General features: G+C 36.5%; 4 protein-coding genes across 5 annotated transcripts; 2 read left to right on the top strand and 2 right to left on the bottom strand.

Moving 5' to 3' along the window:
• Nucleotides 1-21,301: 21,301 nt before the first annotated feature.
• Nucleotides 21,302-24,394, bottom strand: LOC122305694 (basic leucine zipper 61-like). Of its 2 annotated transcripts, XM_043118259.1 has the most exons (5): nucleotides 24,142-24,394; nucleotides 23,315-24,064; nucleotides 22,969-23,059; nucleotides 22,722-22,848; nucleotides 21,302-21,879 (listed from the first exon to the last, which is right to left on the bottom strand). In XM_043118259.1, exons 2-5 carry the CDS (start codon nucleotides 23,902-23,904, stop codon nucleotides 21,725-21,727), a joined length of 963 nt encoding a protein of 320 aa, XP_042974193.1. In that variant the 5' UTR covers nucleotides 23,905-24,064; nucleotides 24,142-24,394; the 3' UTR covers nucleotides 21,302-21,724. The 2 variants fall into 2 exon arrangements, with proteins under 2 accessions (XP_042974193.1, XP_042974192.1); XM_043118258.1 differs by having other exon boundaries at nucleotides 23,315-24,394.
• Nucleotides 24,395-33,332: 8,938 nt separating this feature from the next.
• LOC122304068 (ervatamin-B-like) lies at nucleotides 33,333-35,106 on the top strand. Its single transcript, XM_043116107.1, has 2 exons — nucleotides 33,333-33,836; nucleotides 34,345-35,106. Exons 1-2 carry the CDS (start codon nucleotides 33,392-33,394, stop codon nucleotides 34,929-34,931), a joined length of 1,032 nt encoding a protein of 343 aa, XP_042972041.1. The 5' UTR covers nucleotides 33,333-33,391; the 3' UTR covers nucleotides 34,932-35,106.
• Nucleotides 35,107-52,186: 17,080 nt separating this feature from the next.
• On the bottom strand, nucleotides 52,187-53,178 carry LOC122305586 (germin-like protein subfamily 1 member 17). The gene is made up of 2 exons (XM_043118181.1): nucleotides 52,976-53,178; nucleotides 52,187-52,877 (listed from the first exon to the last, which is right to left on the bottom strand). Exons 1-2 carry the CDS (start codon nucleotides 53,115-53,117, stop codon nucleotides 52,342-52,344), a joined length of 678 nt encoding a protein of 225 aa, XP_042974115.1. The 5' UTR covers nucleotides 53,118-53,178; the 3' UTR covers nucleotides 52,187-52,341.
• A 15,879-nt stretch (nucleotides 53,179-69,057) lies between these two features.
• LOC122305592 (germin-like protein subfamily 1 member 16) lies at nucleotides 69,058-70,058 on the top strand. The gene is made up of 2 exons (XM_043118184.1): nucleotides 69,058-69,259; nucleotides 69,361-70,058. Exons 1-2 carry the CDS (start codon nucleotides 69,118-69,120, stop codon nucleotides 69,894-69,896), a joined length of 678 nt encoding a protein of 225 aa, XP_042974118.1. The 5' UTR covers nucleotides 69,058-69,117; the 3' UTR covers nucleotides 69,897-70,058.
• Nucleotides 70,059-72,089: the final 2,031 nt, after the last annotated feature.

Raw genomic sequence — 72,089 nt, 5'->3', positions numbered from 1 at the left:
ATAGTATTTAATAAATATAATAACTATTTTATAATATATTTTTTAATTATTAGATAGCTATTGTAAGCCATCGTCAAGATTGAGATGTTAATAGAGGTGTCTGTCTGCATAGAGAAAATGTGGACAACGGGCTAAATTAAAGTTAATATTTTTGATGATCACACCGGTGGCTCTGGGAACCTTGTAACTTGGCTTACTTCCTTTGTTGGCACCCTTACCTGAACATATGCTCCCATGCTACATCCTCCTAGGCCAAGGTTCACCAAGATGTGAACGACCACATCAAAACTTTTTGCATGGTAATAGTAACTTAAAAAACAATTTTATTCAATTATTACTTAATTTATAAGTAATTTATTTTTATTCTTATCGTTCCTAATTCTTTCAATTAATTTTGGCCAATGAGAGGATTGTGTAACAGTTCATGAGCTAATGAAAATACATTCTAAATGGTACAAAGACATATTTCATGCACACTATCAAAAATTTAAACGTCAGAATCCATTCCAAAACATGCGCCCTAATGAATGGGAGAAGTTTTGTGATATATTTGAAAATCCAGCATATCAAGTAATTTCGCTGCTATCTTTTGTTATGCAATATGTTAGTTTAAACAAATATAGTAATCATGTTTCTTTTCTTGCAGCAACAGAGCATTGTCAACAAAGAAAATAATGCAAATTTAACGATATACCATCATGCAGATTCTAGATCTTTTCATGACCTATCAAAGAAATTGATAACGTTATATTAGTCCTCGTTAAATATTAACATATCAACATTTGTGATTAAAGTTGTAACATATATTTTCCTTTTGCAGGAACAAGATAATCCTACAGACTATAACATGACCCAATTATATGCTAAATTGCATACAAATCGTGATGAAGTTTGGACCAGTCTCAAAGCTTAAGCAAATTATGTAAATTTAATTTTTGTCGTATTAACTAATAATATTTATGTTATTTATACTATCTGTAATCATATTTCCTTTATGCTTTCCTTTTTGTAGGAGAAGATGGTTTCAGTTTGGAAAAATGTTAGTGCATCTAATGAATTCTCCGTTAATAATGTTGAGATCTTTTATCATGTTCTTGTACCCCATTATGGATAATTGAGGGGTTTAGGAAGTTGCGTGAAGCCTTCCTCCTCAACCTCATTTTCTTCTCAAAGCAGATCGAGTAACAACTCTTTGGACTTAAAAGAAGCAAGGCTTGAGATCGAATAATTGAGGTCCAAGCAACGAGAATTAAAGTTTCAATTATATCAGGTAGCGAATATAGTGGCGATGTGGGACTATTCTGGCATGTCAGCGATAGTGTCAAGGGGTTTTCTTGGCATGTCAGGGTCAAGGGGCTGTCATGGTATGTCAGTAACAGTGTCAAGGGGCTATCTTGACATGTCAACGACAATGTCGAGGTATGGCCCATGGCTACTTTCCTTAGGGTTCTGACACATACACTCTTAGCACATTGTGATATTAATTTTGTGTAGACATGGAATACAATAGTCTAAAGTAAATTCATAGTGGAAATATAAAAAGGGCATTCATTAATTCTAAAAAGGGCATCACTAAGAAAATATCTATAAGCCATAGGTCTTCCAAACTCCAACATAAAAATATTACAATCATTCAAATAAAATTAAGCCAAATAATAATACTTAAAGAAAAGGGGGCAAAAGGCTCCACATCTTCACTCCTTAAGCGGAGCTAGACCTCCATACTCATACTCATCATCTGCATCAAAGTCTATGGTTCCGTAGAGTGGAACTGCAAGTGGGGATGCCACATTGGGATTTTGTAGAATCTCAATAATGAAACCAAAACAACACTCAAAATACAAGCATATGGAAAAATATGAAATTATGCAAGAATAAGACATCTTAGAGAATTATAACATTTGCAATATTCCAAACACAAGTATATGCCCAATTCTCACACAAGACAATACACACTCAAAAATCACATTTTTATTTTGAAAGCATACAATTGATAAAGATATACACCATCGTCTCCCCTAGGTGCCATATGCACACTTTGGCTCATTTCTTCACACCACAGGTAACTATTGCGCATGTGACTTTATAACAAGTGATACTTAGCTCTACGCCTGGAATGTATGTGACTAAGCATCTCTTAGCCTCCTCTAGCAGAGAGGCAACATAGTCGATCTGGGAGTGTTATCGTCTCACTCGAGCCCATTGTTGCTTGGCAACAATCTAGGAGATGTTACTAGTTTTACACATTCTAGAGTAACTAGAGGAGCTCCATCAAGATAACGCCCCCATCTTGACTTGGAGTCATGATTGACATAAAATCTATACTGGGTAACGATTGTATGTATGACTTCCTAATGAGAGATATCCAGCTCCACACTTAGCGAATAAGTGATCATGCATCCTTTAGCCTCTACTATCAAAGAGGCAACAAAGTCGATCTAAGTGTGTTACCATCTCGCTCAAGCCCTTTATTGCCGGGCGACAATCCAAAGGACGTCATTCAATTTTATTTGCTCCTGAGTGACCAGATGAGTTCAATCTAGATGTTGAACCCAAGATTTCAAATTTTGTGTAATTATATATTTACACATGGATTTTGATGATAACAAATGAATTCAAAGAATAAAGAAGTCTCAAGCTCAAGTTGTCTACACAATGGAGTCAAGCACATCAAGGAAACAAGCATGAGCAAGAAGGGAACAAGTTCACATTAAAATTATAGAGTAATGTTGTAAATCTCTTCAAAATTCGAAATTAGGATTAATGCTCAAAATTAATATTTTACCATAAAGTATTAAAATACATTTTCCACATGTGGATGAATATTTTTGAAAATTAAATTTGAAAATTTTGAAAGATGATTGATTGTCATCTTTTGCATGTGCATGCCTTGATTAAAGGGTTGAATTTTGAAAATATTAAAGATGATTGATTGTCATCTTTCACATGTACATGTTTTATTTGAATATTTTCAAAAGTGATTGATACTTTTTTAGACTTATACAAAAGGTAGATGATTTTGTTTGAAAAATTTGAAAAGTAAAGTGTGCTCATTTTGTCATATACAAAAAGTAAAAGATTAGGTTTGAATTTTTTGAAAAGGAAAGTGTGCTCATTTTGTCATATGCCAAAAGTAAAAGATTAGGTTTGATTTTTTTGAAAAAATGAATGATGTTGTCTTTGACAATTGAAAAAGAAGAACCTTTTATTTGAATTTTTTGAAAAAGTGAATGATGTTGTCTTTGACATGTGAATCTTTTTACATTTGAATATGAAGTCTCATATGCCTATAAATAGATCATTTGAGAGCTTCACATTTACAACACCAAGAGCATACAACATTCATTTAAAGCTTTCATTCTCTCTTCTCTAAGCATTGAGCCTTAATCCTTGTTCATTTTGAGAGATATAGTTTGCGCTGTATTGTTCTTATTTCACTCATTGAGGAGTGTTTTCTGATAATCTACCCACTATCAGCTCTTGTATCAGAAAAAGAGTGTGTATAACCCTTGTGTGTGTAAAAAGTATTGTACACGGGGAATAGTTGAATCACCACGTGTAAGGTGATTGCAAGTGTAAAGGGTGTTCTACACGAATCCTTTGTAGCGGTGTTGTTCAAAGGTGTAATAGGTTTCTATCTCCACCTGAAGGAGGTTGAATAGTGAATTTAGGAATCCTCAAGGGGTAGCTTGAGGCGAGGACGTAGGCAGTGGGGCCGAACCTCGTTAACATACTGAGTTTGCTTCTCTCTTACCCATACTCTTTATATTTATTGTTATTTCATATTTTGTTTATATTTTATATTATATATTTGATTTATAATTGTTATTTTTTTAATACAACTCAATTCACCCCCCCTCTTGTGTTAGTCATCTGGGCAACAATTGGTATCAGAGCTAGTTGACTTGTACTGTTCATATAGGCAGATCACTCATGGGAACTCTCGCTTGTGACTGTGTCACCGAAGTAAGACTCTCCGACCATGGGTGACGGTGCACCGGTAGAGACGGTGGCCAGCTAGTCTGATAGGTACAATTGTTAGGTGAGATAGGTGCGACCTATGATCAGTAACAATTGGTATCAGAGCTAAGAGCTCTATTATAAGACTAACTATCTTTTGAGTTAAGATCTTATAGCTAACATTTCAGCTTCGTTTGGTGAAGGTCAATCTAGCAGTCGGCCTCCACTCTTTTGTGGAGATAATTACTCATTCTGGAAAATTAGAATGAGAATATTCCTTCAGGCTCAAGGTCGAGAAATCTGAAAATGTATTGTAAATGGATCTTATATTCCAACAAAAGTGATTGATGGAGTAAAGGTCAAAAAGGAAGAAGAAGAGTTTGATCGTGAAGACGATAAACTTTATACTTTGAATTTAACTGCTATGAATTTATTATTTAATGCTCTCAATGGAAATGAGTTTAATAGAATAATGACTTGTGCTACGGCAAAAGAAATTTGGGATAACTTGGAAGTTACTTATTAAGGAACTTCGCAAGTCAAGGAATCAAAAATTTATATTCTTACTCATGAATATGAAATGTTTAAGATGAATGATGATGAATCTATTTCTAATATGCACACTCGTTTTACTAACATCATAAACAGCTTGACAGCTCTTGGTAAAGTTTATTCCAAGGTGGAGATAGTAAGAAAAATTCTCAACTCTCTACCAAAATGCTGAGAATCAAAAGTGACAATGATTCTTGAAGCTAGAGACCTCAAGAAGCTCGAAGTCAATGAACTCATCGGGTCACTTATCACCCATGAGTACACATTGAAAAGAGGAGAAGAAGAAGGAAAGCCAAAGAAGAGTTTAGCACTTAAAGTTGTTCCTCGTGAAAGTGAAAGTGATGAAGATGAGGAAAATGAAGATAAAGATAAAGAAGTTGCGATGATAACAAGAAGAATTCAGAGGTTCTTGAAGAAAAATAGAACTCCTCTAAGGAAATCTTTCAAAAAGTTTTCCAAGAAAGATTCAGGTAAAAATGATACTTTAATTTGTTATAAATGCAATAAACCTGATCATATCAAACCAGATTGTCCTCTGCTAAAGAAAGATCGAAACAAGGGCAAGAAAGCAATGAAAGCTACATGAGATGATGATTCAAGTAGTTCAGATAGTGAAGCAAGCAATGGAGAATCAGCAAATCTTTGTCTTATGGCTAAAGATGACATTGAGGTAACAAATCTTGATAATATTGAAGATCCTTCATATGAAGAATTGCAAAATGTTTTAGAAGAGGTATATGAGGAATTTGAAAAATTGGGTATCAAGTATACTGCTTTGAAAAAGAAAAATTCTTCTTTAACAAACGAAATTGAAATTTTAAGAAAAGAAAGTATCATTTTGAAAAATGAAAATCTTGAATTAAATAAGAAGAAAACCGATTTAGAAAATATTGTTGAAAACTTTACGAATGGAAAAAGAAATTTTGAAAAACTTCTTGGTAGTCAAAGATGTGTTTTTGACAAGGCAGGTTTGGGATATATGCCAAAACAAAAATACAAACCTTATAAAAAAAATTTTGATAATCATTCTACATCAAAGACTAATATTCAAAATTCTTTTCATAAAAATAATTTTGTCAAAAAATGATATTATTATAATCATTCAAGTTTTTCATATATGTCACATGCTATTTGCAATTTTTGTAATAGAAATGATCATAATTATCATACTTGTCCTATTAGAAGAAATCATACAATGACTATTAGGGTCATATGGATACCTAAAAATCTTGTTTCTTCTAATACTAATAAATAAAGGATCCAAAGAACTTGGGTACCAAGAAAAATCATTTTAATTGTTTTTATAGGTATGCATGAAGTCTTCCATAAGCAAAAATAAATGGTTTTTAGATGGTGGATGTTCAAGACACATGACGGGAGACAAGACTAAGTTCTTTGATCTTAGATCTAAAGAAGAAGGACACGTGACATTTGGAGACAACTCGAAAGGGAAGATCGTGGGAATAGGTAAAATTGGTAATGAATCTTCTCTCATAATTGAAGATGTTCTACTTGTTGAAGGTCTAAAACATAATCTTTTGAGCATAAGTCAATTATGTAATAAAGGATTTACAGTTACTTTCAAAATAGATAAGTGCATTATTTTGAATGATCATGATTGTAATATTTGTTTTATTACTTTTAGAAACAATAATGTTTATACAATTGATTTTGAAGAAATTACCTCACAAGATGCTATTTGCTTTTCAGTTCAAAATGAAACTAGTTGGTTATGGTATAGAAGATTAGGTCATGCCAACATGAAACTTATTTCCAAACTTTCAAAAAATGATCTTGTGAGAGGTTTACCAAAAACATATTTTCTTAAAGACAAAATTTGTGATGCATGTCAATTTGGTAAACAAACAAAAACTTCTTTTAAAACTAAGAAACATATTCCACTATTAGACCATTGCAATTGATACACATGGATATTTTTGGACCAAATAGAGTTGCAAGTCTAGGAGGAAAATATTATGCATTTGTTATTGTTGATGATTTCTCTAGATATACTTGAGTCATCTTTCTTGCTCATAAAGATGACGCACATAATGCTTTTACCAAGTTATGCAAGAGAATTCAAAATGAAAAGGGCTATACTATTTCAAGTATCCGAAGTGATAGGGGAAAAGAGTTTGTTAATAAAAGTATTGAAACATTTTGTGATGAAAACGGTTTTGTGCATAATTTTTCTGCTCCTCAAACTCCTCAACAAAATGGGGTAGTAGAGAGGAAAAATAGATCTCTTCAAGAGATGGCAAGAACAATGCTCAATGAGAACAACTTGCCTAGTTATTTTTGGGCCGAAGCGGTAAGTACTATATGTTATGTTATAAATAGAGTTATGCTAAGGTCTAAGTTAGATAAAACCCCCTATGAGCTTTGGAATGAGAAAAAGCCCAACATTAGTTACTTTCATGTATTTGGATGCAAATGTTTTATTTTGAATGACAGGGATAATTTAGGCAAATTTGATGCAAAATCTGATGAAGGTATCTTTCTCGGGTATTCTACTAATAGTAAAGCTTATAGAGTATTCAATAAAAAGATTTTGACTGTATAAGAATCTATGCATGTAGTATTTGATGAATCTAATTCTTCACTCTCCAAGAAATCTATTGATGAAGAAATAGGAGGTATAAATAATACAGAAAGTCTCAATCTCAACAAAGAGAAAACAATAGAGGAAGTTCAACATGAAGCCATCAGGAAAGATCATCAAAATTTAATACAAGATGCAACCAAATAGTGGAAATTTGTGAAAGATCATCCAGTGGAACAAATTTTGGGAGAACCTTCACAAGGTGTAAGTACTCGATCATCTCTTAGAAATATTTGCAATCATACTGCTTTTCTATCTCAAATTGAACCCAAAAATATTGATGACACACTTCTTGATGAATCTTGGATTCTAGCTATGCAAGAAGAGTTAAATCAATTTGAAAGAAATGATGTTTGGACACTTGTTCCTAGACCCAAAAATCATACTATTATTAGAGCAAAATGGGTTTTTAGAAACAAGAAAGATGAGTCCGGAGTCATTACTAGAAATAAGGCTCGACTTGTAGCCCAATATTTTAATCAAGAAGAAGGAATCGATTATGATGAGACATATGCACCTGTCGCAAGATTAGAAGCTATTCGAATGCTACTTGCATATGCTTGTTATAAAGATTTCAAACTTTTTCAAATGGATGTTAAAAGTGCTTCCTTAAATGGTTTTATAAATGAAGATGTATATGTTGAGCAACCTCCAGGTTTTGAAAATCATATTTCCCCAAATCATGTTTTCAAACTCACAAAAGCACTATATGGACTTAAACAAGCTCCTAGAGCTTGGTACGAAAGACTTAGTGGTTTCTTGATTGAAAAAGGTTTTTCAAGAGGAAAAATCGACACAACTCTTTTCATTAAATATGAAAATGATGATATTCTTTTGATTCAGATTTATGTTGATGATATAATATTCGGTGCTACTAATGAAAATATGTGTCAAGTTTTTGTTAAGACTATGCAGGAAGAATTTGAGATGAGTATGATGCGAGAACTTACATTCTTTCTCGGATTGCAAATTAAGCAAGCAAAAAGTGGGACATTCATCAATCAATCAAAATATATTAAGGAATTACTGAAAAAGTTTGGGATGGAAAATGCTAAGGAAATTGGAACACCAATGAGCCCATCAACTAAACTTGATAAAGATGAATCCGGTAAGCTAGTTGACTCGAAGATGTATCGAGGTATGATTGGTAGCTTATTATATTTAACAGCCAGTAGACTAGATATTATGTTTAGTGTGTGCTTATGTGCACGCTTTCAATCATCTCCAAAAGAATCACATTTAATTGCAGTTAAGCGCATTCTTAGATATCTTAGTGGTACAATTAACCTAGGGTTATGGTACCCTAAGCACACATCTTTCGATCTAATCAGCTACACAGATGCAGATTATGCTGGCTGTAAAATAGATCGAAAAAGCACTAGTGGAGCATGCCATTTTTTAGGTCATGCATTAGTTTCCTAGTTTAGTAAAAAACAAAATTCTGTTGCACTATCTACTGCTGAGGCAGAATATGTTGCTGCGGGTAGTTGTTGTGCTCAAGTTCTCTACATGAAGCAACAACTTGAAGATTTTAAATTCAAGTATAATCACATTCCAATCAAATGTGATAATACAAGTGCTATAAATCTTTCAAAGAACCCAATACAACATTCTAGAACTAAGCATATTGAAATAAGGTATCATTTTCTTCGAGATCATGTGCAGAAAGGCGATATAATATTAGAGTTCATAAACACACACGATCAGTTAGCAGATATTTTCACAAAACCTTTACCAGAAGATAGATTATGTATGATCAGAAGAGAAATAGATATGATGCATGCTATGAATATCTCTTAAAAGATAGACCAAAGTCAATAAAAATAGAGATAGATTTTTTAAATACTTTTACATAAACTTAAGATTCTTAGGCTCATGTTTGAGACGCTCATTCTCTTCATACAATATCATGTCATTCTTATCCATGGGAACCGGCAAACGGAATGAAGAATCTAATAAAGATTTCAACTGTTTATTCTTCTGCCGAATGATTCCTTCCCTTGTATGAGACTCTTGAACAATTCGTTGAAGCACAATAATTTGTTCTTTGAGCTTTTCAACTTCATGATTTTTGGCTTGTAGCCGCTGAGAAAAAGTAACAATAGAGGAAAAGTAGCGAGTCCCAAGACTCATCAAGTCATAAATAGCATCAGAATCTGACTTATTAGTCAGATTATTATTTTCCTGCTGCAACATGGCACCAATGGCAACTGCAGAAAGGACAGGAGGTTGAGATGCAGAATGCCTCATGGATGAATCTAGAGAAATGTTAGAAGAATGAGCCATTGAGAAAAGAATAGAAGGCTTAAAACGAGAATGTTGAAGGAATGCAGATGAGTTATAGAGATGAGATGAAAACTTGATGCGGATTGGATGAACTTCAGGATTGATTTTATAGAGATAGCATAAAGAATAAGACAAGCTATCATCCAAGTCAAAGAGCAATGTATTTTTTTCCCGATTGGTGAAAATGACATTTTTTAGAAATTCGGAGCTTTCAATCTCGTTTGTCAACAACATCAGACGATTTTTTCAAATCTCTAGCCGCACTTGTCGGGTCACGGACGGATGAAATTTATTTATTTATCTACAGTGTCTACTAACGCATCGTTTTCTTCAGGTCCATTTACTTGTTGCGGATCCTTTTTAATGATGCCAAAAGGGGGATAAGTGTTAGACTAGAACATTAACATTGTTTAAATTGCTAAACTTATTATATATACTTGGAATTATATTTATACTTTTGCTTGAAAAACTAACGCACATTCTCAGGGGGAGCTTAAGTATTAATACAGGTTTCAGGTTCTATCAAGTATTTGTCATAATCAAAAAGGGGGAGATTGTTGAACCCAAGATTTCAAGTTTTGTGTAATTATATATTTACACATGGATTTTGATGATAACAAATGAATTCAAAGAATAAAGAAGTCTCAAGCTCAAGTTGTCTACACAATGGAGTCAAGCACATCAAGGAAACAAGCATGAGCAAGAAGGGAATAAGTTCACATTAAAATTATAGAGTAATGTTGTAAATCTCTTCAAAATTCGAAATTAGGATTAATGCTCAAAATTAATATTTTACCATAAAGTATTAAAATACATTTTCCACATGTGCATGAATATTTTTGAAAATTAAATTTGAAAATTTTGAAAGATGATTGATTGTCATCTTTTGCATGTGCATGCCTTGATTAAAGGGTTGAATTTTGAAAATATTAAAGATGATTGATTGTCATCTTTCACATGTACATGTTTTATTTGAATATTTTCAAAAGTGATTGATACTTTTTTAGACTTATACAAAAGGTAGATGATTTTGTTTGAAAAATTTGAAAAGTAAAGTGTGCTCATTTTGTCATATACAAAAAGTAAAAGATTAGGTTTGAATTTTTTGAAAAGGAAAGTGTGCTCATTTTGTCATATGCTAAAAGTAAAAGATTAGGTTTGATTTTTTTGAAAAAATGAATGATGTTGTCTTTGACAATTGAAAAAGAAGAACCTTTTATTTGAATTTTTTGAAAAAGTGAATGATGTTGTCTTTGACATGTGAATCTTTTTACATTTGAATATGAAGTCTCATATGCCTATAAATAGATCATTTGAGAGCTTCACATTTACAACACCAAGAGCATACAACATTCATTTAAAGCTTTCATTCTCTCTTCTCTAAGCATTGAGCCTTAATCCTTGTTCATTTTGAGAGATATAGTTTGCGCTGTATTGTTCTTATTTCACTCATTGAGGAGTGTTTTCTGATAACCTACCCACTATCAGCTCTTGTATCAGAAAAAGAGTGTGTATAACCCTTGTGTGTGTAAAAAGTATTGTACACGGGGAATAGTTGAATCACCACGTGTAAGGTGATTGCAAGTGTAGAGGGTGTTCTACACGAATCCTTTGTAGCGGTGTTGTTCAAAGGTGTAATAGGTTTCTATCTCCACCTGAAGGAGGTTGAATAGTGAATTTGGGAATCCTCAAGGGGTAGCTTGAGGCGAGGACGTAGGCAGTGGGGCCGAACCTCGTTAACATACTGAGTTTGCTTCTCTCTTACCCTTACTCTTTATATTTATTGTTATTTCATATTTTGTTTATATTTTATATTATATATTTGATTTATAATTGTTATTTTTTTAATACAACTCAATTCACCCCCCCTCTTGTGTTAGTCATCTGGGCAACACTAGATAATGCCCCATATTGGCTTGCTAGTCCGAGAACCACTTACAACTCGGATAGGAAATTCTGGATGATCAAGGTGAACTAACCGCAGTTGTTCCTCTCAGATTGAGACTTGGCTACGATGGTGACTTAGAGGAGAGGGAAATGGGGTGGGGTGTGGGGTGTTCAAGATAGGGTTAAAATGAGAGAAAGGTGGAAAAGCTTGTCAACAACGTGGGTGCCAAGCGAGGAGCGGTAGTGGCATGGGTTACATTCGACATAAATATGAATTGCAAAAGTGTTAAGAGGCTCCTGGGTTATTGAATTAAATGTGCTAGATGGAATGAAATAAATGAGAAAAATATAATATCATAGATTGAAATCAATGCTGGGTTACAATGGGTATTCAAGGTACCCCTCCACCTAAGAATTTCTCACTATAATACAAGATCCCAAATGTGCTCTCAATTTTCTCTCTCTTTCCCTCATAACCCCACCCATAGCCTCATAGACTTCTTTCTTGTAACAGAATAGGAAAATGCTAAGTTGACAATAAAAGACACTGGCTGAATGATAGCCAAGTGAAACCAACATCTTAATGAAAATAACCAAAATGCACAATTTAAGTAAAATAGCCAAAACACACAGTTGAAGAACTAAAATGCACAACTTCATTCCAACAACCAAAATGCAAGCCTTCTTCCTTTCTTCAAATGACGTTTTTTTTCTCTTCCTTTCAATGACTGCATTTTAAAACAACTTCAACCCTCAGTTTAACTTTCACTTTTTCTACTTCGTGCACAGACACTAATTAGGGTTCTTAACATTCTCCCCCTCTCCCCCCCTAGAGTGCCTTGCCCTCAAGGTAGGGATAGAGTTGTTGGCGCTTCCACAACTTTTTCCAATTGTTGTCTTCTTTAGTTGTCCCTGTCCATTTAACCAAAACCTCCATTACTGGTCAATCCCCTTGACGACGAACTCTTGAATTTTCAATGTATTTTGGCTCATAGAGGATTTCACTACTAGAATCTACTGGTGAGAGGGTTGTGAGGGTTTGTGTTTGAGCCCCAATTTTCTTTAAAGCACCAGATATGGAAGGTTGAGTAGATTTTTGCTAAAGGGGGTAGATCTAGTTGAGATGCTACATGTCCAAAACGTTTGAGGGGCCATAAAATTGACGTGAGAACTTCATGTTGCAATGCCCAAGCCAATGATTTCTACCTAGATGGTTGCAAATAGAGGTATACCTTATCGCCTACCTCAAAGTTTCCCTCTTTTTGTTTTCTGTCAGCATAGTGTTTCATTCTATTTTAGTCCATTTCTAAATTTTCCTAGAACAAATTGAGAATTTTTCCCTTGTTTTCAAATACTGATCTACTAAATCATTTGCAGAAGTCCTTAGAATGTAAAACAGAAGCTTGGATAGGGATACCCATATAGAGCTTTAAACGGTGTAAGCTTAGTTGTAGTGTGGTAACTACTGTTATACCACCACTTAGCTAAAGCTAACCATTCCATACATTTTCTTGGCTTGTTGCTTGTATAGCACTGCAAATATGTTTTCACATATTTATTAAGAGCCTCTGTCTGACTATCTAATTGTGGATGGTAGGCAAAACTATAGTCTATAGAGGAACCCTATAAGGAAAACAACATTCCCCAAACTAAATTGAAGAAAATAGGACCCCTATCCAAGACTATGCTTCTTGGGAGCCCCCATGTAACTTGAACACCAAATTAAGGAACTCCTGGGCCACACTAGTTGTTGTATAGGGCTAGTTTAGGGCCATAAAATGCCTGTATTTGGAAAAATTTTCCATCACAACAAAAATTATGTTTGAAGCTTGGAAAGCTGACAGGCTTTGTATGAAGTCCATAGAGATGTTTGTCCAGGCATGATTAGAAATAGGTAGGGGCTTGAGAAGCCCTAAAAATGGGTGTGGTCTTGTATTTTGGGGCCAGGAAAATCTCACACTCCTTTACCAACATTTTAATGACCCTTTTCATACCTACCCACTAAAAATCACGCTTGGCTTTTTGATATATTTTTAGGTACCCCAAATGTCCTGCTAAGGGATGAGCATGATATAATGTAGTATTTTTCCCTTGAAGGGAGAATCTGAGACTACTACAATTCCTCCCTTTCTCAATAGTAACCCTTGTTGTAGCTTATAACCACCTACACAATTTTGTCCCCTAGACAACTGATTTACCACTTCCTTTAGTTCAAGAGATAGGTCATAATTAGCCTTGAGTTTCTCCACTCAATTTGGACTTGGGAAAGAAATCATTGCCAACATATCCTATGGCCTTTGTTTTATCCTCCAGCTCATGTTTTATGGATGGCGCATCCACTACCATGTTTTCCTTCACCTTCTTGTATTGGATCATAAAATCATATCCCATTAATTTAGCTATTCACTTCTGTTGGATAACAGTGCCAACCCGTTGTTTCAACAAGAACGTAAGGGCTCGCTGATCTATTTTGATAATAAATGATTGCCCCAAAAGCAAAGTTTTAAATTTCGTTCTGTTTCGATCGAAATGGCAAGAATTTTTTGAATCAAAACAGTAACCCATACAGCGTAATAGACTATTTCATTTTAGATCAAATTTCGGTCATTTCAGTTTATTCCAGTCAATTCCAGCCTAATTCTAGTGTTTAGGCTAGAATAAGTATTTCGTCCAAAATATTCATAGCTAACAGGAAATCTAGGCCTTGGGCATTGTAGATTGGTGGGTTCTACGTCTATCACTTTTTAAGTTCAAAGTTATGAGAGAAATGATGTCCATCATGCTATGCACATGTACTATTCCCTTCCTATTTTTTTGTAATAATTTTTTTTTCTCTTCCTTGAGAGGATTTATAAACTTTTCCTCTAGTGATCTTTCTTTTTCTTTTTGGTTTATTTTTTTGAAAAAAATTGTATACTTTTCATCTAGTGCTCTTAATATATTTTCATAAAACAATAATGCATAATAATGTTCTAGATCATATTAATCAAATTACGATGATTTTTAATTAAATCAATATTTATCTATCTATTGTAGTTAGGCTTAAAAAGTAAGCTCCCATGGTTTGAGACTTGATTGTGAATGACTAACACTGCTACCCAGTAGTATTAGTGCTAAGTGGCATATATTCCCCATATAATCTTATTGGTAAAGCACGTTAAGAACTATATTGATGTTATTTTATAATATATCTATATATATATATATATATATATATATTCATATAACAACAATCTCGAAACGGTACACAGAAACAGAACTGTATCGAAATATTTCATTCTAATACCTCAACCAAAATGGCTAACAGAATAGAATTCAAAACTTTTTCCAAAAGATAAGGTCACCATTTTTGAATAGTAGCCACTAAAGCTAGTAGCTCTTTATCATAAGTTGATAGTAGTAATGCTCTCCCCTTCAACAACTTACTCATGTAAACATCTAATTGGCCCAATTGCATCAACACAACCCCCACCCCATGACTACTCACATCATATTCAATTAGGAAGGACTATGTAAAATCTGGTAGTTTGAGCATAGGTGGTTAGGTGATTGCCACCTTGAGGTCTTCAAAGGCCCTTGTTGCCTTATCATCCCATTCGAAAGCATTCTTCCTCAATAAATCTGTCGATGGAGCTGCTATCAGTCCATAGTTCCATATAAGTTTTTTGTAATGTCATGTAAGTCCCAAGAAACGTCTCAAGGACTTGGTATTTCTGGATAGTGGCCAATCTAGCATGGACGAAATCTTGGTTGGATTGGCCTTGATCCCTTCAACTGTGATAATATGTCCTAAGTAGTCAATGTCCTTCATCCTGAACTTACATTTGGTTAACTTCTCAAACAATTGGTGCTGCTGTAAAATTTCCAACACCCTTCTCAAGTGAATTACATGTTTCAGCAATGTTTTATTGTAAACCAAGATGTTGTTGAAGAAAACTAATACAAACTTCGAATGATTTAAACAGGTCATTCTTGAGCCCTTGAAATGTCGTGCGAGCATTGGTGAGCCTGAAAAGTATTACGAGAAATTCATAATGTCCTTTGTGTGTTCGAAAGGTTGTTTCCTCAATATCTTTAGGCACAACCCCTATTTGATGGTAACCGGAATGTAAATCCAGCTTAGAAAACATCTTAGACCCATGTAATTCCTCCAATAGCTAATCTACAACAGGTATGGGAAACTTATGCTTCACTGTTTCTTAGTTAGTCAACACATAAACGCTAACTTCCGTCGGCCTTCCTCACCAATAAAATAGGGGAAGAAAAGGAACTAGAGTAGGCTGAATCACCTCTGACTGTAACAACTTAGCTACTACCTTCTCAATGTCTGTTTTCTAGTAATACTGGGGTAGGGTCTAGTAGAGATAGGTTGGGTCCCTTTTTTCAACACAATTTTATGGTCATAGGAACAAGATGGTGGCAACCCTTGTGGTCATTCAAACACCCCTTTAAATTCACTTAGTAATTTACTAATATCTTCATGGATGTACTCATATTTTTTATTCATTCCATCCATAAATAACTATAGCAATAAGCCCTTCTCCTACATATTGAACTCAACACGACCCTATTTTGCCCTTCAAACAAAATCTACTGTAGGTCCAACCCTTGCAACTAAATTTTTTTTTTGATAAACCAATTCCATGGACAACTTCAAAAAATCCTATGTTATAGGACCCAAAGTCTCCAACCATTTTACCCCCAAAACCACATCATAGCCCCTGAGGAATAATACATAAAATGATGTTAGAAATTGGTACCTCTGAAATTTAATGTTCACCTCATCACATAAACCCTCACTACTAATGATTTGCTTGTTTTCAATTTTAACTGATAGATGCATATTGTCATTGCTACATAGCCTGGTTTTGTAAGAAATAGAGGGATCTAAAAAATTGTGTGTGACTGGAATCAATTAGTATGACCACATTTTTATTATCAATTCTACCTAAGAGTTGCATGGTATGAGAACTAGGAGTACCTGAATTACAATTAGTGATATTTCAAGTTCTGCCAACGTTGCTTTAGACCCCATGATCTCCTTTCCTTCATTGGCTTTGATCTCTTCCCCCTCTACATTTGCCTTCCCTGCTTCTTCACCCCTTTGTAACAAGTAGATCTTAGGGCTTTTGCAATGGTGAGAGGGGTTCCACTTCTCATCACAATAGTAGTATAGATCATTTTTTCACCTTTCAACTATATAACTGGAAGTAATTTTTCTTATTGGTTAATATGCTTTTTGACTTCTATTGATGTTTTCTCCAAGTGGACCCATTGGGAAGGGGTTGTTGGTAGGGGTGATGACGATTTTCCACCCAACTGTTTGAACCCTCTTCCATTGCTACTCAAGTGCTCCTCCTGGATCTTGGCCAACTTGAAGGAAACATTTAAATTTATCAAATTCAACATTCTAATGGGTAAATGAGTTTCATCTTTCAATTCACTTAAAAAGTAATTGAGCTTGTAGTGGTCGGATAGCCCTCTCAAACGGTTGGAGAGGCACTTAAATTGAGCTCTGTATGCTGCTACAGTAGGGGTTTGCTTGAGGTAGGTGAGGGCCTCCATTGAATCATCGTAAGCCATGGGTTTGAATCATACCAACAAGGCTCTAATGAAGGTTTTCCATGATGTAAACTATTTGGTATCCAAGGCATCTTGGTACCACACCAAGGCCTCTCCATCCATATGGTAAGAGGCCATCAATAGGTGATGGGCTGCAGGTTTTTTATGGAACTCAAAATATTGAGTTACCTTGAATACCCAACTAGTTGGGCTATCACCCTCAAAATGAGGCAACTCCAACTTCATACCATGACTGAAACCCTTCTAATCTCCTGGCTGTCTTTTTCCAGCCTCATCTGTAGCTCCCTGTTGGGAGTAGACATGTGTGGATCTGGGTTGAAGGATTGAAGGAGTAGTTGTGTGAAGTTTCAGCAAGTAACAGTTTTAACGGTCATTTAATATGGTGTGTTGTGGGAGTTAATAAAATAGTGTGCAGCAAAGATATGGAAGTTAATGAAATGATGCATAGCAAAGGAGGTGTCTTGCAGTGTGATAAGATTGGTGGGGTTTAATGAAACCATTCGTTTGAGTGTGTTTTGAGGTTGAATAAGTCTGTACATTATAAGCATAAGTCCTTATGGCATCGTTTTGAGTCTTTACGAATTAGGAAAGCTTTTCACGAGTCTGGTAGTTAGTTATGTTATCATTATTCTATAAATAGGGGAACTCTTGTATGCAGAAGGATTATTGAAGATTCCAGTTGAAGTTGAGTTGTAAAGAGCTTGGAGATTGCTCAAAAATCTCTTCCAAGAAGTGTAGTAAGCTTGTGGTTGATCTTCTGTGTTCTTATCTTCTGTGTTTGCATCTATTCATATTATTGTGTTGCATTGTTCTATGCACTCTGTACTAGCGTAGTTTAGGATCTTGTTCGTAATTCCAGTGAAGTAGCAAGAAGGTACATGACAATTGGTATCAGTAGTAGGCAATCCTTATAACATATATTGTGATGGCAAAAGGAATGCATGGAGCACTTAAAGGCCAGCAAGATGCCTCTTAGAAACACCAAGACGTGGTACAAAAATAGCTTGAACATCATTAGCATGCCATTACAGGGATAACAGAAATGTTAGATCAAGTTTCAGATATGTTGAGATCTGTTGTTGAAATTGTGAATGCATTGTCTCGAAATGATAGGGATGTGTGAGATCATTTTCCTAGGAATCATGAGGACAGAGGTAGTTTTTTGAAGTGTTTTAGGTTGGATTTTCCACATTTCAGTGGTACTAATCCTGTGTGATGGATCTTTAAGGCTAATCAATACTTTGATTGCTTTCAAGTACCTTTTCATCATAAATTAATGGTGACATCGCACCATGTCGAAGGTGAGGCATTCCAATTTAATTCTTGAGAGACCTTAGTGGTGGCAATGCAAGGTAGATTTGGACCATCGGTATTTGATGATCCAATGGAGGCTTTGACTAGATTAAAACAGACCAGTTCTTTTAGTTTGTATACCACACAGTTTGAGACATTGTCTAATAGGTTAAAAGGCTTGTCCAAAATATACAAAATGAGCTGTTATATCGGTGGATTGAAGGATTACATAAGAATTCATATGAAAATGTTTAATCCTTTGAACTTGGGAGCCGCCTTTGGCTTGTCCAAGTTGCAAGAAGAGTGTGTCTTGTCTCCAAGGAAATCTTGGAGGTCCAATGGCCATTATGTTGATAAATTGCCAGTTAATCCAATTGGACTTAAAGATTTCACTGATGAAGGCAACAAGAATTTTCCTCCCTTGAAGAGGGTGAATTCTTCTTAAATCAATAAGAAGAGGAGGGAGGGCTTATGTTTTCATTGTGAAGAGAATTGGAACCCAAATCATATTTGTAAAAAACCCAAAGTGTACTTCATTCAAGTTGATTATGAGGATTTGGACCAGTTTGATAGTAAAGAACCTTTGTGTATTGAGGATAAAAAACTTGGTCCTAAAGATGCTGATGCCTTGGAAGTGGTTGTCAATGCCATTTTTGGTTCTATTAGTGCGAATGCTATGGGATTACATGGTTATGTAGGCTTTTGTGATGTTGAAATCCTAGTAGACTTTGGGAGCATACATAATTTTGTGAATCTTTTAGTGGTCCAGGATGCTAAATTGGTTGTTCAGAAAGACTCTAGTTTGCAAGTTAGAGTGCCCAATGGGGAAAAGCTCCTGAATCAAGGCAGTGGGGTGGAGGCCTTTAAGATTTAAGGATCAAGATTTTCTGTGTCTTTCCATGTTTTAGCCTTGGGAGGATGTGATATAGTCCTTGGGGTTTAGTGGTTAAGAACTTTGGGCTCTATTACTTGGAAATTTGTAGATATGTCTATGCAATTTGAGTGGGGTGGTCAAATGGTGAGCTTGCAAGGTTTAACTTTTGCTAGTATACATATGATGTCTGGTGTTAAGGGCTTCAAGTCACAATTTGTGAATATACAAGCCTCATTCTTACAGTTGATGCCTTTGAGCAGTAACTTGTTGAAGTTTGTGTAGAAGGACCAATGGCTGATTTATTTAAGGAATTCAGTTATGTATTTGCTGAACCTATTGGTTTGCTTCCAAGAAGAGCTTTTGACCATCCAATCAACCTCAATAAAGGGGCTTCTCCTGTTTCAGATAGACCATACAAGTTACCAAAAATATGAGATTTAGAAAATTGTCCATGAATTGCTACAATTTGGTGTAGTCAGACTCAGCTAGAGTTCATTCTCTTCACCTGTGTTGTTGGTTAAGAAGGCTGATAGCACTTGGAGTATGTGCATAGATTATAGAGCCCTAAACCATGAAACCATCAAAAATAAACTTCCAATTCGTATTATAGATGGATTACTTGATGAATTGTTTGGGGCTAGAATTTTTTCAAAGCTAGATTTAAGAGCTGGTTACCATCATATTCGTGTGAGGGATGTGGATATTCTAAAGACAACTTTTAGAACTCATAAGGGTCATTATGAATTTCTAGTAATGTCATTTGGACTCACTAATGCCCCTACCACATTTCAAGGTTTAACGAACCACATTTTCTAGCCATTTGTTTAGAAGGTTTGTTATGGTTTTTTTTTTTTTTTTAAATGATATCCTCATATACAGTAAAGATTTTGCTAACCATTTGTTGCATGTGAAGACTGTTTTAAGTACATTGAAACAACATACTCTTTATGCCAAGATGTCCAAGTGCAAGATTGGAGTGCTTGAGATTGAATATTTGGGCCATATTATATTTGGAAAAGGGGTACAACAGATCCAGCAAAGACTGTAGCTATGGTTAATGGTCTATTCCTAAAACCTTGAAATCCTTAAGAGGATTTTTAGGAATAATAGGCTACTATAGGAAGTTCATTAGAGGATATGGCTCTAAAGCAGCTCCTCCAACAACAGATTTATTGAAGAAAAAAACTTTTTGTAGGAGCGATAAGGCTGCTTTGCATTAAAGTTGTTAAAAGCTGCTACTAGCAATCCTCCATTGTTGAGGTTGCCACACTTCACTAAAGTTTTCACCATTGAGTATGATACTTCTAGTGTGGGTCTTGTGTAAGAGTCTCAACCCATAGCCTTTAAACCCTCAAGAGTCCAAAACAACATGTATAAGGTATGGGCCAAGGCTTTTTGTTCTTGTTTTGGGCCTCTACATGGCCCGCTCATAATGACCACTTAGGCTTACGTTTCCACTCTTAGAAAAAGTGAGACTAGTCTTTAGTTTGTATTTTTTTTTTAATTGGTAATTCTAGTTTAAAAAACTTAGAGCAAGCAACTATTAACAAATGGAAAAATATAGTTGCAAGCATAATTGTGTACTAATCTGTGCACTAATATGATGTGATTGGTCAAAAAGTAGATTTTATTGAAAACAGTGTTAATTTAAATTTTAAGTATGAATAAATCAATATTGGTGTACAGATTAATACACGACTGTGCTTGTATGTAGCAAAACTCTTAACAAATTACATTCAGGTTTGTTTTTCCCTACCATAGCCCTGAGATGGTTCACTTGGGCCAATCCGCTACAGTTCCGGGTTAGGATAATTATGATGAGGTTGGGGGCATGGTAAGGCCCACCTCCTCAGCCATGTATTTAGTTTCAGAGTTGAGTTTCAGAATTCATTTTTTAACGAACTATTTACAATGAAAAATGGATATTTACAAACACATTTTTCAATTGTAGATCAGCGTGACAAATAAAGTTTGATATACATTCAAGAAAATACTAAAAAAATTAATGCTACTTGTAGTTCTCATTTGAGAATTACAATATAAGTTTAGGTGATTTTATCTTTAAAACTATTTAAAATTATAAAAATATCTCTCGTAAAATTATACTTTTTCTCATTTAGTAAAAAGTCTGTATATACAATATCCACTTGAGATTGTAAATAGAATTTTTCTTCCACAGAACCTACCATGCTTAGTCTTCCAAGAATTATACGTAAACAAATAAGAACAATAACAATAAAAGAACGTACGAATGAATTATTCAATAGTTGAGGAATCATCACAAAACCCCTCCATTATAATTTTTGGAAATTAGCAATACAATCTTTTGTTTTTGTTTCTGGTTTTGTTTTTTTTCCCCTTCCTCACATGTCAATATGTTCTCTCCTGCAGTCCAATCACGCAACCTTTGAGGGGTCTCATTCTTAAAAGCAAACGTATCACGTGATTGTGCTGGTTATCTGCAGAGGACACCAAATCCCTCCCCACCCAGAATGTGAATCAGTCCCAATAAACACTCACATGGTCAAGCTTATAAAGAAAGATCAGCCAACAGTTTTTTGGGACAAGTAAGATAGTAAGTACCCTAGAAAATGTCCGTTTGATGGTCTTTTCCTCCTATTAGAAAATGATAGGATCAGATTTTCATTTTTTCCTGTGTAAATGGCCATTTTAAATGTAGTCTAAGGTTAAACATGATTGACAAGATGCTCTTTCTCGATTGAAGGCTTGGCATCAGATTGAGGTTGAGATGATGGTGCAACATTTTCCATCTTCTTGAGGTTTTGCTGGTGATACACTTGCCTCAGTCTCTCAATTTCCCTCTTCAGTGCTTCTTGATGAGCTGCATGCATTGTTTACAAATGTAACACATTCAAGATTTTCTGACTAAAGACATGCATATAAAATTAAACACATAAAAAAGCGTGCGCTTATGCATGCATAACTTGACTCTCCAATCACTTTTCCTATCCTCTCAAAGCTGTTTGAAATTTGCACATTTAGTACTTTTCAAGAACATGCTTATAATTATCTGAAAACCAATGGGAAACTGTGGCATTCAATGAATATATAGTAAATCATGCATGTGGTGTAAAAAAATAAAATGATCCTTGGACAACTTCCTAGAAGATAAACCCAATATGCCTAGCTACGTGCTTTTGGTTGTATTTTCTTACAAAATGGTGTAATTAGTTCAAACTTTCCATGGATTAAAGAGGTGTTGGCAGGTTTCATGGACATGGAGTCCATCTATAATGGTTTTTATTTTTTATTTATCATTATACATGATACCTAATTGCTCTAGGGAGTAATTGCTTGAAAAACTAAATGAAGCATCTTAGGCATAAATGGACTTAGAAATGCAAACCAAAACAACATGTCAATTCGTGATAAAAAATCTCAGACAAGAACCTGCATGCCATAAAGAATATATTCTTTCTAACAAAAACGAAGGCCGGCAACCGAAAAAACAAATTTGACTTGGATTCAAATCCGGTGCTAGGCTGGGAAATAGAATATATAATATATATATATATGTGTGTGTGTGTGTGTGTATGTATATGTATATGTATGTGTATATGTATATGCATATATTCTTGACATGTGAACACCCACTTGATTCCATTATGAAAATGTTGCTTGAAAATAGATCCATATTAATTGGATAATTAAGTAAACACTTACCATCTTTGAAAATCTTATCTTGCGCAAGGGCGGCGATTCTTTGCTTAAGAGCACTGTTATCAACATTTAGAAGCAAACGTTGATGGTCTAAAAAAGCAACCCGTGGTGAAAGCACTGAAACCTCGGCCTTCGATAGCCAAAAAAAGAAAGGAAATAATCAAGATCGAAAATGAGGACAGTTTTAACAATGTAATATAATAGAAATCTCAATCTCTGATAGAAAATCCTTAGATCATAAATCACCTACTTGTAATGAATTGACACTACGCTCAAGCTCTGATATGTATTGTAGCTTCCTCACCCTTGATCTCTGAGCAGATTGTCTGTTTGCTAGGATTCTAATGCAACCCAGAAAGAAATGTGGAGAAACAAATAATTATGACAACATTGTTGTGTTTTATTGCGTAATTAAATTATTAAAAAAAAAAAAGGATTCTTTATAAAATATATAGACAAGTCTGTTAATTTACCACTCAGCTTGTTAAGGATGTAATTTAAGTTGCATGTATATAACATGCCCATTGAATGTTGTTAAAAAGGTAAATCATTATATATATACGACACTTAGATTGAAAATGTGATTGCTTGATTACCTCTTGACCCTCTTGGGGTCAGTTATCTTATCATTAGATGCGCTGGCAATGGCGTTAGGGGGAGTTTGTATCCCTGAATTGCATTGGCTTTCCTCCTCCTCCTCAGATTCATTCTTTAGCTGCTGCTGCTGCTTCGGCTCTTGTTCATGTATTTCTTTTTCATCGTTAATGCTGTTATGATCGGACGGCGAGGAGGGGTTCGAGGATGACATGGTAGGGGCCAGGGCTGTAGATATTTCTTCAGTGAACATGGTCATGAATTGTTCATCATCAAATCTATCAAACTCATTGTTAGTAGTCCCATGCTTCGGTGGGGCACCCGACTCACGACATTCCTCTAGGGTTGGCGCCTCGAGGTAGGTTATCGAGTCGCTTATGGATCTTCGGTGGGAACCCCGTCTAGCTGCCGAGAAGTCGAGAAACTCATCGACCCAAGAAGGGTTATGGGAGGAAGAGGTGGTGGTGCGGGTATTCATATAATTAGTTGTAGAAAGATCTGGTGTTGAACTCCCCATTGAAGGCACTTTTTGGTGTGGAAACTCATGCCAATTTAATGACATGTTTGGGATTTTTGGAGGCAATTGTGCCATTACAAACGATACGAAAGGAAAACAACAAATGGCTCAAACCACAAGCTCACAAAACTGAATTCAATGGGAACAATCTTTGATGTTTATGAATGTTTCATATATAAACTCAACCAAATATTCGTACTACACGTCTAAAAGCAAAACAGAGAGAAAGGGAGACCTCAATTGGAAAGAAAATTACCAGACAATAGGAAGAAAACCGAAATAACCAAATGAAAAACAAAGAGAAAGCGAGACCTCAATTGGGAAAGAAAATTACCAGACAATAGGAAGAAAACCGAAATAACCAAATGATAATCTCTCACAAAGAATCATATGAATACACGAAAGCAGAGAAGGATGTTAGAGGGGAGAGAGCCACAAGTATAGCAACAACATCAACAAGAAGAAACATGTCAAATTATGGGCTCTAGCTACATACTTTGTATCATCAGATTTAAAACTAGAATAAATGGTAAGAGTATCTGTGTGTTTGTGAAGTGGGGTGACATTAGGGGTGGGGAGATTGCATGGACAATTACGTACAGCTAGGAGGGGGTTGGGACTCGACGGTATTACTAGAAAGTCGCTAATATTTTATTTAATTAGTGAAATCAACCTCCACTTGGCTTTGTTACCGCCACTTTAGTCCCATTGCGTTTTTGTGCATCCAAATAAAAGACAATCCCCCTCTATATATCCGGCCCCCTTGCTACATGATAAGGCTTTGCATCGCCATGAGTCGCCATATATCATCTTTTGATCAAAATAATGACTTACAATAATAACAAATAAGCTTTGTAAAATAGCAAAGATCTTAATATGGATATCAATCATTATTGATATCCATAGATCTATGCTATTTTTGCCTCGGTTTCTATAATTTACCTTCAAAACCATCTTAAAACATTGGTGAATATATATATATATATAGTAAATGGAAGATTCTTGAAGAATTCGCTCGAAGTTTGTATTAAAATAATTATGACAAACAAAAAATAAAAAACGAGGCAAAAAAAGAAAAAACTTCACATAGCTTAATATCCACTACAACACTTTGTAGATATTGTTGTGGATAAAAACTTCGTGCAAAAGGTTTTTAAGACAAAATTTTTACATACATAATAATCCCAACATGAATTAGGCCTCGTTTAGTTATAACATATGAGATGTGATGAGATGATAAATTTATTAATATTAATGAGATAATTTGTGAATAATAATAAAATGATTTGACTTAAAATTTTTATGAGATTTTGGAAAAGATAAGAGAAAAAGCTGATTAATATAATTATAAAGTTAAAAGGGTATTAAAATATTATTTTTTAATATTAATTCTGTTTTGAAAATTAAAAAAGTTGAACTGTTTTTTATGTTTGGTTTGAAAGTTTTGAAAAGTTATAATGATCAAGTAATAATTAGATGAAAAAGTTAAAAATTTAAAAATTTGAGTTTGAAAAATGTTTGTCATGTTTGAATGGTATTTGAATGTTGAGATAATACAATTTATGCATCTTCGTATCTATAAAATATATATTTTTTTTTTTATGAATTATCTATAAGATATTTCAATTGCTGCTCTCTCTCCCTCTCCCTCCCTCCCTCTCCCTCTTGCATGTGCGTATAGATACCATGCATACACATTTTTCTCCCAGGGTAGGGTTGGGGTACGTAAGTGAGAAAAATTATTTATTTAAACAAATAAATATACATTTTGTAGACGAGTTAAGGATGTGGACACTTCAATTTAGAGTGGATGATCTGAAGATTAATCCAGAACTTGATTAATATTTTAATCAGATGACTAAACTGCATAACATTTTATTAATAAAAACAATCAGATACATAGCATATCAGAAGACACCAAGTCCTCTATCACAGAAGGACCCTCTTCTAAGTTCTAAGTAAACTTTACAACCATCCATAGATAAAACTTGCTTGGCTAATAGGATAGCAACCACATTACTAGATCTACGAATAAAAGCTGCTTTCCAATGTAACATAATTTTGAAAAACAGCTTTACATCCTCTAACACTTGCCCATACCAAGTCCAGAGTTCTTCATCTTTATTTCTTGCATTCACAATTACTAGAGCATCTCCTTCAAATATCACCTTATTAAGGTACTCTAAATCTGAACACAGTGTTACAGCTTTCCTCAAAGCTAAACTCTCTGCCATTGCAGAATCAGCTGCCATCTTCACTTGATCACAAAAGGCTGCAACAATCTGACCTTCTCAATCTCGGATAATAACTCTCAATCCAACTAGCTTCTTTTGATCATCAATAGCAGCATTGAAATCAGCTTTAAAAGTCCCTTCTGCTGACTTCCTCCACCTCTGCAGGTCTGTCCCTCCCCCTCCTTCATCAGCTTGCCTCCACCTAATCAGGACTACTTTAACCTTATTAAGAATTTGAATTTCTTAATTATCAAGAAATTTTATCTTGCCTTGTCTTTATGTAAGTTTCCTATAAATATTTTACATGTTGATTTCACATAACAAGAGGGAGTGCTAAAATATATTTTAAATAAGAAAACGTATAACTTTCCACCGACTTAAGTTCTTAACAATAATTAAAATGATTTCTTCCTATCAAATTAAATTTTAGAATAAGTGGTAATTTAATATGGTATCAGAACATTTTTGCAGAATCTCTCATACCTATCATATATCTCTCAAGTGATTCTACAACTATCATCGAGAGAATCTCCTAATGAGTGCAATCTTGTTTTTATTTTTATTTTTATTTTTTCATATATATTTTTTAATCACCTTAAAAAAATAAAAAATTCACAATTTTATTAAAAAAATACTTTTTTATTCACTAAATAAAAAAAATTAAAATTTTTTATTGGGATACACTGTCGGGATGCTTTATCGGAAGATAAAGTATTTTCCATATTTCTCCTTTTATACCCTTGGTGTCATTTTATTTCTTCTTTTATTAAGCATCTTATCCATTTAGCAACCATCGAGTACTCCTATCCAATCCATGGTGTAATCACTAAGGGCGATCGTCCTCACTCTGAATTAAAGCTCAATTTTGGCCCATAGTTGGCACATAATTACGACCCACGTTGGTCTAATTTTAGGCCTATTGATTTTAAAGGCCCATTATAAGGTATATTTCTAGACCAATACATATTGTGGCCCATGAGGTAAGTAGATGACCGCAAGCAACAAACATCACAGAAGCAAAACATGGGACGGTTGGAGGTCGATTACCAATACCTCGACGGTATAAAATTGCAGCAGATCATTCACACATACAACCTAGACTAACATCGTGAAATGAGACTACACAAAAGGATTTATATTTTATCCACTCTGGAAAGCTCAATTTTGGCCCATACTTGGGCTGGCCAATTCCATCATTTTAAATAGAGAAATACTATTTATAATTATGGAGAGTGTATAAGTGTCATGTATTATTTAAAAATAAATAAATAAATATGATATTTATATAAAAAAATGATTGACTCTACTTCTTTTATGTGGTATGCTTGAGAGTTATTACTACGAAACCTGGAGTGAGTGATAAACAAGAAAAGAGAGAAGGTAGGTGTTGCTCAAATTCCCAGAATGGACATCAGCAAGTTGAATTTCTTTTGGCAAGGAATCAATTTTAGCTAAGGAAGAGACATCTATTAGGAAACTTGCAAAACTGTAGCTAATGTTCTTTTTTGAGAAAGAGAGAGGGGGGGGACCCTTTATTACTAAAGAAAATAGTATTTGTAACGAGGCTTTGCTTAAGGAGATTGCAGATCTAGTGCTAAATAAGGATCATGGATTAATTGCCATAGATATGGAATCTAATTTGAATGCCATCAATAATATCATACCGAACGAGCTAGCTTAGAATGTTGAATATACCCCTGCAGTTATTGTTAATCATTCAATGAAGCAGCATACTACGTGGAAAAGAAGGGCTAGAAAGACATGGATATAGGTGAGGTTAGATTTGATAAAAAGGGAGTAAAAGAAGGCTAGGGGTGTAACCGGTCCAGTTTTAGACAAAATTTAGGACCGAATCGGTAGCCACCGGTTTTACATTTTTTAAAACCGATTACGCATTAGTTACCCTCATAAACCGATACTCCAGTTTTACCGGTTTTCGGTCCTGTTTTTCGATTTTAATAAAATATATATTTATCATAAAAAATCTGCTTAAAAAAAACTGCTATGTCAAAAAATTATGCTATAAAAAAAACTGCTATATAAAAAAAAATTTGCTACGTAAAAAAATTATGCTATTAGTATAGCTTTAGTATAACTTTATATAAATTATATGCTAATATATATAATTTATATTCATTTACTAATGTCTTATATACTTATCAAAAAAAATATAAAGAGTTTTAAGTGTATTAGGCCATCAAAATTTAGTAATAATATTGGGTGATTTTCTTTCTTTTTTGGTTCTTATTTCTTATGAATCTATGATAAAATGTTATTAATAAATAATATATATTTATAATATTATATATTTAAAGCATATGATCAATTAAATTTTCATGTTTAAGATTAAAATTTTATTTTATAAATTATAATAACATTATCTTATATATAATTATAATTTATATTATTATTTATTATATATAAAAACTATATATAATATATAATATATAACATTGAATAAATAAATAAATACAAATATATTTAACAGTACAGGTCTGGTCCGGGTCGGTTCTGTCTAGAAATGATCGAAACCGAAACCAGACCGGTTTCGACCGGTTTTCTATTTTATGAAACTGGTTCCGGACTAAATTTGTCTAAAACCGGCACAACCGGTCTGGTTCGGATTGGTCCGAGCCAGTTTTTTGGTTTACAGGTTAAAATTTACACCCTTAAAGAAGGCAATCATCAATCTTCAAGGGAAGTTTTAATAATGAGATGGAGACTTGTTCTAAGGGCCCTAGTAATAAGAGAGGAATGCTAATCAGTACTAATGGAGAGAATCATGAAAACTTAATGCCAATATCAATAGGTCTCTTAAGTTGAAACTGTCAAGGGTTTGTGAATCCTTGGACAACTCAAATTCTTAGTTTGTTAACTAAGGAAAAGTCCCCTAAGTTGGTTTTTCTCATGGAAACCAAATGCAATAAAAGAAGAATGGAGGACGTTAGAGCTAGATTGAATTATAATTGTTGTTTTGTAGTAGATAGTAAAGGAAGCAGTGGTGGGCTGGGTCTTTTATGAAAGAAGGAATTGGAAGTAAATCTTATAAACTTTTCTACTTTGCATATTAGTGTTGGAGTTAAGGAACCAGTAGCAAGGACTTCAAGGATGTTTACTGGACTCTATGGACATGCTGATACTTTTAAGAGGGAATCTAGTTGAAATCTTCAAAATTATATTAGGCCTGTCACTAATATTCCATGGCTACGTGTGGAGGATTTTAATGAAATAAAATGTCAATTAGAAAAAGTGGGAGATGCTCTAAGACCATACAAACAAATGGAAAATTTTCATGAGGCTTTAGAGTTTTGTGCACTTAGTGATATTTATACTAAGGGGCCTAAGTTTACATAGATTAATAATAGAAGAGATAAAGGTTTTACTAAGGAGAAACTTAATAGAGCTGTTGCAAATCTAGAGAAGCACCAAAGTTTTTTAGATTCTCTATGTACTGTATTACCTGCTGTCATATCTAATCATAATCTCCTCTTTCTTGTAGTTGGAAGAAAGGAGAAGAATTTGAGGACAAAGACCTTTTTGTTCAGATATGAAGCCTCTTGGAATTTGAAGGAAGATTGCTCGAAGATTAGAAAGGAAGCATGGAAGAAAGGCCATGGTGCTTTTAGAGGTAGGCTTGATATATATGGCAAAATTCAGCATTGTAAAGAAGTATTGCAAAAATGGAACCAATGTTGTAATAAGAAGACTTTAGGTGTAATTAGAGATAGAATGAAGAGAATATCACACTTGCAAGACTCAGCAGATGATAAACAAGTGAGTACTATAAAGCAATTGCATAGTGAAGTAGAGAATTTATTAGAAGAAGAGGAGTTCAAGTGGAAGCAAATAGCAAAGCAGCAGTGGTTGGCTCATTGGGACATAAATACTACATTTTATCACATGCATGCAAATTAAAGAAAGAAAGCAAACTTCATCAATCAAATTATTGATCAACATGGAGAGCTACACCAAGATCAATCCAAAATAGGTGATATTTTTATTTATTCTTTTAAAATTCTATTTAATTCATCAAATCCTGTAGAGATTGACAGCTACCTGGCCCATATGGATGCTAAAGTTACTAATGATATGAATAACATGCTTTTATCTGATTTAGAACTCAAAGAAGCTATTTTCCAAATGCCTCCCCTAAGTTCTCCCTGTCCTGATGGATTTCCTACTCAATTCTATCCAACTCATTGGGAGGATTTTGGTAAGGAAGTATGCAGTTTTGAGCTCAATTTTCTCAAGGGAGAAGGCTCTCTCAGAAGTATTAATGACACTTTCATTACTCTCATTCCAAAAGTTAAGGAGCCTAAAAGAGTTAGGGAGTATAGACCTAGAGGCATATGCAATGTACTCTACAAGATTGTAGCCAAAGTACTTGCCAACAGATTAAAACAAGTGCTGCCAATGATCATCTTCCCAAATCAAAGTGCATTCATCTCAGGGAGGTTTCTTGAAGCAGTTATGAACAAAATGGGATTTGCCCACAGGTAGACTTCTCTTATTATGGAATGCATCTCCTCAATCTCTTATTCCATATTGATCAATGGTGAACATTAGGACCCATTTTCACCTTCAAGGGGTCTAAGATAGGGAGATCCCCTTTCACCATATCTCTTTATTATGTGTGTTGAGGCTCTAACTTCATTGCTAAACCAAGCTGAGCATATTGTTAGCATTTCAAGTGTGCCTATTAGAAGATCTCCAATCGCTATTATCCATCTATTCTTTGTTGATAATAGTCTCTTATTCTGTAAAGCAAATTCTTTAGAATGGAGTAGAGTCTTATATATTTTGGAACAATATGAGAGGGCCTTTGAGCTGATATTAAATAAAGAAAAGACTTCTATCTTTTTTAGTAGGAACACTCCACCAAATATAAAGAGTACAATTGTGCAAATAGCATGAGTGAGATCAACTGAAACTTATGAGAAGCACTTGTGGCTTCCAGCTACTGCAGGGAGATCTAAATTTTCAGCTTTTAATTCTTTATTAGAAAAAAAATGGGCTCATATTTTCAACTAGAAAACAAAGCTTTTTTCTACTGCAAGGAAGTAAATTCTGTTGAAAGCAGTTTTACAAGCCATTTCAACCTAGACCATGGGCATCTTTCTATTATCTGCCTTGATTACTCATAAGCCAAACAAAATGTTGAGAAAATATTGGTGGGGATAGAATGGAACCAATGGGGATAGAATGAAAATTTTGAGAAAATACAAAAGTTGAACGAATAAAATGGGAATAGAAGGGCTTAGAAAAAAAGGCTGGGGGTGGATTTCGAGACTTTAAAAGCTTTAATTTAGGCTTTAGCCATATTGGCAAAACAAAGTTGGAGAATGCTAAAGAATCCTGAATCTTTACCGACTAAAGTTTTAAAATAAAAATATTTTCCAAACAAAGATCTATTGGAGGCTACTTTGGAAAACAAACCATCCTACACTTGAAAGTATCATTGCAGGGTAAAAATTACTTAACAAGGGTCTGATATGGGGGATAGAAAATGGAAGACAAGTCAGAATATGGAAAAAAAAAAATGGATTCCTAAGCCACATTCTTTGATGATTCAGTCACCAATTTTGAATGCAAATGAAGATGCTAAGGTTTCTGATCTCATTGAAATTGATATGAACAGATGGAATACAAGTTGAACACCATTTTTTCCTCTCATGATGCTTATCTAATTCGAAATATTCCTCTTTGCATTGGGAGAAGAGATGATAGTCTAGTGTGGCACTATACAAAGGATGGCATTTTTTCTATTAAAAGTGTCTATCATTTACATAGAGATATTAAACTTAGATGTCAAGGGAGTTACTCTGATGAAAAAAGAGCAAAATTTGTTTGGAAACTAATTTGGAAGCTGAAAGTTCTAAATGTAGTCAAGATGTTCATATAGAAAGCTTGCCAAGATGCATTGTTGACCCTTTCTAATCTTTGCAAAAGGAAAATTGTGGAGAATGAATTCTACCCTATCTGAAAACTTCACCCAGAATTAGTGGGTCATGCGATTCGGAGTTGTGGTGGAGCTCAAGATGTCTAGTGCCAAGGCAGCAAGAAAATTCAAAAGATGGGTTTTCAAAGTGAATCTTTTATGGACATTTGGAGCAAACTTTGTAGTACTCTCCAACAAGACAAACTAGAGGAAGCAACAATAGTAGCAAGGTTGATATGGTTCAGAAGAAATGATTTTATTCATGGAAAATAGTTCAAACATCCTAATTCCATCATCAACAAAGAAAAAGAAGATTGGCTAGCTTTTAAAAATTCAAAGAACCACAAAAATTCTGATCAATAGAATATTGGATAGATCCATAAAAAATGGACTAAGCCTCCTAATCAATGTTACAAAAGCCAATTGGGATGCTGTGATTGATAAGGAGATCGAGGGAAAGATTGGTACAAGTGTGATCATTCAGGATGAACAAGGCCAGGTGATAGGTTGTCTTAGTGCTCCTAGAAGTCTATATGCAAACCCTTGGGTGGCTAAATCTTATGTTGTAATGGTTGCTCCAAATTTCTATAAAGAAATGGGCATTTGATCATTTATATTGAAAGAAGATGCCTTACAAGTAGGGAATAATTTTTCAATGAAAAATCCAGGCAAGTTGGTTAATTGAGGATACCATAACTTTGCTTAATTCTTATGTCTTTTAGTTAGTTGTCTATACAAGAAGAGAAGCTAATTAGGCTGCTCATATTCTTGCTCAGGAAGCATTATCTCTACAAGAAGATTTCATAAGTTTAGAAGAAATTCCAACATGTATTCAATCAATGATGTTGTAAGACTTGTTGAGCAATAAAATTTTATCCTTTTATAAAAATATATATATATATCAAATAATTTACGTTAAGATATCATATATACCAACATTGATAGAAAAACTGACGCAAGAAAACCATTAGTAAAATAGAGTGCACTAAAAATAATGTTATTAGTATTTGAAGGGTGATGCCTAGCTACTTAATTTGCCAAGTGGAAGACCAAATTGATTCAAATTGCTTGATGATTTGCATGGCCATACATTAACTATATATCCACTCCACCACCTCTACTCCCATACAAGTTAGCCATGCATGGAAATTGAACCACAAATAACTTGCCTTGTCAAAATTGATCAGAAGCACCAAAGACATGAACAAAAAGTAAACAACTAAAACACCTTAAATGTATGAGCAATCTCAAAAAATGGATTGCCCAAACGTAGCCAATTTAAACATGGAACCTAACTCATTGTGTTAATATTTTATTTTCATTTATAAATATTGTATACACAATATTCCATTCACCATTATCATCTACATTTCCAAGCTAGCCAGCAGCCATGGAGGTTCTTGCTGCGTCAAAAAATGCCACCTTGACAGTACTTTTGATTCTTTTAATTCTATGGATACCATTAAGGGCGCTTTCTGAGAAGTACACGCCTCCAGTGTATGACCCCAAAGCCATGAGAGAGAGGTATGAAAGTTGGCTGGAGCGGCATCGTCGAACATATAAGAGTCAACAGGAATGGGAAATGCGCTTTGGCATTTACCAATTTAACGTCCAGTTCATCGATTACACCAACTCTCAGAACTTGTCATTCAAGCTCACTGACAATAAGTTTGCAGACCTTACAAATGAGGAGTTTAAAGCTACCTACTTGGGATTCAGATCTATGGGGCATTCAAAGACAAACTTCAGTTATGGCAAAGATGTGGATTTGCCAACTAGAGTGGATTGGAGAAAGAATGGCGCTGTTACTCCAATTAAGAATCAAGGCCAATGTGGTAGGAATTTGTATTTTTTCTCGAAGGAAACTTGAACTTCAAGTGATTAGAGGTGATCAGGAGAATTGACTACTAACAACTTTTTTCCTTTTTCTTTTCAAAAACCTTTTAAAGTATTAGATGTTCACTTCTATAGCTAATTCATTTATACTGGAATAACTTTGTGCCATTATATATAATATTTAAGAGTTACGTCCTAGAAGATGGGAAAATAGTTGTCTCCATTTTGAATAAATGTCTGAGCTTTTCTGACAATAACAGTAACAATATAGTAACAACAACAACATTAACAACAGCCATACTATAATAAATAAATAAAAAAACATAGTGATGATGACTTTGTTTTAACACATTCCGGTAATGTCTTGATTCCAGAGTGCTAATTTCAACATAAATATTGTTTTTATACATTCTAGTAATATCTTGATTATGGTAAGTCAATTGGCCAGCTTTTAATCCCAAAATTTGCAGAAAATTAAGCTGTAATGTTCCCAACCTTTTCATTCAGGAAGTTGTTGGGCATTCTCCTCAGTGGCAGCTGTGGAAGGTATCAACAAAATAAAAACAGGGCAGTTGATATCTTTGTCAGAACAAGAGCTTGTGGACTGTGATCTTCAGTGTCAAGGCTGCAATGGTGGATACATGGACAAAGCATTTGAATTCATAAAAGAGACCGGTGGACTGACCACTGAAGAGGAATATCCTTACAGAGCATCAAGTGGCACATGCGACAAAGCAAAGGAAAAAGATCATGTAGTGACAATAAGCGGCTATGAGAGCGTTCCGGCGAATAATGAGAAAAGCCTACAATCTGCAGTTGCTAACCAACCTGTCTCGGTTGCCATAGATGCGTCTGGTTATGAATTTCAACTGTACTCTCAGGGTATCTTCACTGACAGGTGTGGAAAGCTGCTCAATCATGGAGTCACTGCAGTAGGATATGGAGAAAAAAATGGTATGAAGTACTGGCTAGTAAAGAATTCATGGGGCACTGGCTGGGGCGAATCGGGTTACATAAGGTTGACACGTGATACTGCAGATAATCAAGGTGTTTGTGGCATTGCGATGGAAGCTAGCTACCCTCTTAAGAACTGAGATGCATTGTTGGTTAATTTGGCATTTTCTGGTTGTAGAATGACAGTTTGTTAGCTTAGAAAGTTCCTCAGTCAGTAAATTTATTTAAACTTTAAATAAGGATGCAACTTTGAAGACAATAATTTGCACAGTATCATTTTATACAAAGATAATCGAAGAACAAACGTCCATTCTATATTTGTTTTAAATGCTTAAATGCTCAAATCACAATAATGTGCACAGTATCATTGCAAATTATGCTTAAATACTCAAATCACCACCTGTCCTAAATATTTAAGTTGAAAGGAAAAAATAGATTTAATTATTTATATTTGTGTTAGCACGTGCATGCTTTCATGATTGCTTTCCAAATTGGACTATTTCGTTCACTAGATAATTTTATGAAGGCAATAATCCTAGTATGATAAGTGCTAGTTAGACGGGCGCTGAAGATCGGCTAATGATCACCATTGCACTATGAGAAAATGTGACTTCGAAAATATCTCATTAAGGTAGAGACTACCAAGATCAGTATCAATTATCAATTGGCTAATTTAAAGTAGATGACTACATATTTCAACTTTTTTTTTTCTTTGCAAGTAATAGACTTCATTAATAAAACAGTACTTACAAACATATACTATGTAGTCTAAAATAATTACACGAGAGAATCCTTCCCACTATGAAATCCAATTGGCACTATGTAAATTTCATTCGATGGATACTTCTATACAAGTTGTTAGAAGCTGACTATTGTGCAATAGAATACGCGTATCGATTTTGGGCTCGATGTATTTTAACAGCTATCCAGCTTTCAAATTCATGGAGTAAGAATCTTGTGTCTCTAACTATTCCTTCTATTTTCCAATCTAATGCTTTTTTAGGCTGCTTTATAGCTTTGATGGTTACTAGAGAATCCCCTTCAATGATGATCTTTCTAAGGTGTTGAGAAAGAGCTTCTTGAACTCCTAGGAATGTTGCCATGGCTTCTCTTTGGCTCAAATTGGTGCTGCTTAAAAAATCCGTTACTACAAATGTTAAGGAACCATCATGTGCTCAACAAATTGCTGCCGCTGTACTACCACTTGACCTTACTGCCATATCAAACAGATTGAGAAGTATTCTGGTGAGGGGAGATCAGATGGGGTTGCTATTTAAAAGTTCCCAGTCCCAAGCATTGATATGGTCTCTATAAGATCTAAGGGTTCTAGAGATAAATTGGTCGGTGGTGATGCTAGGGAACTCATAAATGATCTGATTTCTCAAAAATCAAAGATTATCCATAGCAAGAACAGCTAACAATTGAAATTGATAAATTTCTTTTATTATAAGATTCAGATTATTGTTAGGATTGAGAATTTACATAACCCAATCATTGATGTCATGATAATCCAACTCCACACCGTTGGAATCGAAGCACCAACAAGTCAGAGTTGGATTTTTTTGTTTTTTTTTTGTTTTTTTTTTTTTTCGGGTCAGAGTCAGGGGTGTCACCGGATAGACATCGACTCCAATTTCGATTTTACCCCTCCAACTCCAAATCTGATATTGTACATATATTATAAAAACGTGTATTATTTATATATTGATCATATATACTAATATAGAACTTGTATATTTAAATTCAATAATATATTAGTATGAGCTAATTATTATAAAATAATATACGTATAGTATAATATAAATAGAATAATAGTTTGGTATAGGTAAACTTGATAGTATTACTACCATACATAATATAATAACATATAGGAACACTAAGCAACAAACAAGGTAATATATCATGCAAGTTGCTGGTTTACGAGCTTTTTCAAATATGAAGAAACACTTAGGCCTTCCATATCTCATTGGTCGATTAAAAAAAAAAATGATAGTTTTTCAAGGAATTATTGGAGAGGTGATAAGAGGGTTGAAAACTGAAAAATTAAGTTTCTCTCACAATTTGGGAAAGAAATATTGATCAAGGCTGTTATTCAAGTCATTCTTACAGATACCATGAGTGTGTTTTTATTGCAAAAGTATTGTGCAAAATGTTTAACAACTCCAAACTATACTAGAAAAGCTGGAATTATAAGTTATGGTAAAACAAATGGTGGTCTTGGTTTTGGGAGTTAAGTCTCAACTTAGCTCTACTAGACAAACATGTTTGGAGGATGCTCATCAATCCAAATTCTCTAATTGCCAAAATCTACAAAGCCAAATACCTCCCTAATAGTTCTATTCTTGAAGCTCAATTAGGGTCAAGACCTTCTTTCTATTGGAGAAGCATAAGTTCTTCTATTAATATCACTAAGGAAGGTCTAATATGGCGTGTTGGAGATGATAAAAAGATACACATATGGCAAGATAAATGAATGTAGACACTAGTAATTAGACACTAGAAATAAGTCTAGTATAGAAATAAGTTAGACATTAGTATAATATGCAATTAGACACCATAGTGTAGTAATAACATGTAATACTAATGTATAATAACATGTAATTAGACACTTCAATATAAGTCTAGTATAGAAACAAATTAGATACTAGTATAGAAATAAGTTTGTTATAATAAGTTAATAACTCATAATACAAATTTACTAAAGTATAGCATGTAATTAAACACTAGAAATAAGTATAGTACTATAGAAATAAGTTAGATATTAGTATAATATAATACTATGTGATCATGTAATATAATAATATGTAATTAGACAATATAGTATAAGTCTAGTATAAAAATTAATTAGATATTATTATAGAAATAAGTTTAGTATAATAAGTTAATAACACGTAATACTAATTTACTAAATTATAATAACATGTAATTAGGCACTAGAAATAAGTCTAGTATAAAAATAAGCTTTACACTATTATAATATAATTATAAGTATGATAGCATGTAATTAGACACTATAAAATAAGTCTAGTATAAAAATAAGGTAGATACTAGTATAGAAATAAGTATAGTATAATAAGTTAATAGCATGTAAATTGAAATACTATATCATAATAACATTTAATTAGGCACTAATAAATTAGTATTTATTAACAATCAATACTAAGAATTAAATTTAGTGTTGAGAAAAATTATAAAAATCATAAATAAAAAAAATATTAAAATTATATTTATAAAAAATAGGGTTTGGTTTAGAGTTTAAGGGGAGAACTCAAGACTGGTTTTAGGGGAAAATTTTGGGTTTAGAAGCCCAAAACCTTAGCATCCCAACCCAAAACGCCCAACCCAGCCCATATTAAAAAAAAAAAAGATGTCATTTTTCAAGGTAGCATATAGGTTAGAAACCATAAATATTCAAAATAAAAATGATGTCGTTTTAAATATTTGGGGTTTCTAAACCCCTTGCCCCTTGATACCTCACACTCACAAGTCACATTCAAACGCAATAGTTTCAAACGGAGTTTGGTTATGTTCGAATTTACAATTAAGTTTCAGTACAATTTGTCCAAAATTAAAAATGCGCTAAATTTTTAAAATTTCACCGCTCGAATATTTTTTAATTTGTACGAACAATCAACGATGTCCTAAAAAAATATAAAAGGCCCCAAACTTGTAGAAGTCTCGGGCATTTTATAACTCAAAGAGACAAAGCTGAGAGACTAACATACAAAGATGGAAGAATTTTGGGAGGCGTTCTTGTGAAGTAGGGAATGAGAATAATTATTATTTTTCTTTCAAACCATTGGGATTTGTTTTTTGTAGTTTGAATATGCATTTTTTTTTATACTCAACTAATGTTCTTAAAAGTGATGTCTGGTACTCGAAAACCACTTTCTTTAGTTTGGACTTGAGGTATATATGCTTATATAGATTTCATTCTTGTTTTCAATTTTCTTGAAATATATAAAAGCTGTTTTTTTTTTGAATTATATATGCTTGTTTTTATGGTATCTTAAATTGTTCTTTATTGTTATAATTTTATTTATTACAAATTTACAAATTCTAGATTCTTGTTGTAGGCTAGCTTAACTTGTATATGCTGTATGTTCTGTTCTTAGAGAAATTTTGTAGGCTAATATTATTATGTGGTTTGGAAATAGCATGTTATTCTTTTTTTTTTTTTTTTTTTTGAAAAAGAACCTCATATATTTATCAAAACTAAGAATCACCAGTACAATATGACTCCTTACAAACTTGTAAAGAAATAAAGTCTGGATACTCATCAATCCAAATCTGATCCTGCTCAACTAATAAAGCTTTTTTTGCTAACAAATGTGCAACTTCATTTCCTTCTCTTCTTATAAACTGAATCTTCCATGACCTTCTTTCTCTTAACACAGCTTTGACATCCTCTACTATATGCCCACCAGGAGATAAATCCTCATCCACACTGTTAACAGTAGATATCACCACTTGAGTATCTCCTTCAAGGATGACTCTATTGAAACCCAACTCATGACTCAGTTCAACAACCTGCCATAATGCCATAGTTTCAGCTAGACTTGAATCCAAAACTGGTGGCTTTTTAAAGCAAGCACAAGCCAGAACTTCTCCAACCTCATTCCTCAAGACAAAACCAAGTCCCAGATTTCTTGTATTTGTAGAGGCATCCCAGTTTGCTTTAATGAACCCCTGTATAGGCTTAATCCATCTTTGACTGCCACTTCCCATATTAGCTGCACCTTTTATCTTTAACTCGTCTATTCGAGTTTCTTGAAAGTCTTCAATAACTACTTTAGCTGTGCAAACTACAGAATCAGGATCTTTGAACTTCTTTTCAAATATAAAAGAATTTCTTCTAAGCCACAGAAGTCTCATCAATACAGCCACTAATTCTAGCTCTTTTTCAGACAGTTTATCCATCAACTTCTCCCATAGAACCAGAAAGTTGTCTTCTGCACTGGACCACTTTTGTACCACTCGAATTGAACCTGTCCAAACATCCCTAGCAGCAAGACATTGCCACATAGCATGCATGGTAGTTTCCTCCTCAGTGCCACATATTGGACATAAAGCATCCTCTGTCACCTTTCTCTTAAGCAAGTTCACCTTTGTTGCTAGCACCTCATTGCCCAATTTCCACAGAAAAGCTTTGTAAACTCCTGGCACTTGCAGACCCCAAATGTTCTGCCATCTCGAATCCTTTTTAAGCTCCCTAGAGGTTTCCCCCTTTAAAGCTCTTTTTCTTTCTTGTTCCACAAAGTAAGCACTTCTAACAGAGAAAAGACCTCTATTAAAAGGACCCCAAATTAGCTTATCCCTCGAGCCAAGTTTACTTAGAGGGATGCATATGATCTGATAAGCTTCCTCTTTAACAAACACCTTCCTCACTAACTCCTCATTCCATTCTTTCCCATCCTGCTTCAGCAGCTCATACACCCTTGCCTTGCTATCCAAAAGATTGACTGGAGATTGAACCTTAAAAGAAGATGGGGAGTTGAGCCACTTAAAGCCCCACACACCAATATCCTTACCATTCCCTACCCTCCATCTCAGTCCCTCCTTCAGTAAATTCAGTGAGCCCCATATACTCCTCCAGGTTAAAGAAGGATTTGATCGCAGCTTGGCTTCCAACATATGCTTAGACTTTAGGTACTTCTCTCTAAAAATAGAAGAGACAAGAGAGTTTGGCTTTTGTAAAAACCTCCAAGCTTGCTTTGCAAGTAAAGCTGAGTTGAAACTGTCCAAATCTCTGAACCCCATCCCTCCCTTCAGCTTCTGTGTTCCCATTCTATCCCAGCTTTGCCATTGAATTTTCTTCTCTCCCTTAACACTTCCCCATCAGAATCTTGATAGCATACCATTGATTTTTGAGCATAAGTTCTTAGGGAGCTTGAATACACTCACGGTATACGTGGGTACTGCTTGCAAAACTGCTTTAATCATTATTTCTTTTCCTGCATGGGACACGAACCTGTTCTGCCAGCTACTGATTTTTTCCAAATTCTGTCTTTAATAACTAAGAAGGTATTGTATCTTGATCTCCCCACTAGAGGTGGGAGGCTAAGGTATTTCTCATAGTTGCCACAAGCCACTGATCCACCCACCCTCATAATACAGTCTCTATCCATAGCCTTCTTGTTTGAACTAAAGAAAATAGAAGTTTTCTCTTTGTTCAAAAACTGCCCTGAGGCCCTCTCATAGACTTTTAACAGGTCCATAAGCTTCTTCCATTCCTCACACTTGGCCCTTCCAAAAAGGACACAATCATCTGCAAAGAGCAGGTGATTGATCCTAGTACCCCCTCTTGCCATTGTCCCCCCTTTTGTCAAATCCCCTGCATCAGAAAAATTAAGCGAGGAACTTAACCCTTCTGCACAGAAAATAAATAGGTAAGGGGATATAGGATCCCCTTTCCTTAAGCCCCTTGCTGGACAAAATCTTCTCTCAGGTCTACCGTTTAAAAGCACTGAATAAGAGATAGAAGTAACACAGCACATGATTAACCTGATCCATTTTTCACAAAAGCCCAACTGTTTCACGATTGCCTTGAGGAAGTTCCATTCAATTCGATCATATGCCTTGGACATATCTAACTTGACAGCCATTGACCCCACCTCTCCCTTATGTCTAGTCTTCATTGCATGGAGGGCTTCATAGGCAATCATTATGTTGTCAGAAATCAGTCTACCTGGGATGAATGCACTTTGATTGGGAGAAATAGCCACTTCCAATACCTTCTTGAATCTGTTAGCAATAACTTTTAAAACTATTTTGTACACTACATTACACAGGCTAATAGGCCTGTATTCACTTACTTTTGAAGGATTTTTTACTTTAGGGATAAAAGCTATGTGAGTGTAATTCATCCATTCATCCATTTCCCCACTATTCAAAACAGCTAATACTGCTTCACTAACACTGTCCCCCACTACCATCCAATGATTTTGATAAAAGCAAGATCCTAATCCATCTGGTCGAGGAGATTTTAGTGGCCCCATATGTTTAATAGCTTCTTCGATTTCTGGTCTTGTAAATTCTTTTGATAACATTTCATTCATTTCTTCAGTTACTTTTGGCTCTACTGCCTTTAAACACTCAGAAAGCTCCTCCTAAGTTGGGTTGGTCGACTGAAACAGTTCCTTGAAATATCCATTGAAAGCCCCTTCAATCTCGTCCATATTAGTCACTTTGTTCCCTTGCTCATTGATAATCTGATTAATCATATTTTTCCTCTTCCTCTGACTAGCACAAGCATGGAAAAATTTGGTGTTCCTATCCCCATGCTTGTACCAGTTCCTTTTAGATCTCTGCCTCCACTTCAAATCCTCTTGTTCAAGCAAGCATTCCAATTCTTTCTAAAGGCTTCGAATCTCCTTTACATTGTGCTCCCTTCCTCTCTTTGTAATAGCTTTAGAAGCTCAGTTTTTTCATAGATTTCTAGGGCCTTATTTCTCCTTAGACTTCTACTCCATTTTTTCAGGAAACCAGTACATCTATTAATCAAACCTTGTAACTTCCCAACTGGTCCTCCTCCACTTCTTACTTGTTGCCACCCTTCCTTAATAATCTTCTCACAATCTGCTTCAGTAGCCCACCAAGCCTCATATTTGAAATTTCTGCAAACTTGAAAACATGTGGATTGAGAAAAAGTTAGCAGAAGAGGCCTATGGTCAGACCTCCTAGCCACAAGAACTTCCACCTTAATCTCTTTTTGTGCTTCAATCCAAACCTGATTGGCCACCACCCTATCCAACCTTTCCTTTATAAAAGTCTCATCATCATGTCTATTACTCCAAGTATACTTCTCCCCTTCCCATCCTAGATTAGATAATCCTCCCTCCTCCAAAGCATTTCTGAAGTTGTTCATTAGATAATCTCCTCTAGGCCTACCACCCACCTTCTCATCATGTGTAAGGATCTCATTAAAGTCTCCCATAACACACCACCCTTTGTTGCTGTCAGGTTTAATGGATGACAGTAGTTACCAAACCTCTTGCCTCTTACTAGCCTCAGGATGGCCATAGAAGCTTGTTAGAAGCCGTAAGTGTCGCCCCTGATTATCACAAATCCATGAACTAATATGCCTCTGAGTGAAGTTCAAAATCTTCACCATGCCTTCATGTTTCCAAAACAAAGCCAGACCACCCCCTCTCCTGTTCAATTCCACCCTAAAACACCATTCCATTCTCATCCTTTTTCTTATTCCTTCCAATCTACTTGTCTGTACCTTAGTTTCCATTACAAAGACCACACTTGGCAGCTTTTCCTCTACTAAGGAGCAGAGGTCTTGAACTGTCCGAGGGTTGCCAAGCCCTCAGCAGTTCCAACTTAGTAGTTTCATAATACTTGGCGGGGCTGCTTAACAGCCACCGCCAATTCTACCTGTGCAACAGGTTCCTTCACTTTTAAGTGCCTTCTTTGTTTCTTTAAAATCTTCACTTCTTTAATCCCAACCTACCATCCCTCCACTGACCTTTTTAGAGGCCCTGATGGTGATGGCAAAGTACTCTTGTTTCCCATAAACCGAGCCCTTCTTTTCCATGTTTTCCCTCCCTTGACCAAATCCTTAAGTACCTCTCCCTCCCTTTCAACTTCTAACTCTTCATTAGGAGCACTGATCTCCTCTCCCTCAACCCCTTCTTCCTCATCTACCCGTACATCAACTTCTTTTAAGCTAAACTCCATCCCTCCCCTTACTATAAGTTCTTCTTCCCCTCCACTCACTTTCTTTTCACTCCCCACTGTCTCTTGACTCTCCTCATGTTCCCTTGTTTCTATATCTCTTAGAAGTGCCTTCCCTCCTTCATGACAAGATTCTACTTCTTCTCCTCCCTCTATTCTCCAAGAACCTTCTCTTCTGACTTCTCCCTTTGCTTCTGGACCTCTCCATTTTTTCCCAGCTGAACTTACTCTTAACCAGGCCCCAAATTGCTCCTTAGTCTCACTACCCTCTTCACTCATATCTATCTTCCCTGGACAACCATTAGTTCCATGAAGGATTCTACCACAACAGAAACAAAGGAAAGGTAGCTTCTCATACCCGAATGAGATCCACAGGCTTTTTCCTTGGACTGAAACTGTTCTTCCCCTCGCCAATGGTCTTGTTAAATCTAATTCGATTTTGACCCTCAAGTAACTCCCCCATCCACTCCCATCACCTTGAACATCAACATCTCTTACCTTTCCCACCGTATTCCTCACCTGCTCTCCCTTCTTTTGTGTCATCATAGCCAGGGGCAAATTGTACATATGCATCCATAGCACCTCGTGATCAAAGCACATTTTCATCGGTGGATTCAATCCATCATACTCCTTAAGCACCATCACCTGATTATCAAACAACCATGGTTTGCCTCCCCAGACTTTCTGTTTGTCTGCATGATTTGCAAAGGTGATAACAAAAGTATTCTTACCTACCTCTACGAACTTTGCAACTTTGCTGAGAATCCAAACTTTTGCCATCGTAGCTTCTACTACTCTGGAACTTATTCTCCTCTCAAGCCATATCCTGCCAACTAAACTCCTTTCTCCTTTACTCTTCAGTTCCTCAGAAGTATCATTATCCAGATCAACATTAATCTTTTCTTCATCTGTAAGCATAAGCTTTTCCCATTCTGCCTCCAAATTATCCATCGTCACCTCCAACCTCCAGTCTGTCTGCACTTCCCTGAGCCTTCTCTTGACGAAAACTCACACCAAAACACCCAGCTCCGCCTCCTTCTGCCAATAACTGACAGAAAAACCTTCACTCACCGCCTGACTCCACACCGTACAAGCCACCTTTCTGTTAGAATATTCCTCATTGGGGCCAGTACGACCCACTTCTCCTCTCTTTCCACTAACGGAAAAGAGAGAATAATTCTTGCTCTCTTGGTATCCGAATATTTGTTTATGTATTTCTGTTACCTTTTTAATAGCATGTTATTCTTGCAAAATATGTAAAATTATGTTTAAATATAATAAAGTTTGAATGTAATTATACTTTGGGAATGAAATATATCATCTCTAATTAAAAACAAATCGCAACTAATTGGGTTGAAATATTTGTGGCAGGAGCTTCAAGGGGGGATGAATTGCACTAATTAGAGTTGTAAACACAACAATAAGAAATGTTATAGCAGAATGATAAGGAATGGTTTAGGTTGTCAATCTCTTAGAATTAATTTATTTTTTTTTATTGTAAGAAAAACAAATTTTTATTTATTTAATTTTTGTATTTTGAGTTTCATTTGTATTTATGATCAAATCTTATTTTTATATAATAAAAAAATAGTCAAATGTTTAACATAAAGCCTTTCGAACAATTTACCTTAGTTAAATGTAAATATAAGGGTTCGAATATAAACTAAACACGAATAATTTGAGACCATTCCAATGTAAACTAAGAGCTCCAAGGTATAGTCTTAAGCATCCGAAAGATATCACCAATACCGTTCAAACAATATAGTGTATACTATTCAAACTTTTACGTTTCATTCAAACAAAATTTGTCTTGTTCAGGCAACTATTAGGGATGAATTGTTTCATCCCAAAAGCTCCTTTCGAATGGGTTTGAATGTTCAATCTAAAAGCTCAACTCTAAAAAATTTATCTTATTCAAGCAGGTATTTGGAACTAAAGGGGGACAAAAATTTCAGTCCCAAATAATCCAATTTCGTCCCAAAATGATCAAGACACTTGTCCTTTTAATTACAAACTTCTAGGTAGGCAGAGATTGTTTGTCTAATTATATAATTAGGTCTTAGATATTTAATATAATATATATATATATATGATCTCCCATTTTTTTTTTTTTTTTTTGAAAAGAAAGACAGATTCATTACTAAGATTGAATAAGTTCATTACACACTAACTCATCCATAATGGATCTTCTAACCTCACTTGGGCCATCCTCCAGCCACACACTCTCACAAGATACATTGACTGCTAGCTTAGCTGCTACATGAGCACTAACATTTGCAGATCTTCGGACAAAACACAATTTCCACACAGGATAGGCTGCCTTAAGCTGTCGAATATCTTCAATTAGCTGGCCACCACAAGAGTTGTCTTCTATTTCTGAATTTACAGCATCAACTACAGCTTTTGCATCCCTTTCGAAACATACATGCATCAATCCTAGTTCAATACAGAAAACCATTTCTCTATGAAGAGCATAACTTTCTGCTTGGAAAGCCGAGGTGACATTCCTCTTTGGTGCAACCAAACTCCCAATCAAAGCCCCCTCCGAATCCCTTACAACCACCCCTATCCCCATTCTTCCCCTTGCTCTATCAAAACCTACATCAAAATTTGCCTTGTAACAAGGCCATACAGGAGGATTCCAAACCTGTCTGGAGTCACTAATATGAGTTCTAGTTGCTATCCCAGGAACTACTGCCTGTACCTCCCTATACATAGAGTAATCAACTTGTGCCTTAGTGATAACTGCATTCGGAGACTGAAACCTGCCATTGAAAACCATTCCATTTCTCCTCAACCAGAGGCTATGTACAACTGTAGCAGCCAGCTCTAGCTCCTCCTGTTTTAGTTTCGTCCCCATCTCCTCCCACAGGGACTGAAAGTCATAGAAGTCTCTTCTCCATTTCCTGAACACAGTAATCCCACCCCACACATCTGCTGCAGCAGGGCACCCCCAGCACACATGCACCACAGTTTCGGGTTCACTCAAGCAAACAGGGCAGGTATTATCCTTCAAAATATTTTTCCTGTAGAGGTTATCTCTAGTTGGAAGAATCTTGTTTGCACACTTCCATATCTTTACTTTGCCTGGTACCTTTAGACCCCAGATTCTTTTCCACTGCCCATTAACAGCCCCACTAAAAGATGTATCACCCTCGTTCCTTTTCTGTAGTGTATATTCCAGCACATATGCACTTTTAACTGAAAAAAACCCTCTAGCTGAAGCAGTCCATATTCTTCTGTCACTTGCTCCTCTACTGCTCAAAGGAATTGACATGATCACTCGTGCTTTCTCTTCTCTAAAAACAGCAGCAACAACCTCTTCTTTCCATAATTTTGTACCTTCATCAATCAGCACTTCCACTTTGGTTTCTACATCAAAGATGTTTATAAGGGTCTGAACCTGAAAAGTCAGTGGTCAAGGTATCCACTTATCTTTCTAGATGTTAATGCTCTTTCCATTCCCCACCCTCCAGACCATACCTTCCTTTATCAAACCCAAGCTGCCCCATAGACTTCTCCACACATAAGAGGGTGAGCCTCTTAGCTTAGCTTCCATTAGATCACTTTGCTGAAAAAACTTTTGCTTGAAAATCTGAGAGACTAACAAGTTCGGTTCCTTCAAAAATCTCCACAACTGTTTAGCCAGAAGGGCTTTATTGAAACAGCTAAGGTCCCTGAAACTTAAGCCCCCCTGATTTTTAATAAACCCCAGAAACTTCCATGTTTTCCAGTGGATGCCTCTCCCTTCTCGTTTGTTATTCCACCAGAATTTGGCTAATAAAGCTTCAATTTCCTTTAGCAAAATATTTGGTAGCTTAAAAACACTCATGGCATATGCTGGTATTGCCTGAAGAACACTTTTGTTCAAGACTTCCTTGCCTGCTGTTGAGAGAAAACTTGTCTTCCAGCCATTTATTTTCTTCCATATCCTATCCTTCAGATCTCTAAAAGAGTTGTATCTTGATCTTCCAACCACTGTAGGTAGGCCCAAATACTTATTATAATCATTGCACCTCAAGCCATTAACTTGTTGTAAGATAAAGTCCCTTGTTTCCACTCTTGTGTTGGAGCTTAAAAAGACACTAGTTTTTTCTTTATTTAAAGTCTGACCTGAAGCTTTTTCGTACTGGACCAACATGTCATGGATTACATACCATTCTACTATCCTTGCCCTGCAGAAGATCACACAATCATCTGCAAATAGAAGATGATTAATTCTGAAACCACCCCTTGCTACTGCCACCCCCTAATCTGTCCTCTACTTTCAGCATGATGAAACAAGGCACTAAGTCCTTCCACACAAAACAATAATAGATAAGGTGATAAGGGGTCACCTTGTCTTAGACCTCTTGATGGGATAAAAGTCTCTCCCGGGATTCCATTTATGACTATTGAATATGAGACAGATTTAACACACTTCATCAGTAAATCTGTCCATCTCTGTCCAAAACCCAGTCTTAGTAACATAGCCTCCAGAAAATCTCACTCCACCCTATCATAGGCTTTTGACATATCTAGCTTTATTGCCATAGATCCTTCTCTTCCCTTCTGTTTTGTCTGCATTGAATGAAGAACCTCATAAGCCACCATAATATTATCTGTTATCAGCCTTCTAGGAATGAATGCACTTTGATTCCCCGAGATCACCTTATCTAACATGCCTTTCATTCTATTTGCTAAAACCTTAGAGATGAGCTTGTAAACCACATTGCACAGAGAAATTGGCCTAAAGTCATGTACTGAGATAGGTGAGCTAGACTTCGGAATTAAAGCCAGATGTGTGTGGTTTAAGTCCCTTGGTAAGTTACCTGATCTGAAGAAATCTAGGACAGCTTTTGAGATCTCAGGACCCACTATCTCCCAATGATCTTGAAAAAATCCTGCACTGAAGCCATCAGGACCTAGAGCCTTGAAGGGAGACATCTGTTTTAGAGCTACCTCCACTTCCCTTTCTGTAAAATCCCTGTCCAACCCTTGTTTCATATCACCTGTAACTCTCGATTCAATTCCCTAGATACATTGCTCAATACAAGCTGAACTAGGATCTGTCGACTTATAGATTGCTGTGAAAAGATCCTTAAAACCTGCAGCTACATCTTCCCTTTTACTCAATTCTATCCCTTCCCTATCTCTTATTTTTGTGATGTTGTTCTTCTTCCTTCTCTGATTGACACAAGCATGATAGAATTTTGTATTTCTGTCTCCCCCCATCAACCAATGCCTCTTCGCCCTCTGCCTCCATCTTGTGTCTTCTTGCTCCAACAAAAAATCCAGCTCTTTCTATATACTTTTTTGTTCATTCATAGTTCTAGACTCCGCTCGGCTTTGCAATTGACCCAAAAGCTGAGTTTTTTCCTTAATAGCTCTATTTCTATCTCTAACCATATTTCTGCTCCAATTCTAAAGCCCCTTCCTTGTCCTATCCAGCTTATTTAAAATCCTGGTCAAACCAGTTTCTCCCCCACTACTACCATGCCAAGTTGCCCCTACTGTCTCACTACACCCCTCTTCCTTACTCCAATTGGCTTCATATTTAAAAGGAAAAAAGTATCTAGATTCTGAACACCTCTCAATACTACAAGCAAATAGTATTGGGCTGTGGTCAGAGCAGATAGCTGGAAGTGTTTCCACTAAAACCTTTGAGTAAAAAACTTTCCACCTCGGGTTAGCAAGAACTCTGTCCAATCTTTCTTTGGTAAAAGACTCATCTTCATGATGGTTGCACCACGTGAACTTGTTTCTTTTCCACCCTAAATCAAACAGGTTTCCCTCCTCTAAAACCTTTCTGAAACTTCACATAAGATTTTCACTTCTGTTATTTCCCCCCACCTTCTCATTGTTATATAAAATCTCATTAAAGTCCCCAATCACCACCCACCCCTCCTCACCAAGCTTGAAAGAAGAGAGTAAACTCCAAGTATGTTTTCTTAAAGAGGCATTCGGATGCCCATAAAAACATGTCAACAGCCAACTGAAACTGCTAAAGCCATCTTTAACCATTACATTAAAATGATATCTTGAGAAATTTACTAACTCGAGTAAGTCTTTTTGTTTCCACATCAGAATGAGACCTCCACTTCTACCAACTGCCTCGCTGACACAACACCCTTCAAAATTTAGAGACTTTGCAATCCCATTTGATCTCACATAGTTTAGTTTAGTTTCCATAATAAAAACCACATCGGGTAACTTCTCCTTCACTAGTAACCGAAGGGTTTGAACTATTCGGGGGTTCCCAAGCCCCCGACAGTTCTAGCTTATGATCTTCATTGCTTCTGGTGGGGCTGACTCGCAGCCACCACCTTCTCAGAACATTCATTATTCGAATTCAACAAGTCCACCACAACATATTTCTTTGCTTTCTTTTGAGGGATAGTGTTTGAAAGACTTACCTCTATACCTCGTTTGACTCATTGGGATCTTGTAGAAATGGAAGTAGCTACTGGCCTTTGCTGCTCTCTGGCCTTTCGTTTTCATCTATGTGCTTCTCTCTGTATTAACAGCTTGTGCCTAGAGTTCGACCCTTCCTCCAATTCATTTTCATCCGAAATAACTGACTCACGCGGGCTGGGCCCTTTCTGATTTAAAATTAGGCCTAAAGTTTTGTGAGGCCCATTCTCTTTTCCTGGCCCAGTCTTGTCTTCAGTTTCCTTCTCATCTTCTCGCCTCATCTTTGACTGGTCTTGTCCCCCCCGAACAGAGAGAGTATCTGCTTCCATCACATTTGTATGATTCTCATGATCTGCAGGCACCAAACCCTGACCGCTAGAGTCTATCTTGTCGCATCTAGTTGCTCTGGTTGTTTCCTGTACCTGAACTGAGAGAGGAATTGCTGGGCCTTTTCCCCGGGCCTCTGCCGACCACTCTCTTGCTGCGCTACCCTCAGGTGTTCCCGCCCTTCCCCATCCGCCATTTCTCCTTCTTTCTTTCGTCCCCTCACCACTTGAAGATCGCTGCTGGCTCATCCTACGCCTGGAAGCTCCTTCAGCCCTAAGCCACGATCCGAACTGTAGTTTACCAGCATTCTCATCTTCTCAATGTTCTCCTCTATTCACATTACAGCCCTGTTCTCCATGGATTATCCACCCACAGTGGTAACATATTGTTGGTAGCATTTCGTATCTGAAATGAACCCAATGTTTTGCGCCTTTTAAATTTATAAAACGACCCCTAGCTATCGGTTTTCTGAGTCGAACCTCCACTTTAACCCGTAGGAAATTCCCCCATCCAATGCCATCTTCCTCCACATCAACTTCCATCACCTTTCCCACAGAACTCCCTATTTGGTTGCCCCACTCTTTCGACATACATCCCAGAGGTAAATTGTGTATTTGTATCCAGAAAGCTTCATATTCAAACACGATATTCCCGAGTCTCATGACTCCATCGTAGAGCCTAAGTAGAAATAGGGAATTATCAAAAAATCATGGTTTGCCTTCCAAAATTCTATATAAGTCTGCATGTGTCCCAAAGGTAATGACATATGTGTTTTTACCGACTTCCTGAAAAGAAGCCTTTTTGCTTATCTTCCATATCTTCGCTATCGTGTTACTGATCAAATCCTTACTAACCACTCGGTCAGTACAAACCCTACCAATCAGACTCTTCTCTCCTCTCCTGTGTATACCTTCATTCCCACTCTCGTCCACTTCCAAAACAACCTCCTCCTCCTCCGTAAGTTTTAGGTTTCTCCATAACTCCTCTATGCCTTCAATTCTGGGGTTCTCACCCCCTTGCATGACTGTACTCTTAAAATTGTTCCGTAAAACCGACTAAGGAAGAATAGAAAAAACTGGGTAACTTCATCTCTATTTTTGCTCGGAAGCTAACCTAGAGAGAAGACTAAGAATCAATGTCGTTATTACCCAGTTTAAAACTGGGTAATTCCAAGCATACACTGTCGTTATTACCCATTTTAAAACTTGTGCCTTAGCAACTCATGATTTGTTTTAGGAATAAATAAACTCAAAATAACCTACAGCCACAATAACGTGTTTCCACATACATCAACTACGTATGTACGAGCGGATTTAATTACAATTAGGGATTCGAAGTTTAGTGTATGCTTGGAATTACAATAGCTAATATAGCTTATAACTTCAGAATTTTTAATTGTAGAGCTTAAGTAATAAGAGTTAGTATTATTAAAAATTTATTTACTATTTGGTAATAATATATTTAAAGCACTTTTATCAAAACATTTTACACTTATTTGGAAAAAATATAAAAAATTATTTTTTGCAGTAGAAATGACATAAAAGGTCATTTGAGATAGTGTCATATATATCTATGATTAGATCAAAAGGCAAAACTATAATTATTTAAAAGTTGTATAATCATTTTCGTTTGCTAACCGTCTTCTTTAAAATTGAAACTATACTCCACATTATTTAGAAAAGCAAGCGCGTGAGGAAAACCATTACAATGATATTTTTCTTGAAATATATTTCTCAGTTTGTTTGAGATTGAAAGTATATTTAATATGTAACAATCAAACAACTTAATTTTATCATTAGAGATATTTTGAAGTTATTTAAATACTTTTTATAATCCCCAGTGCAACCCCAAACAAATCCTTAATAATGCATAACGCGCGTTGCATTTTATTTCATTAAAATCGTAAGGATTCAAGCGAAATCTCTCCATGCCAACGTATTCAAAATGCAATTAAGTTCAATCACACTCGTTGATCATTATAATAAAGAGAGTGTAAATAAACAACCATTTTATTTCAATAAAATAAATTCAATAACGTTACAAGCTGCGGGGAAACGTACATGACAAATTTAATCATACCATGATCTAATGGTTTATTGCCGGTAATATTGCAAATATATCTTGAACCTATGATTTTAGTTTAGGCAATTAGAACTGTTGCTGAAGATATTTAACCACATTCTTGTCCATTTGGAAGGCCTTGGTGAGAACATCTTGATTGATGGGAGGATCGGATCCGAAGACTGCATTGGCTATGGTGATGACTCCAGGATTCTGGCTGCTCAGACCAGCAAAGGCAATGGCCTTGGTATTTCCCACATTCAACTGGAAGTGAATGAGACCAATTGGGAATACAAAGACGTCTCCCTTGTTTAAAACTTTGGTGAAGAGGCGGTTACCATCTGCATTGGATGTGACAAAGCCAACATGAAGAGTACCTTCTATGACAACAAGAAACTCAGTGCCACGAGGGTGGGTGTGGGGAGGATTTAGGCCACGTGGTGCAAAGTCGATGCGAGCCAAGGATATGCCTAGAGTGTTTAGGCCTGGTAGTTGTTCCACAGTCACAGCAGTGACGTTTGACCCTACTTTATTTGAGGTATTTCCAGGAATGTTCACCGAGCGGAAGAAATCATCAGCGGTGACAAGTTTTGGATTTTTGCAAAACTTCCCATTTACAAATACTGCAGGAAGAAAGAAAATGTTTGTTATCATCGTGACTACACATATTATATTGTACAAAATACAAACTGAGAATATAACAACAATAATGCGTACATACCAGCAGAAGCAGGATTGTCGATTGCAACACAAAAGTCTTGCAAGGGACTGGGGTCATAGGCAGAGGCTAGGGAACAAGCGAAAGCCAACAGGGCCACAGCTACAAGGGCGTAGTACTTAGGAACAACCTTCGAGTTCATCATATTTGAGGCTATATATGATCTATCTCTGCGTTTTAGTACTTATCTCTGTAAGTAATTAATATCACTTGGGAGGGAATGAGAAATGTTGGATGGTCACATCTCTATTTATAGAGAGGAATTAATTCATGAACTGGTCCATGTTTTTTAATTCCAAAAGCGTGTAAGACTTGTCAACCCTATAATATGAGGTTATCGAGTATTATTTTTATTTAATGGTACTCCGGTGAAACATTCTCTAAGCATTAGTACTGCTCGCTCACGTATCTGCGTTGAAAATGCAACCAAACTGGACCCCTTCAAATAATGGAACGGTGCCATCATTCCACATATGAGCTAGTTTACGTTGACCCAGCTCTCTCTCTCCCTCTCAAATATAGACCCTGTACTCATGATGACCACCACCAGGTATGCAATTACAAGAAGTTTCCCGTTAATTCCACCTTTCAGATATTCAGAAAGATTTGTCCGTTTTCACACGTCTGAGAAAAAATTTAAAAGTTAAATTAAATATTATTTTTATTTTAAAATTAAAAAAATTAAATTATTTATTATATTTTATTTAAATATTTAAAAAAAATTTAATAATTAAATAAAATAAAATGAGATGAATTGAAATATTTTAATATCCATACCTCCGAGAATTGTGCGCAGCACAGAATATACACAAATTCAACAGGTGCTCAATCTTTAAGTTCCTTGTCTTAAAATAGTGCGTCTCTCTTTTCTGCTGCCAACTTACCCTTTTGAGTGCAAATCACGAGATTTCTCAAATTTACGGCCAGTTTCATGCTATTGATGTAATAAAAGTGGAAAAGGAATAAAGAAGAGAGAACGTTACACCTTATTGTTAGGAACAAAATATAAAGAGTAATGACAGACGTACACAATACATTTTAACAACATATTTCACAATAATATTGTAAGATGAAGGTATTTTTATAAAATGTTTTACAAAAATGCCCTTTAGTTAACACATTGTTACGAAATATGTTATGAAAAATATTGTGTATAAATAATTTTTCCAAAGTAAATTAGTGCTAGTCCACTGTGTGACATCATCAAAGACGGAAGGGAGAGAATGAAGATAAAGAAAAGACGGGCGAAAAGAAATTAAAGTTAAAAAAGTCAAGTTAGACACACAAAAGAAAAATGCAATGGAAACATAAAGTTGGCATCACATTCACCACTTCTAGCAGGTCACGATAAAAGGGAATTTCCATAGTACAAGATATCACAGGCTTCTTGGGGGCTTCTTCTACCTTCATTTTGGAAACTCTAAATACATCATCTTTTTCTATTAGGCAAGAAGGTCCTCAACATCCATTGTACTATCTTTATTGTATTAAGAGATACGTGAAACCATGAGAGACTGTATAAGTTATCAAGTATAGTAGATTTACCCTTCAAATACCCCATAGACGTAGATTTTATGCCTAACCATGTAAATATGTGTATCCCTCTCATTTATTTATTATTTATTTTCATGGATAAATGCAAGGGCACCATATATAACAACTCACAAGCCATTATCGTGAGTTGGTTAATTGCAAAATTGTCCCCTTTTTACTTTTTGGCCCGTAAACAATTAGTGCCTTTTGTGGGATCGACTTATTCTCTACAAAAGAAATAGAAGAAGGATGATAATATTTCTCGATCTGGCTCACAAGATCGTCTCCAAATAAGCAAACAAGATCCCCTCAAGTACTCATCTCTTATTATTTCTTATTCCATTAATATCGTTACCATAACAAGGAGAGGAATAAAGAGAGGGCACCTAGATTTCATTGTAAGTAAAAAAATGCTTAATTTTAGATCAAATTTCTTATCGCAAATATACTGTCCAGAATAACATTTTTCCTCTAGTGTACATGCATCCAGTTTTGAAGAGAATGTGAAAGAGCAACAGACAAGGTACGTTTGTATAACAAAACAAAATAGAACAATAACATGACTCCATAAATAACAACGTACATAACAAACCTCAGTCCTCTAACATAACAAACCTAAATAAAGGAAATAACGTACACTTGAATTCATGTAGTGGAGAACAATAAGAAGTAACAATTAATGAAACCAACATGAGCATCGACATAATATATAACTAGGGATAAGGATCTTTACTATTTCATTTGATCAAATCGGTAGTATCTATCAATCAATCAACTCTAAAAACACAATGACTAAAATCCTTTATGGACATATATATATTGTAAAGGGCATGTCCTACCACCGAGCATAATTGTCAACTTGCAAGTCAAAGGTTGATGGCACTACCACCACTCCGATGCCTTATAAGTCAGTAAAGAGTGATGTATAATAACTCAAATATATGATCATATATGTTTGTGGGTGCCAAAGAAGGACGGGACATGGAGAATGTGTGTTGATTGAAGGGCGGTCAACAATATTACGGTAAAGTATCAAAATCCCATTCCTAGATTAGATGATATGCTTGATGAATTGCATGGCTCTTGTATTTTTAGTAAAATTGATCTTAAAAGTGGGTACCATCAAATTAGAATGAAAGAGAGTGATGAATGGAAAACTGCTTTTAAGACCAAGTATGGCCTTTATGAATGGTTGGTTATGTCATTTGGACTTACAAATGCACCCAGTACTTTCATGAGATTGATGAACCATGTCCTACGTGCATTCATTGGCAAGTTTGTGGTTGTGTATTTTGATGATATCCTAGTGTACAACAAGGACTTAAATGAGCATATTGAGCATTTGAGATGTGTGTTTGATGTGTTGAGATGTGAAAAGTTGTATGCTAATTTCAAGAAATGTACCTTTTGCATGGAAAGAGTTATTTTTCTTGGATATGTTGTTAGTACAAAGGATATTGAGGTAGATGAAGAGAAAGTCAAGGCCATCAAGGAGTGGCCAACGCTAAAGAGCATCACTGAGGTAAGAAGCTTTCATGGCTTAGCGAGCTTTTATCGGCGTTTTGTTAAAGACCTTAGCACCATTGCTGCACCACTCACTGAAGTCATTCAAAAGAATGTTGGGTTTCATTGGGGGGCTACTCAAGAGAATGCTTTTGCCACCATTAAAGAAAGGTTGTGCTCTGCACCTGTGCTAGCATTATCTGATTTTAACAAAGCTTTTGAGATTGAATGTGATGCCTCAAGTATAGGGATTGGAGCTGTTTTGATGCAGGATAGGCGGCCCATAGCCTTCTTCAGTGAAAAGTTAAGTGGGGTCTCACTCAAGTACCCTACTTATGACAAAGAGCTTTATGCTCTTGTTCGTGCACTGAAGCACTACCTATGACCTAGGGAATTTGTGATCCCCACCGATCATGAATCATTGAAGCATCTCAAGGGTCAAAGTAAGTTGAATAAAAGGCATGCTCGTTGGATGGAATACATTGAGACATTTCCATATGTCATTTGTTACAAGCAAGGTAAGGAGAACATTGTTGCTGATGCTTTATCTCAAAGGTATGTACTTCTTACTTCTATGAGTGCTAAGATGCTTGGTTTTGAATATGTGAAAGACCTATATGCCGATGACGCTGACTTTTCTAATGTGTACATGGCATGTGATAAGGTGGCATTTGGTCAGTTTTACAAGCATGAGGGTTACTTGTTTAAAGAAAACAAACTTTGTGTGCCAAGTTGTACTATGCGTGAATTACTAGTGTGTGAGGCACATAGTGGGAGATTAATGGGACACTTTGGTGTCAAGAAGACTTTGGATATTTTGCATGAACATTTCTTTTGGCCTAAGATGAAGAGAGATGTCACTCGCATTTGTGGCAGATGCATTACATGTAGGAAGGCCAAATCTAAAGTGTTGTCACATGGGTTGTATACACCCTTATCCTTTCCTAGTGAACCATGGGTAGACATATCTATGGCCTTTGTTTTGGGGCTACCTAGGACAAAAAAAGGTAGAGATTCTATTTTTGTGGTTGTGGATAGATTTAGTAAGATGACACATTTCATTCCATGCCATAAAAGAGATGATGCCACAAACATAGCTGACTTATTTTTCAGGGAGATAGTGCGACTCCATGGTGTTCCCAGGAGTATTATTTCTGATAGGGATGTTAAATTCCTTAACTACTTTTGGAAGGTGTTGTGGGGGAAATTGGGTACCAAGCTCTTATTTTCCACTACTTGTCATCCGCAGACTGATGGTCAGACTGAAGTAGTTAATAGGACCTTAACTCAGCTTTTACGCACTGTTGTTCATAAGAATTTAAAAACTTGGGAGGATTGTTTGCCATTCATAGAGTTTGCATATAATAGGACCATGCATACTACTTCATATTCTCCTTTTGAAATTGTTTATGGATTCAATCCGCTTACCTCTTTAGATTTGATGCCTTTACCAGTTGATGGCAAGAGTAGCTTGGATGGACAAAAGAAGGCGGAGTTGGTGAAGTCACTCCATGAGAGGGTACGGCTTCAAATTGCGCAAAAGAATGAAATGGTTGCTTCCCAAGCCAATAAAGGGCAAAGGCGTGTCATCTTTGAACCTGAACATTGGGTTTGTGTTCACATGCACAAAGAAAGATTCCCAGCTCATCGGAGGACTAAGTTGCATCCTCGAGGAGATGGACATTTCCAAATCCTTGAGAAAATTAATGACAATGCCTATAAAGTGGATCTCCCAGGTGAGTATAATGTGTCTGCTACCTTCAATGTTTCTGATCTTTCTTCTTTTGATGTAGGTGAAGATTCAAGGTCGAATCCTTTTGAGGAGAGGGGGAATGATGGGAACCAAGGCAGGCCTACTCTTAAAGATCCTTTGCAAGTTCCAAATGGGCCAATTACAAGATCGAGAGCCAAGAAGATCAAGGAAGCAATGCAAGGATTAGTACAAACCACTTGGGAAGAAGCTAGCAAGAGCCCAACACTCAAGATGGGCTTGAAAGAAGAAGAACCAACTTTGATCCACTTGATCCAAGCTGTGGAAGACTTGACTTAGAAATATGGACTTTAGATATTAAGGTTTTCAATTTGTTTAAAGGATTTTTATTATTAGTTTTGAATAAGTGGGCTTGAGGATGCTTAACCCACATATGTCTTACTTATTTGAACTAGGGTTTAGAAGTACTGTAGCATGACACTGTTCACGTTACAGTACTCGCGGCTACTGTTCACTAAGGGCATTTTTGAGAAAAAAGGGTCTCAACTTTTAGTCTACGATTTTATCATGTTTTGGGGAGGGTATTTAAAGGATGTAACCAGCCATTTCAAGGCAGATATTATTTTATTTCGAATTTTAATTGTGAGTGAGTTTTCTCCTCTTGGTCTTAATTGAACTCTTGAATTTATCAAAGGTAAATCACAACCTTTGTGGCGTTCCTCCTCGTAATTTGGGTTCTTGAGATGGGATTTCAACGGGTCTAGATTTTGATATAATCTAGGTTCTTGAAACGAGTTCTCAACGGGTCTAAATTCTCCATCCATAGACTTGAGTTTGGCGTTTTTGGGTAAGTTTTCAAATTGATTATGGGTTCAAGGGATTCTCTTCCCGCGAGTTCATATAATTACCTGGTACCTATATATATAGGTGTAGGTATGTATGTCTGCATGAATAGATGGGGTATCGCTTATATTTGGAGGCAGTCTTTTTTCTTTTAGGCGTAAGGTTTTATTTTTTTGGGTGAAGTTGTATTCATGGTTTTCCTCCACCATAGTGAGGGTTTTTATGAATAAATGGAGGTGCTGCCCTCCTAAAAATGCTCAAGATTATAGGTCTAGGGATGTATCAACATGGTGACTTCATTTTCTGCACAACTAAATAGGCGTGAAGTTTATTAATCCTAAATAATAAGAGTAATACGTTTGCCATACTATCGCTTATCCATTCTACTAACCAGAAGAGTATCAAGTCTTCATGGGCCTTTAGCCTGTGGTTTGGGCCATGTCCACTATCATCATCCGTGGTTGGGGTTGGGACTCAACTCACCATCCCCCTCCAGATTCTTAAACATGGGGAACTCAAAAATAGGACTGGATACCAAGATAAGCGCCTGATGAGGAATTTCAAACTCGAATGTGGTAGCCAAGTTAGAGAGAGCTTGACTTGCCAAACCCTTGACATCGCCAAGGCATGGGGAAGATGTGTGTGTTGTCAATGTGTTGAAGGCAGAAGACAAAGTACTCAAAGGGCAAGTATCCTCGAGGGAAGCATTGTCTCTCTTTCCTGAAGCCCTTCTCTTCATTGTAGGGAAGGAAGCATCTTTGTTTGCTAGTCATGAACGTTTCTTTGAAAGACCAGGTCACCCTTAAACACCAATAACGAGCCTAAAGGACTCACGATGCCATGTAAAAAGGGAGTGGAAGTCAACAGACCACACCACCCTTAAATACCAATGACGAGTCTAATGGACTTGCGGTGCCATGAAAAAAGGGCATGGAGGTAAACAAATCACGCCACCCTTAAACACTAATGACACAACCCTAAAAGACTCGCAGTGCCATATAAAATGGGCATGGTGGTCAACAGACTACGCCACTCTTAAACACCAATGACGACCCTAAAATAATCGCTGTGACATGTAAAAAGGGCACGGTGGTCAACAAACCAAGCCACCCTTAGGTGCCAACGATGAGGGTGCGGTGGTCAACAGATCACGGCACCCTTAAACACCAATAATGAGCCTATAAGGACTCGTTGTACTATGTAAAAAGTGCGCGAAGGTCCACAGACCACACCAACCTTGTAAAAAGGGTGTGGAAGTCAATAGACCATGCCATCCTTAAACACTAATGACGAGCCTGAAGGACCCGTGGCAACATGTAAAAAAGGGCGTGGAGGTCAATAGACCACGCCACCCTTAAACACCAATGACGAGTTTAAGGGATTCGCGGAGCCATGTAAAATGGGCACAGAAGTCAACAGACTATACTACCCTTAAACACCAATGACGATCCTAAAGGACTCAACCATGTATAAAGGGCACAAACGTCAATAGACAATATCACCCTGAAACACCAATGACGACCCTAAAAGACTCAAGATGCAATGTAAAAAGGGTGCGTTGGTCAATAGACCACGCCACCCCTAAACATTAATGACGGCCCTATAAGACTTACGATGCCATGTAAAAAAGGTGCAATGGTTAAAATACCACGCCACCCTTAGGCACCAACGACGAGGGCGTAGTGGTCAAAAGACCACTCCACCCTTAAGCACCAACAACAAGCCTAGAAGACTCGTGGTGCCATGTAAAATGGGCACGGAGGTCAATAGACCATGCCATCTTTAAAATTCACTGCACATAGCACTAAAGAAAAGGGAAAAAGAAAACAAGGGGGAGCAGATTGCATCACCCAATGCCCACCTAATGACAAAAACAAAAGGTAAAAGCAAGGCAATTAGTCATAAGAGGGAAATCACAATCCAAGCAACACAAAAATACTCAAGGAGTATGTAAAGCTAAACGATTGTATAAAGCCAAAATGGCTGATCATATGAGTTACAAAAAATGTGTATTACAAAAGAGATTCAATCATTATCACCTCTAGAAGGTGAGGGAGAATGAGGAGTATCCGTAAAAGCATCAGGCATTTTCTTTCGACCAAAAGTGTCCACAAAGTGGCAAGAGGCCGCGTCAAGTTTGAAGAGGTCTAGATTTAAGCGCTTCAAATTAGCCGAAGGGTTGGTGAGCATATAGGACCTAAGCCTTAGCACACCAACATCGTATCCGTAAGCGAACACACGATCTCTCACCACTGGGGCAGACACCAATTGGGGGTGCAAGCAGGTAATCTCCTCCTAGGCAGCTAGCAGCTCAGCTTCCAACTCCTTCACCCGTACATTTTTCTTTTTCAGTTGATCGTCCTTTGGCATGAAGGCCTCATGAAGCTTTCCCTACTCCTCGTCGGCATCCACTCGACTCTTTTTATACTACTCATGCTACTGCTGTAGCTCCTTTAAAGAGCCTCAGAGAGATCAACCTCAACCAGTCGCCCCTTCTCCAGTGAAGTCGTCAGGTCTTGCATAAGTCCATAGTTATGATCCTGAGAATTGGACAGGTCCAGGCGAACATAGTCCAACTCCCCCTTAAGGGCTAGGAGCTTGAAGTTAAGGCAATATTGCTCTAACTCAAAATCCCTTTGAGAAAGAAAAATTTGGGCCCTAGCAGAGTCACGCTCCAACTCTAGCAACTCCAAGGCAAAGTCATCTCTAACCTTTACTTCCCTAGCACAACGAAGTTCATCATGGAGGTAAAAAACTTCATTGTGAAGAGTCTCTAGGTCACCGTGTAAAGACTAGACATAACCATCAACCTACTCCAATTTACCTCCAACTTCACCCTTTTAGCTTTCCATCTCTCAAACTCTTTCTTGGTGAAGAAGCCAAACTTGCACCTTTCCCAAACTTCCTTCTCGAAATCAACTTGATCTGCCATGATCTAGGCTGCTAAGTCATCAAAACCCTGCGAGAGACAAATACAAAGCATAATGACTAACACTAGCAAGCAAACCAACAAGCAAATAAACAAAAGATTATAACAATCAGGAATACCCCAGATAGAAATTGCCTCAGTCGGTGGGTCATGTTCGCCATGGCTTCAGTCTGGGCAGTAGTGGAGGAAGAAGACACCCCACCTTGGATCTCTATTGGGCCACGGCGAGCCTTAAGGAAGAATGCCCTAGGTTGCACACTGGCCGAATCAGCACCCCCTTAAGGGGACCACCAAAACATTCCACCTGGTTAGCAGAACTGTTGTAAGTGAGGTCCATGTCTCCCAAGCTAACGCCTTTGTCCACAAGGCCACCGAAAGGAATGCCTCCCTCTAATAGAGAAGAACTAGTGTCATCTCCAAAAAAAGAAGGGAAGGGAGAAGGAATAGAAACTAGCTCGCCGCTGCCCCTACATCAAGTGAGGGAGTCTCTACCTTGGAGACAGTGGTCAGCAACAAATGAGGAAGGGGACTTCCCGCCTCAGCATCTGCCTCAACATCCTTATCAATTTCCTCCACAAGAGGGGTTTCGCTCACATATTCGCCCCCCTGACCTTCCACACTACTTGACAAGGTATCCTCCCTACCGTCTTCGTGGGTAGTGTTGTTTATTTCCTTACCACTCTCAGTAGAGCATTGCCCGCCACTCGGGGTAGTAGTTTCTTCCTCGCCCTAGGTAGAACCTATCTCCCTGCCTTGAAGTTTCCAACTAGTAGAATCCAAACAAGGGACAAAAGCAACATTAGCACTTAACTCACCATCCCCCACCAAATTCTCAAATACGGGGAACTCAAAAACAGGGTTGGATGCTAAGATAGGCGCTTGGTGAGGAATTTCAAACTCAAATGTGGTAGCCAAGTCAGAGAGAGCTTGACTTACCGAGAACCCTCGACATCGCCAAGGCTTGGGGAAGATGTGCGTGTTGGCGATGTTTTGAAGACAGAGTACCAAAAAGGGGAGTAGCCTCGGGGGAAGCGTCATCTCTCTTTCCCAAAGCCCTTCTCTTCATTGCTGAGGAGGAAGCATTTTTGTTCATTGGTTGAGAATGTTTCTTTGAAACTCGTTTTGGTGGAGGGGGCAGTGGGAACAGTTGACCTTTGACTTGGAACGAACGAGAGTCATCAAGAAATGGTCAATGTTGGTTGGGGTTAGCAAGTACTCAGCCCAAAGATCATTGTTGTGACCCTTTGCCCAAGCACAAACCATTTCATTTCAGGCAAGTTCTCACTAAGACATGGGTTCTAGGGCTGCCAACAAACCCTTCTCCTAAAAAATTTTGCCCCAAGTGGCCCTAATGGGAAAATCCCGTTAGAGATTCTCTGAATTTGAGAACTCCCAACTGATACCAGAAATGAAGAAAAACTTTCATGTCCCAATTCTTAGTGTTCATGTGGCAAGTCTCAAACTAGATCAATGTTTGTCCTTTATTTTTCTTCCAGAAGCTAAAAATGTTGCCCTTAGCAGACAGTCACAGATGGTAAAATGCCAAGAACTCCCTAACAGTTAATTCAAGGTATTCTTCTCCAGCAGGCTCAAGAGCCATGTGAAAGACCACGTGTAGAGAAGAACTCTCCATGAGTGAGAATAAAGTTGGGCAAGAGCAATGCGAAGGAGATAAAGAAGGTCACGTATGGGGCAACAGAATGGGAACCTCAGGCTGTGTGACAGAGCACAAATAGTTAGGGCAACCTTGCCACCAAAACCTTCTTCATCTACGCAACCGCAATCAGGGATCTCCAAGTGAGCCATGTCAAGAATACCAAAGCCTTCTCGCAGATTATTCAGATCACAAGACCCAAGAGAAGATCGCCACCCATACTCTTCAAAGGCTAAGACATCTAAGACATGGAAAGGCTCCATATCAATGAGACGAGAAGAAATGCCGTGTTTGGCCATTAAGAGTTGAAAAGGAACTAGGATGAGAAATATGGAGGGAGCAAGAAATTGCAAGAAACTTCGAGAAAGGAGACACGAGAAAGGAGAAGAAATGAAAAGCAAAATGGGAAAGAAAGAGTGGCATGCAAATTGAATGGGGGATACGAGGGGCCTACGGCAATAATCATTATGGCCCGACAACTTGATGTGACGGAAGGGGAACGGTTGTACGTTACCCAGTAACCGTCGCCACGTCATGGGCAATCGAAATCCCATTCTTGAAAATTGAAAAAGGCTGGAAAAAATATTTAATGGGCTAGCAAGATGGCCCATCAGGTTAAATGAAGAGGCTAGCGAGGTAGTTAAAAGGCCTAGAGTCTAGTCTGGGTCACCCACAACCTGAAAAGTGAATTTACAACTTTGGAATAAATCAACACATTAGTAAGGAAGTATTAGCTAATGATAAATTCCCCACGCCTATGAGCAAAGGGAATTAGCGGGATAACTAGAGGGTCTAATAGTGTCCTAGTCCCAACTACGGATGATGATAGTGGACATGGCCCAAACCACAGGCTAAAGGCCCATGAAGACCTAATACTCTTCTAGTTAGTAGAATGGATAAGTGATAGTATAACGAGCAGATTACTCCTATTATTTAGGGATAACTTCATGCCTATTTTGTCGTGAAGATAATCAAGTTACTGTGCTAATCCCATATATATACGTCCCCACACACACAAATATATATATATATATATATATATGGGTACCAGGCAACTCTAAAAACACATATGATCATATACTTAAGTTATTATACATCACTCTTTACTGACTTAGACATTGAAGTGGCCGTAAACATAGAGTACCATCAACCTTTGACTTGCAAGCAGACATTTACGCTCATGGTGGGACACGCCCTTTACATACATAGATATATATATATATATATATGTAGTACTGTATATAAATGGAGATAAGATCCTATGTGTCACATTGGTAATTAATGGTCGTTATATCCTACGTGTCACATTGATTGATGATCACTAAGATACATTTTTGCAAACTCGACAAAACAAAGATTGTCTTGTATATGTTGTTTAGCATGATGATATAACAACCAACATTAATTCTCGTTGTAAAAAACATATGATGATGATCATGTAGCTAGGTAATATTTACAAAAAATATATATTTTATAAAGTTTATCATATATCTTTGATTATTTTTAAAAATAGAATGATTGTTAGAAGTGAAAGTAAGAGCTCGAAATGAAGCCTTGATTTAGAGAAAACTGATTCTCATTAACTTGACTAGTGAATACAAGGTTCTACTATCCATATATCTATTTCAAGTTAAATAAAAAGGATCCTAGAATTCCATGAATAAGAAGCTATTTTGTGTTAAATCGTCACAAATTAATTATAACTACATACCTGGGTTTGAATATATATACTAGGGCTGTTCACGCGGGCCGGATAGGCCCGAAATCCTGTTATACCGGATTCCGATTTCGGTTTTCGGCCTGGATTTGACCCGGGCCGGAACCCGGATTGAGAAAACTGGATTAATCCGGTACCCGTTTATAAACTGAAAAAAAAAAAAACCCTAATTCTACCCCGCCTCCCCCCCATTTCAAATCGATCTCTCTCTCTCTCTCTCTGTGATGCGAAGTGGATCTCTCCCTCCCCCTGTTTCCTCTCTCGCACCGAACCCGTCTCCTACCTCTCTCGCGCCGAACCCTCTCTCAGTCTCTCCGAAACCAGTCCCTCTCTAAGTCTCTCCAAAACTCTAGCTTCTTCATCCTCGTGCCTCATTGTCATCCTCATGCCGATATATGTAAGTAGATGCTTCTGTAATGTGTTTGTTTAGCTTAGACTGCCGATAGCATTAGGGTTTATTTTCTTCTCTATTTTTTTTTTTCCTTCTCTACCGATAGCATTAAGGGATTTTTCTTCTTATATGTTGCCTTCTTTTTTTTTCCATCTGTTTGGGTTTTCTAGAAATAGAGGTACCAGATGTATGGCTTTGGTACATGTAGTATTATTTATTTTTTTCTCCGCTCATTTGGGTTTTCTAGAAATAGAGGTACCAAATTTTATATTGGCTTTCCTTGAAAAATGCATCATTTTCAATCCCAGTTTATGATCTTTGTAACATGATTGTAATTTGGATTTGTGACGGTGGCAGAGTAGATATGACATGATGAGTGAGAGCCATGGACTTTTTTGTAGTGTCGTAATTGACTTAGGGCAGGGGTAAATAGAATCTTTCATGCTTGCTAGGACCAATTCATTGGTGGGTACTGTAAAATTGTTAGGGTTTAGTGTTTGGAAAGATGCAACAAACAGCTTAGGATTTAGGGTTGACATCTCTATAAAAGAAGCCAAATTCAGAAGCTGTTCTGGTGCTGTGGACAACGCCCCAAAACGGTGTTTTTGTGGTTGGTTGTCTCTTTTTGCAGGCTCGTTTTTGATAGGTTGGAAGGGGAAAGAGAAAGGATAAGAGTTAGAAGATAGTATTTTAAGCATATGGAGGTAATTATCTTCGGATCTAAGCTCCTTATGTCTCCCTCAACACCAGTCCACTTCACTTTTGCCTAGCCTACAAGTTTCATCTTTGAACCTCTCTGTTCATTATCAATCATGTCACACAATCTTTAGTATTTCGTTATAGAATAAACAAAATGAGAAGATACCATAAAAATTTAACTTTCTTCATGGTTGGGAACTTCCATCTTTTTCTTCTTTTTGTGATATCCTTAGTTGTATTTGATATTCTTGCCTCTATAAGTTTCTCCTTGCACACTGGGCATCACACCACCCTTGGTTTGACAGGTTCGGCTTAGATCACATAATCAATTTGTAGTTTCCATCAAGTTGTTCCAGAATTCAAAAAGCGTCTTCCATTGGCTGTCTATCAATCTCATTCTAAAAAGGGATTTAGAGCCTCGATTTTCATTGCCATCCCGACTCACTCTAAAAATGGATTGTATTAAGCTGTTTAGATTTTTATAACCGTCTCTGTTCCGCTTAAAAGACTCGATTTATGATGTGGTTATCTATCTGTGGCTTTATCTTTTATAGGTTTAGTCAAGTAGATATAAAGAAATGGAAATTGAATATGATGTAAATTGTAATTGTGTATGTAGTTAAATTGGTGTTTTGACTTGTTAATTTGAAAGGTTTGAAGTTTTTGAAACTATAGACTTGACAATTTAAAATGTAATAGATTTGGGAATAGAAGATGTTTTATGTGAAAATTATTTAGGCACGAGATTATGTTGTACTTCTCTTTTGCACATTGACATCATTATATCAATGGACATAGTTATGTGATGATGGATCAGCAGATTAGTATGGGCATCTTTCATTCTCATGCCTTTTCTATTTTCTTTTCTATTTCATGCTATCTTTACTACTAACAAGATCGCTTAATGCTTTCTTAATAAGCAATTAGATCTGTAAATGCCGGGGCCTGGGAAGTGTATAACATGGCAAACTAGCATTTCTTGTGTTTGCTTGTTATTGTTGTGTTTTAATTAGTGCTTTGAGAAGCACAATGGCAACCAATTAGGCTTTGAAGGAACATGTGAACATTGGGCTTGAAAAACATTTAGCATGCATGCGCATGTATATTTGCTAAGTTCGTAGGACTTCTTGTTTCTCTGTTGATAGCTATGAGCTAAGTTCTATGAATAATTTGTCTTATGATTAGTTGGGTACCCTAGCGCTATTAGGTTGTACTGATGTTTCAAGATGCACTAAGATATATGTTCAATTTGGATGTGTGACTGATTGATGAACTCTATTATGATTTATGACCTACATGTCATAAATAGTAGTTGTGAGAGCTTTCATTGGTGTTGAAGACATGACGTACCAGTTTTTTTAATCATTGTCAAGTGTCTAAACATGCAGGATCGAGATTTTTGCAGGCTCACTTTCAATAGATTACTTGAAGTTGCTACTTGGTGCGAGATTAAATCATTGATAGAAGACCATGCCAATGATGTTGTAGTTCGTATTTTGTATTTTGTAATGTAACGTGTAAATAAAAAAATAATGTAATATTTAGTTGGCTTGTATGCATTTTATTTTTTCATTTTTATATATTTTTATTATTATGGAAAATGTTAGTATTATGTTTTTTAGTGATTTAGAAAAGCTTTTCACATAATATAGGCTTTTATAAAAAAGTATGATTTTCAATAATTTTTTTAAATTTTAAAATAAATATAGCAGAATTATGCTTTGCAACATTTTTTTTATAAATATGGGTTTTTATTAATATTAGATTAGATGTTTGAAGAAAAAATACTAGGCTTTTATTTTTAAAAAAATAAGCTTTAAAAACTGACTTCTATAAGAGGGAGAAAGAGGTTGGGAGGGGGGGGAAATCCGGGTAAAAGCCGGTACCCGGATTTCCGGGTTTTTGAAATCCGGATTCACCGGGTTTCGGCCCGGGTCCAAAACCGTGTATACTTGAACCGAAATCCGGACCGGTTTTAACATCCGGGTTCCGGGCTGGGTATATCCGGATTTCCGGTCCGAAACCCGGATAAACAGTCTTATACTTTAAGTTACCGTCATTTTGTACATATATATGTTGTCCCATTTGTCTTTTATATATAATATATTATACTCCATACTATATATATATATATACACCCATTTTTTTGTGATATAAAATTAATAAGCAAGTCAATACGCGGATAACAACGTGATCAGTTTCAGCTAGCTTGGTCTAAATGTTCGTCCACATATGCCTCTATAAAAATATTGGTCTGCCTTTCTCACCTTAATATATATATATATATATATTTTGATAAGCTGTACTTGAATGAGCCTTTCTAAGGACTACGATATTCTTCCATCATTATTGAGTACTTGAATTAATACGATAATATGTACATATAATTTGTGTCCTCACAGGCATGTCAAATAATATTAATCTGCAGACTTTATGATCACCTCAATATTTTTCTATCACTATTATTGAATATTCTATTGATCTCTACATTTTGCACGGAGCCATCATTGGACCCATTCATATCCAAACTGAAAAAACTGAAGTTTCTTGTACGTCTTTTCTCTCTGATTGAAGCCCCTTCTTCTTCTTCTTCCAATTCTGATCCTCGTATGATCTATATATAATATTAATTTAAAGAGATGGAGTACGTTCACATTGCCTGAGTTTACATCTAAGAAAGGGAAAAAAAATTAATTCTTTCTGAATATCTAAAAGGAATTAATGGGAAATTATATAGTTGTTGTAATTGCATACGTGGTGGTGATATATCAGTTTGAGAGAGAGAGAGAGAGAGAGAGAGCTGGGTCAATGTAATACAGCTCAATATTTATTTGTGGAATAATGTTTTAAAGTACTGCATGCACCGTTCCTTTATTTGAAGGGGTCGAATGGGTTGCATTTTCAATGTATGTGTGCGAGCAGTAGTGGTTAAATTAAGAATGTTTCCACCATCAAAGAAAAAGTAATAATAATCAATAACCTTGGATTAATTAATAAAGAGTTGACCAGTGTACACGTTTATTGAAAAAACATGGACCAGTTCATGAGAGGACTCTATAAATAGATATGTGACCATCCAACATTTCTCATTCCCTCCCAAGCAATATTAATTACTTACACAGATCAGTACTTAAACGCAGAGATAGATCATATATAGCCTCAAATATGATGAACTCAAAGGTTGCTCCTAAGTACTACACCCTTGTAGCTGTGGCCTTGTTCGCTTTCGCTTGTTCCCTCACCTATGCCTATGACCCCAGTCCCCTACAGGATTTTTGTGTTGCAATCGACAATCCTGCTTCTGCTGGTGTGTATGCATTATTATTGCTATATTCTCGGGTTTTATTTTGTGCAATATAACATCTTAATTAGTCATGATGATAACAAATATTTTCTTTCTTTCTGTAGTATTTGTGAATGGAAAATTTTGCAAGGACCCAAAGCTTGTCACCGCTAATGATTTCTTCCGCTCGGTGAACATTCCTGGAAACACCTCAAATAAAGTAGGGTCGAATGTCACTGCTGTGACTGTGGAACAACTACCGGGCCTAAACACTCTAGGCATATCCTTGGCTCGCATCGACTTTGCACCACGTGGCTTAAATCCTCCCCACACCCACCCTCGCGGCACTGAATTTCTTGTAGTCATAGAAGGTACCCTTCATGTTGGCTTTGTCACATCCAATGCAGACGGTAACCGCCTCTTCACCAAAGTTCTAAACAAGGGAGATGTCTTTGTGTTCCCAATTGGTCTCGTTCACTTCCAGTTGAACGTGGGAAATACTAAGGCCATTGCCTTTGCTGGTCTGAGCAGCCAGAATCCTGGGGTCATCACTATAGCCAACGCAGTCTTCGGATCCAATCCTCCCATCAATCAAGATGTTCTCACCAAGGCCTTCCAAGTGGACAAGAATGTGGTTAACTATCTTCAGCAACAGTTCTAAGTAATTGCCTAAACTAAAATCATAGATTTCAAGATATATTTGCAATATTAGTACCGACAATAAACCATTGGACCATTGTTTGATTAAGTTTGTCAATGTTTCCCAGCTAATTGTAACGTCATTTAAATTATTTTATTGAAATAAAATGGTTGTTTATTTACACTCTCTTTGTTATAATGAACGAGTTTGATTGAACTTTTTTTTTTTTTTTAATAAAGTTGATTGAACTTAATTGCATATTGAATACGTTGACGTCGAAAGGTATCACTTTGTAAGGGGCCCCTTGCTTCCCCTATTTTTCCCCAAGGCAAAAGATAAAAAAATAATAACAAAAATGAAAAATATATTACACTTGAATTTAATGGATAGGATTCAAATGAGTTTATTGCTGAAATTTATTACTTGAAATGTATAAATTAATGCCTTGTCACGGTAATTTTTTAATTAGTCATTAGAGGAAATTAGGAAAATAAAAAAGACAACAACATCTGCGAGTTTGTTTTTGGATTGTCCGAAGGAAAATTATGTTAATTGAAGTCGAATTTGGATGGTATTTTCAATATCTGCGAGTACTTATAGTAGTTAAGAATGGTTCTCCCTAGTATTAGATAAACAAATTTATTAAAAGTAGATCAAGAATTTACCAAGTGATCTTACCTGCTCCTTGCAAGGAAAGACAGAGACCGATTCATGAGTAACTCCCCTCCATAATAAATAGCTAGGCATGTTCCCATGCAACATTCTTCACACCTCACCCAAAGCAAGAATACATCGCGTATAGAATACTGATAGCCTCAAAGATGATGAAAGGTGTTGAGTGTGGCTTGATTCCTGTTGAAAACGTTATTCCAAAAATATGGCTTGATTGTGGCTTAACCTTGGCTCGACTGTGGCTTGAGCAAACTTTGACTAGACACTTTGCTTGAACGTCCGCTTGAGCGAACCTCAAACAAATTGTTCGCTTGACACTTGCTTAACTGTCAGCTCTAGCAAACACCAAGCAGGTTGTTCGCTTGACACACCATTCGAGCAAATATTCATAACTAGGATTTTTTGTAACAACCCGCTCCTTTCTCTCTCAAAGGGTCATGAGTCTCATTCTACATGTTAGACTTAGAATATTTTAAATGTCCGAGAAGTATTTTAAATGGAGTATTTTCAGTGTTATTAAACTAAGCCTGATTTTAAGTAAGACAATTATAATATTATAATTGTAGAAAGTTATTTATCTAAATGATTTTAGTTATTTAAAAATATTATGAGATTTGAATTATATTAAAAACTCTAATTAATTAGATGGTTTTATTCTCTTAAAGATATTTAGTAAAACTTCATCATTTATTTAGTGATGAAAGATTATATTTTATAAACTAAAGTTGAGTTTAAAATTATAATATAGTATTCTATCTTAATTCCTCTCAGTGTTTTTAGTTTAATCGGTGTTTAAATTTTCACCGTTGGATGTAGGTTAGAGATCCTAGATGAAGGGCTAGGATTCAATTCCCAAAAGTGAAACCCTAGCCACTCATTCCTCTCTCTCTCTCTCTCTCTCTCTCTCTCTCCCCCCCCTTAGTCATGTAGCTACTCTCTCTCTCTCTCTCTCTCTCTCTCTCTCTCTCTCTCTCTCTCTCTCTCTCTCCCCTTAGTCATGTAGCTACTCTCCCTCACTCGATCTCCTCCCTCAAGCAGCCCAGCCACAGTAGCCCACCACTGCAATGCCACACCAGCACCTCACCAGCAACCCACCTCCAACCGAACCAGCCACCGTAGCTCCCCCTTCCCCTTCCTTTCCCCATAATGCCCATCTCTCCTCTAGAGTTCTCTCTCACCGCAACCTAGTTCTGCCACTACTGCCACCCGTGCCACTACACCACCACCACTGAGCTCCCTTTCCTCTGGCAACCACCCCATGTTCTTCCATCCACCCCTAGCTCCCCTCCCTTCCCCCACGCATGAACCTATCTCTCATGGGTCCTCCATGACCCACGACTAGTTCCACTACCACCCAGCCACCGTATCGCCTCCCCAATGCCAGCACCAGCTCCACCAACCTCCATAAGCTCCTCCATGCCCAACCCAAGCTCCTCCAACTCTCCCTCTCCCTTTTACAGTTATGCCATACATGGCCTCATCCCCTTGCCGCCGTACACTACCACCCCAGCTGCCATAAGACCACCACAAGCCACCCTTAGC

Source organism: Carya illinoinensis, chromosome 3 (assembly GCF_018687715.1).
Source record: "Carya illinoinensis cultivar Pawnee chromosome 3, C.illinoinensisPawnee_v1, whole genome shotgun sequence".
NCBI lineage: Eukaryota > Viridiplantae > Streptophyta > Magnoliopsida > Fagales > Juglandaceae > Carya > Carya illinoinensis.
Note: the sequence above shows the minus strand (reverse complement) of the source record. Positions and strands in the feature narration are given on the sequence as shown.

Coding starts and splice junctions, on each gene's coding strand:
- LOC122305694 (XM_043118258.1), bottom strand. CDS start 23,904: ATGGCACAATTGCCTCCAAAAATCCCAAACATGTCATTAAATTGGCAT. Junction 23,060..23,314: donor GACCCCAAGAGGGTCAAGAG/GTAATCAAGCAA, acceptor GGGTTGCATTAG/AATCCTAGCAAACAGACAAT. Junction 21,880..22,721: donor AGATAAGATTTTCAAAGATG/GTAAGTGTTTAC, acceptor CAATGCATGCAG/CTCATCAAGAAGCACTGAAG.
- LOC122304068 (XM_043116107.1), top strand. CDS start 33,392: ATGGAGGTTCTTGCTGCGTCAAAAAATGCCACCTTGACAGTACTTTTG. Junction 33,837..34,344: donor TAAGAATCAAGGCCAATGTG/GTAGGAATTTGT, acceptor CTTTTCATTCAG/GAAGTTGTTGGGCATTCTCC.
- LOC122305586 (XM_043118181.1), bottom strand. CDS start 53,117: ATGATGAACTCGAAGGTTGTTCCTAAGTACTACGCCCTTGTAGCTGTG. Junction 52,878..52,975: donor CGACAATCCTGCTTCTGCTG/GTATGTACGCAT, acceptor TTCTTCCTGCAG/TATTTGTAAATGGGAAGTTT.
- LOC122305592 (XM_043118184.1), top strand. CDS start 69,118: ATGATGAACTCAAAGGTTGCTCCTAAGTACTACACCCTTGTAGCTGTG. Junction 69,260..69,360: donor CGACAATCCTGCTTCTGCTG/GTGTGTATGCAT, acceptor TTCTTTCTGTAG/TATTTGTGAATGGAAAATTT.